At 36.7% G+C, this 71857-nt stretch overlaps 4 protein-coding genes and 1 non-coding gene across 6 annotated transcripts; 2 read left to right on the top strand and 3 right to left on the bottom strand.

The window, feature by feature from the left end:
* Positions 1-14108: 14108 nt before the first annotated feature.
* LOC147549364 (Pyridoxal-5'-phosphate-dependent enzyme family protein) lies at positions 14109-19022 on the bottom strand. Its single transcript, XM_086669887.1, has 7 exons — positions 18988-19022; positions 16991-17276; positions 16743-16817; positions 16365-16508; positions 15092-15481; positions 14771-15006; positions 14109-14661 (listed from the first exon to the last, which is right to left on the bottom strand). Exons 2-7 carry the CDS (start codon positions 17186-17188, stop codon positions 14439-14441), a joined length of 1266 nt encoding a protein of 421 aa, XP_086526013.1. The 5' UTR covers positions 17189-17276; positions 18988-19022; the 3' UTR covers positions 14109-14438.
* A 23071-nt stretch (positions 19023-42093) lies between these two features.
* On the top strand, positions 42094-49216 carry ATSPO11-1 (Spo11/DNA topoisomerase VI, subunit A protein). Of its 2 annotated transcripts, none has more exons than XM_086671594.1 (15): positions 42094-42237; positions 42347-42446; positions 43201-43274; positions 43390-43491; positions 43666-43739; positions 44100-44116; positions 44482-44551; positions 44634-44670; positions 45167-45214; positions 45306-45364; positions 45440-45471; positions 45597-45702; positions 46281-46401; positions 46493-46556; positions 48848-49216. In XM_086671594.1, exons 1-15 carry the CDS (start codon positions 42183-42185, stop codon positions 48972-48974), a joined length of 1086 nt encoding a protein of 361 aa, XP_086527720.1. In that variant the 5' UTR covers positions 42094-42182; the 3' UTR covers positions 48975-49216. The 2 variants fall into 2 exon arrangements, with proteins under 2 accessions (XP_086527720.1, XP_086527721.1); XM_086671595.1 differs by lacking the exon at positions 48848-49216 and adding an exon at positions 46645-46980.
* TRNAY-GUA (transfer RNA tyrosine (anticodon GUA)) lies at positions 42750-42841 on the bottom strand. Its single transcript is given in 2 exon segments — positions 42750-42785; positions 42805-42841. It is a non-coding gene; the product is annotated as a tRNA-Tyr (tRNA).
* Positions 49217-57787: 8571 nt separating the features above from the next.
* On the top strand, positions 57788-61986 carry LOC147549361 (isopentenyl-diphosphate delta-isomerase). Its single transcript, XM_086667269.1, has 6 exons — positions 57788-58310; positions 58858-59200; positions 60078-60162; positions 60321-60407; positions 60762-61004; positions 61553-61986. The coding sequence occupies exons 1-6, from the start codon at positions 58144-58146 to the stop codon at positions 61627-61629; spliced, it is 1002 nt and encodes a 333-aa protein (XP_086523395.1). The 5' UTR covers positions 57788-58143; the 3' UTR covers positions 61630-61986.
* A 360-nt stretch (positions 61987-62346) lies between these two features.
* Positions 62347-66701, bottom strand: LOC147549360 (phosphatidylinositol/phosphatidylcholine transfer protein SFH3-like). The gene is made up of 11 exons (XM_086667268.1): positions 66403-66701; positions 66279-66307; positions 65066-65149; positions 64909-64962; positions 64755-64832; positions 64443-64496; positions 64291-64350; positions 64122-64217; positions 63426-63527; positions 63241-63321; positions 62347-62926 (listed from the first exon to the last, which is right to left on the bottom strand). The coding sequence occupies exons 1-11, from the start codon at positions 66455-66457 to the stop codon at positions 62609-62611; spliced, it is 1011 nt and encodes a 336-aa protein (XP_086523394.1). The 5' UTR covers positions 66458-66701; the 3' UTR covers positions 62347-62608.
* Positions 66702-71857: the final 5156 nt, after the last annotated feature.

The raw sequence follows: 71857 nt of genomic DNA, 5'->3' as shown, positions 1-71857 counted from the left end.
GTCAATTAATCGGTATCCTTATAAGGATTCTCAAATTTCTATTTTATGTAACTTTTAACACTATTTTCATAAGGTTAATTTTTTTCTTTGAGTAAAACAGAAATTTTCATTCATACAAAGGAATTCAATCCGATACATTTCATGGTTTGACACTTTTGGTTCCTTTAAGTACAACATGGATTTACTAAAGTAAATTAAAACATGAAATTTACAAAAGTAAAGACAACATGAAGGGAAAGGAATACAACATTGCAAAAATAAAAGACCCTAAAGGTCACAAATAAAAAGATCTTAATGATCACAAATGAGAAGAGCCTAAAGATCGTGAACGTTATTATACTAAACTAAGAAGGATGAACCAAGTAGAGATGAATAACGGTTGCATCAAGAACATCTCTATCTCTCTCTCTCTCTCTTTGACCGAACATCAACTTTATCTCTCACTTTGATCGAACAACACCTATATCCCTCTTTAATCGAACAACGTCTTTATCTCTCTCTTTGATCGAACATAGGTTTAGGGGGTTATCTCTCTTCGATTCAATAGAGTTTTAGGGAAGGGACCAACATTTAATTTTGGAATATTTTAGAAATACAGTTTATCTTCTCTCTATCCTAAAAGGAATGCTCTTCCTGTACGAAAGACCTTTGGAAATTACAAATCAGGGTTTACTTTCTATGATATTACAAATATGTCATTACTAAAAGTCGAGTTGCGACAGAAAGAGTTCGGAAATTACAAATCTCGATTTACTTTCTAGGATCTTTCAGAAATATCATTATTGAAAGTTCCGCGTCCCGCCCAAATTACGATCACTTATTTATATCCTCCCCCATCAATGACAAACCCACTTCAAAGTCTCAACAAAATACGCAAAGTACACCTAGATCTAGGTTTTTTTAGGAGAGAGACTGTCTGGTATGACGTCAGCACAAAGACGTTTTTCCTCTTCTTTCTCTCGAAACCCTAGCCGCAGCAAGAACTCCAGCCGCAAACCTTGATTTCATACAGCAATTTCTATCTCAACTTTCTTGATTTTTGTTTCTGAAACCAAGATACTCAACTCAAATTATCAAAACCTAGATTTTGAAAAGAAATTTAGAAATGTGTCATAAAAACCTAGATCTAGGTTTTCTTTGACTAGAGAGAAGTCTACATATGAGGGATTGCGAATCTCATGCTTCACCACTCTCAGAATATTGCGGAGATACTTTAATGGGTGACAAAGAGTTAAAAAGCATGAGCGTTTCTTAGTAGTGGATAGACCTAGAGGAAGATCAGACTTCAGGGCTTATTATTATTATTATTATTATTATTATTATTATTATTATTATTATTATTATTATTACTATTATTATTATTACTCCCTCCGTCCCAAATTAAGAGTCCACTATTCCTTTTTTGGATGTCCCAAATTAAGAGTCTCATTCCTTATTTATCATATAAAGTCCCTTACTTTTCCATGAATACCCTTTTTTGATATTTTCAATATATGGTTCATTAGTTAAGCTAATTAAGATATTTGACATTTTCCAATACAAAAGTTGGATTTTCTTTGTAATCTTTCAATTACTTCAAGAAAAGTTAATTACTTCAAGAAAAGTTACATGTATTTCTAGAATATAAATTATAATCCTTGAATTACTTCAAGAAAACTTGTCAAATAAATAAGGGTAAATCTGGAAGAAGGAAAAATATGAAAATAAGTTGGATTACCAATATGGGACTCTTAATTTGGGACGGAGGGAGTATTATTATTATTGTTATTATTGTTATATCTTATCTTTAGTTAACCAAGTATTACTCTATTTGCTTTCTTGATAGGTGTAGTTCATCTACTTTGGTAGTTTGCTTATAGTATTCTGGTATCATTTAATTTCATGTTTGTTTTGGATTTGCTATCTTGGTTCTGTTATTCCTCATTGCTTCTAGTACCATATTTTTGCTTGTGTTCCATTGTATCCATCTTTTGTTTTAGTTCTTGGATGGAATTCATAATTGGGTTTAGTCTTGTCGGGTTTTAGTAGTAATCTTTTATTTTTGTTTCTCTTTCGTAGTTATCTGACCTAGTATTAACTTAGGGTTTGTTAGTATTATATTTTTAGTTGTTAACTGTTATTCTCTGTGTTTGTAGTAGCCTAAGTTGGGAGTTGAGGCTAGTATTAACTGGGTTTTTTCTTGTTCTTGCTGGTGGTTTTTGTTTGTTGCTCTTGATGTCTTTGATGAACCCCACACCTAACGACATCTCCATCCTTGCATGGAATGCCAGAGGGTGTGGCAATTTTATAAATCGTAAGCACTTGTGGACCCTAATTAAAGAGCATAAACTAGACATTATCTTCCTTTCAAAGACCAAATGTATGAACACCAACTTAAGAAAATTGCTAAAACTTCACTACAACTATGATCACTTTACAGTTGAGCCCAACAGTAAGGATGGTGGGTTGCCCCTTTTCTGGACCCAGGCATGTTCCCTAGACGTACTATATGCGGATCATAACATTATCCGTGCTGAAGGCACCCAGCCTCGAAACCAACACCAATTCATAATCACTGGCTTCTACGGCTGCCCATATAAAACTAACAAGATGAGACCTTGGGAAGAACTCAAAAACCATACCCCTGACCATAATAGCCCGTGGGTGGTTATAGGAGAATTAAACAGTATCCTATTGAAGGATATTCCTTTATAAAGGAGATGTCCTTGAAAGTGATGTCCTTCGACCAAGAATGCACTGCGAGCAATTTGTCGGATAAGACAATTGATGAAGAAGATCATCAAGTCTGGTTGATTTAGGGGTCATAATGTTTAGATAGAAACCAACTACGACGTCAAGTTACGAAGTAATTCGCGGCTAACTTCGACCGGATCCTACATCAGGATACACATAAGAATGGCTATTTAATCGGATGATATGACTAGTGGGAATGAGACATATAATCATGGGAGAGTCCCATAAATATGTCTCATAGGTCAAAAAGAAGTTTAGGCAACAATAGCACAAAAGGCCCGAAAAACGGGATTTTGGGTCGGGCCACCGGAAGGGTGTTTTGGGAATAAGAGGGTGGCCGACCATGATCATTGGGATGCCCTAAAGGGTCCGGCCAGATCTGGAAAACTTTCTCTATAGGGGATGACCGCAATATTAAGGAAAGGAAAAGTAGAAACTAGTTTCTATTTTTGACTATTTCCTTAATCTTATTCAAAAGGGATTGTTTTAGGAATCTAATTAGGGTTGGATTCTAACTTAGATCTCTACATAAGGTATCTTAGGGACTTGAATAAGGTGTGGAATTTCTCTAAGAGCTTTCTTACTCTACCACATCAAGTGGAGAAGAGAAAGTGAGCTAATTCCCAAAAGCTATCAACTAGTCAAACAAAGAAGAAGGAGTTCTTCTTCTTATCAAACCACAATTGTTGTTCTAGCTAATAAACAAGGTGGGAGATTAAGTAGACCATTCGGTGTCCAAAGTAGAGGAGCTACAATTGAAGCTCTTGGTCTTCTTCAAAGCGATTGAAAATGTTCGAGGGAAAACTAAAGATTAAGGTAAATCTTTAACTCTTAGTTGATTATTAGCTTATGCATGATGATCTTGGGAATACTGTGTTTGACATTGGATGTCAAAGTAATCGGCATACAACACTAGTAAGTGACTCCATAACCCTACAGTGGCGTCAGGCCTCTTGCAAATAGCTAATTTTCGCTAAATTTCGGACTAATCCATGATTGATTAGCTTGATAGTTTTGTGTAAAAGGGTTTTAGACATTCAATTTGATTATTTTGAATGGGATTCAAAAGTTTTGAAGTTAATTATTCAAGATTGATGATTGAAAAGAGTTTCAAAAGATCCAATTTTGATTGTTTTGGTATTGAAAAGTGTTCTCAAAAGAGTTGTTCTTCATGGATTTTGAAAATCTCTCAAGAACAAAGAATTGAAATTCAGAAGTTTCAAAAGTTGTGATTTTCAAAATTTTAGAAGTTGTTGAAAATCAAAATTGGGTTTTTAGAAGTTACTATAAAGTTGGGATTAGTTGCTTGAGAAGCAAAAAGAAAAAAAAAATAAAAATTTTGGAAGTTTCCAAAAAAAAGTGGAGGCGCATGGCTGTTGCCCGGACGCGTCCTGGGGACGCGTCTCGGTTTGGTGACCGAGGCCGACTCAGATTGCACATCCGAGTCGGTTGCGTCCTCAGATGCTAAGGGCGCGTTTGGGACGCGCCCCAGGGCGTCTGAGATGCGTCTCGGTCTAGGACCGAGACGTATGCAACTCCACCAGACGCATCTGAGACACATCTGGTTGCTCGGGTTGCCCAAACACGTCTTTGATGGGATCCGAGTCGTATGGAGCTTCCACCGAACGTGATAGGACGCGTCTGGTGCGTCCTAGGCATCTCGGTCTAGGACCGAGATCGCCCAGGAGTTGCGTGCAAGGGGCCAGATGCATCTGGGATGCATTTGGGACGGCCTAGGGGTCTCGGGCGCAACTCGAGACGCCCATATGGCTCGTCCTAAGGGCCTGGACGCATCCTTAGCCTCGGCCGAGATGCGTGTGGACGCATCTGGCTCGGCCAGACAGAGCATGGACCAGTCCAATGCACTTGGTCTTGTGTCGGACAGTGCATGGGTCGGACCTATGCTAGACCCGAGTCTCTATAGGCCGGGCCATCCTATTGAACCTTGACGTCCGGGTCTTGGGCATTGACTTATGGGTGTTCTGGGCTATTTCGAATTTTACTATGGTCCATGGGCCGAAGTTTTATGGGTCTTGACCCAAGTGAGAGTTTTTCGACGAAAGTCTAAACTCCCACCCAAATATTACCAGAATTTGTTTTGGGCCACCCGAAGGCCCGAAATGGCTTTTTCTTCAAATTGATTTGGGAAATCATTGAGAGTCAAATCAAGTTTTTCCGAAATTGACCCGGGCTCTTCAAAAGCCTAAATAATGTTTTTCTTGATTTTGATTTTGGAAATCATAAAAGATAAAACTGGAACGCGCCATTAGTCGAATTCTTCGAATTAACACTTAAGGTCTGTAATGTGACATAGAGATGTCGACAAAAGTATCTCCCGGATCATCATGCATATACAATAGTTAGCCTTTAATATTATATGAATGCGGAAACTAGTATGACCATAGAAAGTTCTTCTTTCATTCTTGTTTTAAGCACGAATGGGTGCAAGTTTGTAATAATTTTAATTTCAAGTTTATACGATATGCGAATCGATTGAGTTTTGTAATTAGAGTTTAGGGTCTACAAGTCCATTGAAGAAACTCAAGGATGGAGATCTTAATTCGAGTGGGAGAAATTAATGGAGGTTCAAAGATGGCGATCTTGGCGAACCAAAAGGCGAAACAAGAAGAAATCCTAAGAAGATTAGATCTTTTAGGACTAGGGGCCATACTAGGATCCATATGTGCTTGATTTACTTTTTCGCGTGCATTTACTGATTTATTTACGCTTTATATCGTGGATCTTAGTTAGGCTAAATAGTTCACTATAACACATACCAGACTTAGCATAAAAGTCCCTAAAAGTAATTTTGAGAAATATGCCTCCCCAAACTAAGACACTCTTTGCGTCCTTGATCGTGAATGGTGGGTCGACCATAGAAGAGTGCCTTTTCCATCTTGGGACAATGCGGGTAGACTCATGGCAGGAGTCTACAAGTCTAAATGGTTTTTCTCAACGAGATCAGTAAAAGAGTTTTGGATTCTCGAGGCAAAAGGATAAATTGGGCATTTATCAATGCAATCTATCAACCAAGAGTCATAAGGGTATGATCAGTGAATGAATTCACTCACCTGGAACAAAGAGTTGAGGGCAGGGCCATAGCCCGCTTAACTCCGGAGAAATAGGATCTTGGAATCACCTTATCCAATTAGGAACAATTTTATTGAATAATGTGGGAAAACTGAATTTTAAGAAAACGATAACGAGTTTTAAAACTTTTCAATTCTTTCATGTAGTTTTAAGATGGCAAAAGATAACTTCAACTTTCGCTCACTCCTCGACAAGGAGAAATTGAATGAGCACAACTTCCTCGAATGGGAGAGGAACCTGGGAATAGTTCCTCAGGATGGAAGGCAAGCAAAGTGTGCTAGACACTCCAATTCCAAAATTAGATGCCCATTCGACCGATGAAGAAAAGGAACATGAAAAGAAAGTTGGGGAAAAAGGTGAAACCATTAACGTGTCAGATATTGGCAACCTGGAACCCGTTCTCCAAGAACAGTTCTTAGACATGGATGCCTACACCATGATTCGACAGCTTAAGGGAAATATTTCTAAAGCAACTGAAATTTGAAAGGTATGAAACCTTCAGGACGTTGTTAGACATGCGCCTTGAGAAAGGAAACCAGTTGGGCATCATGTTCGTTAGATGATCAGGCTTTGAGGTAAGCTGGCCAAACTGGGTTTTCCTTATAGCCAAGAAGCGGCTACCAATACTATCCTTCACTCCCTCCATAGTGGTTTTAATCTGTTCAAGATGAACTACCACATTAATGGATGGGACAAGACATTAGAGGAACTTCATAGGATGCTTCAGAAGACCGAACAAGATGTGGCAATAGTAGATCATAATAAAGATGTTCTCATGATCCAAAAGGACAAAGGGTTCGAGAAGAGTGGAAAACAGAAGAAGAAAACTGTGTCCAGAGGAAAAGGAAAACGAGCTGCTAAATCCAAGGGACAAAGTTCCACCTCCTTATACAAAATGTTTCTACCGTGACGGAAAGGGTAACTGGAAGAGAAAATGCCCTAAGTTCTTGGGGACAAGAAGAATGGAACAGTAGCTTCTACTTCAGGTATTGACAATTAATTTATCAAATACTGAAATTTCCCAACTTGGTATGAGATACCTAATGCGGTATCATTGTGAATGTAGAGGAGCAAACGGGAACTAAGTATTTGACTAAAGGAGAAGAGATCCAAGAGGGAGCAGACGCCAAGGCTGCTAAGGATGCTGAAAGGGATCAGAATCTTCATTAGGCACTAAGTCTAGATTAATTTGTTTTTCTAGTTAGACATCATCTCTATACTAAGTATTACGGAGAATCAATAAGAGAGTTTTAATCCTTGATTGAGATGTCTTAAAGTGTTAAATTAACTAACATATACCAAAAGATTTTATACTTCATTATACCTATAAAATAGACACATAAGGATGTGACTCTTGCAACGGGTTCATCCCAATGACAAAGGGATGGGAAAAGTGTTTCCAAACATAACCAAGAAAGCATGAGATGCAAAGAATCGAATTCACAAGATAGAAGGTCTTGAGTCAATAACAAAAGTTGATCATCACTTCTAACCTATCCCAATTGGAGCGTCCAAAAGGATAAAAATGAAGCGATTGGATCAAGCTCTGTCTTCCAATAAACACTATGTCTAGACACAGCTACCAACACATAACCGAAATCCGTTTAAAGCTAAAAGTGCATGGAATGGGATTACGAGGCACAAAATTAGTAAGTCTGACGCAATTTCTTGAGAAGAAATTTGGGGTTCACACAACCAATCAAGAGAACAAAGTGTTTGTCTCATGATGGTACCCTCCTAATAAATAGCTCCGAGAGGATTATTAATAGGATACTTACGCAGAGACGGAAACCAACTCGACAATTTGCTAGGAGTCAATACATTGTGGAATCCTTTCTCGTCAAGATCGGATACTTGACAATTAGTCAATGGAGCGAAACCATTAAATGGAAATTAGTTTTCAAAGGAAGAAAACTAAGAAGGATGGAAACTCTGGAGTTTCCCAAAACTAGACGAAAAGATTAATATCATGGATTCATACCAAGAGACTATGAACGAGATCCTATGTAAGTCTGTTTAAAGTCCATAAACTAAACACAAGAAAGTCAAGAACGGTAATGATCATTGACTTTAGTGATTAGTAAACAAGCATAATTTGGAAGATCCATCAAGGGATGAAGCAAGCTAGAGTTGGAATCTTCGATTCAAAAGAGGAAATCAAAGGCGTTTGATTCCTAGAAATCTAAGAATATCTTGAATCTAAGGATCTCAAGAAGGTTAGTGGGAGAAATGCTTTTCAGGTTGGTGTGCAGTGTACACACAGAATTGAGAACAATATGGAGATGTTAGAATCAATTAAGGATGGACCACAATGGATGAAAATGCTATGGGCATCAATGCTCTATAAGTATAGATCAAACACGAAAGAGTCTAAAGGAGATGTTCCTTAGTAGTCCAAACACGAAAGAGTCTAAAGGAGATGTTCGACCCAAACTCATGGCGGACAGGTCGGCAAGAATCAAAGCCATGAAACTTCGATGAGCAATCACGCATGAGAAAGATAATTATGCCATAGGCATAAGATTTGTCATGTGAGACATGATTTAGCATCTACCCAAGACATCGTAAATACTTAGAGTATTAAGAGATGTTAACATCCAAACTCATATAAGACAATCTGAAACCATAACTAATATCCTAAAAGGCTAGGACGAGTTAGAATGGAGAAAGTTGAACATGTCAATGCAAACTTTCAGACATGGAAGGAAAGTAGGCAGAAGGTGTTTCTATCCGGGAACTGTTGCAAACTCTACAAAGAAAGAATAGGAAGCCTTAACTCTATTAAAGGGTTACTAGAAACTATCAATGGAAATTCAAAGGTATCGACCTTTGATTAGTTGATAAGCAAAGTTTAAAATGGGACTACATCCATAGTCAACTAAACTGTCACCTAAGATAAAAGTATGAGAGTCATACTAAATGTCCAAGGCATAATGTATATCCGGAGAATAACCTTGACTAGTAAATTGAGTATGTAAAAGGTGTTTTATGGAAGAGGCTCGAAATGACAAACTCTCTTTATCTGAAATAATTATTTATTTCACCGTCGTCTAAATTTGGTTTAGTATTTAAACTACAGTCCACGGAGAATAAAAGCATTCCGAATAGGTTTATCAGATACCTGATCTAATAAATGAAACCCTATTGAGTGAACTTAGAATATTTAACTATCATCTCCCTAGTCCAGGTCGTTGCATGGACACAATGACTCAGGAAGACTAGCGTGTGAGTCGATAAAATAACGTTGTTTCATGGGCTATAGGAATAAGGTATTTGAATCGACTACGTGGGTGTACTATTAGGAGTATACACTGGATAACCCTCAAAATGAGAAGCACATCAATCGTGATGAACTTCGAAATGCTTCTCATTGACAAGATTGGAGAGATTCCTCAAAACATGAGTGTTTCACTCATCTTGTGTAAGGAATGCCCGACTTTGGTTCCCCCAAACGTTGTGTCATCAAAGGAGGTTATAAAAGCACGGATACTGGGAAAGACAGAATAGATGTGAAGTTGAGTGGGAGCACAAGAATGGATTGTGTCATTCTAATTACATTAGGAAAAAGTGTCTCAAGGCCGCTTGATGAGTAACAACTGAAAATGCATGGTCGCGCTCAAATGGATTAAAAGTTAATCATTTATCTTTGACAGTTGTACTCGAGATCAAGAAAGTCTGAAAGACGTGACGTTTCAGATGAGGTACAAATTGACACAGGAATCGATCATTGCACTTATTCTAAATACAAGTGGGAGTCTGAAGGATATTCCTTTATAAAGGAGATGTCCTTCGACCAATAATGTAATGCGAGCAATTTTTCGGATAGGACAATTAATGAAGAAGATCATCAAGTCCGGTTTATTTAAGGGTGGTAATGTTTAGCTAGAAACCAAGTACAATCGTCGAATGACAAAGTAATTCGCGACTAACTTCGATCGGATCCTACATCGGGTTACACATAAGAATGGCTCTTTAATCGGATGATATGACTAGTGGGAATGAGATATATAATCATGGCAGAGTCCCATAAATTTGTCTCATAGGCCTAAAAGAAGTTTAGACAACGATAGCACAAAAGGCCCGAAAAGCGAGATTTTGGGTCGGGGCACCGGAAGGGTGTTTTGGGAATAAAAGGGTGGCCGACCATGATCATTGGGATGCCCTAAAGGGGCCGGACAGATCTGGACAATTTCCCCTATAGGGGACGGCCACAACTATTAAGGAAAGGAAAAATAGAAACTAGTTTCTATTTTTGACTTTTTCCTTAATCTTATTCAAAATGGACTTTTTTAGGAATTTAATTAGGGTTGGACTCTAACTTAGAACTTTACATAAGGTCTCTTAGGGACTTGAATAAGGTGTGGAATTTCTCTAAGAGCTTTCTTACTCTACCACATCAAGTAGAGAAGAGAAAGTGAGTTAATTCCAAAAAGCTATCAACTAGTCAAATAAAGAAGAAGGAGTTCTTCTTATTATCAAACCACCATTGTTGTTCTAGATAATAAACAATTTGGGAGATTACGTAGACCATTCGGTTTCCCAAGTAGAGGAGCTATAATTGAAGCTCTTGGTCTTCTTCAAAGCGATTCGAAAGGTTCGAGGAAAAACTAGCGATTAAGGTAAATTTCTAACTCTTAGTTGATTATTAGCTTATGCATGATAATCTTGGGAATACTAGTGTTTGACATTGGATGTCAAAGTAATCCGCATACAACACTAGTAAGTGACTCCATAACCCTACACCTACCGCATACAACACTAGTAAGTGACTCCATAACCCTACACCTACACCCTTCGGAAAAGGTTGGAGGTAAGGAGGCCCACCCGGACCACTCGGTGAAAATTAAATATGCTATTAATGAGTTGGGCCTTCGTGATATCGGTTATACTGGTCCCCCTTTCACCTGGTCTAACAAGCAGTTTACTGGCACCTTAATCCAAGAGAGACTTGACCGAGCCTTGACTAACCATCAATGGCTCTTAGACTTTCCTGCTTCTCTTCTTACTCATCTACCTGGCATTGGATCCGACCACTATCCCATTTTCCTCACCACCTAAACCTACTCTACCCTTGGTCACAAACCATTCAAATTTATCCGCACTTGGATGTCCCACCCAGAGTGCGCTCGATTTATCAACAACAACTTGATCAACACCCAGACCCAAATACAATCCAAACTCAACTCGTTAGGCATTCAACTTTCCAAATGGAAAAATTATGTTTTCGGACACCTCAATACTAAAATCAAGCAGCTTACCAAAACTATTCAAAGTGTGAATGATCATAATACCTACCAGGGGCTCTACTCCTAACTGGGGGAACTCTTCCATCAGCAAGAGAGCCTGTGGAAAGAGAAATCTCGTAATGCTACCATCGACTTGGGTGATCGCAATAGCAAATAATTTCACTCCAAAGCGATCAATAGAAGCAGGAAAACCAAATCAGCTCCATAACCAGATCAACAGTTCTCAAAAACTTATCCCTCATTGTGAACCCTTCCGAGGAGGAAATCAAAAATGCAATCTTTTCCCTGAAACTGGAGGCGGCCCCGGGTCCAGATGGATACTCCCCCTTCTTCTAGCAATCCAACTGGGATACGGTTCAGAAAGATATTTTCACCATGGTTACCAATTTCTTCCAGACTGCTCATCTCCCTTCCCTCTCTAACCATACTCACATCTGTCTTATCCCCAAATCCAAATCTACTCAACCCCCGACTGACTTCAGACCCATCAGTCTTCTCAATACTACTTACAAGATTATCATCAAAATTCTGGCGGATCGTCTGAAAAAGCATCTGCCTGACCTTATCTCTCCTTTTCAAGCCGCTTATGTTTCGGGAAGGCAGATTAGGGATAATATCATTATTAGTCAGGAACTGGTCCATTCCTTCAAAAAGCTTCGGGGATCTAAAAGCTATTTCGGTCTTAAACTCGACATGTCCAAAGCCTTTGATCGCATCGAGTAGGATTTACTATAGAACATTATGGCTAAGATAGGTTTCTCTAGTCACTGGATTCAACTCATTCACTCTTGTCTGACTTCCTCTTCGATGGTTGTTCTTATCAATGGTCGTCTGGGTCTGACTTTTGAGGTTAGCAGAGGTATTAGACAAGGAGATCCCCTATCACCTTTTTTGTTCGCTCTTGCTATGGAAGGTCTCAATCAACTTTTAGAAAAAAATGCAGACCCTAACCATTTCGTTGGTTTCCCTATCCCCAATTCCAACTTAATCATCAAGCACCTTCTTTTTGCAGATGACTGCATCATTTTCGACCAGAATACGCTAAAGAATATTTATAACCTTAAACAGATCCTCAAGAACTTTAGTGTTGCTTCTGGCCAAATGATCAATTATGCGATATCCACCATCTTTTTTTCTAAACTTAAATTCAAAAGAATGATCATTCGCAATCTCAAAGTTCGTCAATCCTCAACTCTTGACATATATCTTGGCACAAATCTCTTCATCAGTGCTAACAAGAAGCAAGTTTTCTCTTCTCATCCAAATCCAAAATAAATTGTCCCAAGTAGCAAACCAACCTTCTACCCCAAGCTGGTCGCTATGTTGTTATCTCCACAATAGCAGCGGTCGTTCCCCGATACCAAATGCAATGCTTTTCCCTTCCTAAAGGTATAAATAACAGCATTGAGATCCTTCAAAGGTCCTTCTGGTGGGCAAAAATCCAAAACCATCCACACCATCAACTGGTCCTCTATTTGCCTTCCTCGCAAACTAGAAGGGCTTGGATTCCGCCTTCCTCATCCTGACAATCAAGCATTCCTCAGCAAACTGGCTTGGCACATGCTAAAAAATTCTTAAGCTCACAGGGCGAAATTGCTCAAAGCAAATACTTTTCGAACGCCTTCAAACCTACTTCGTCTAAACCTAATCATTCCTGGTTTTAGAAATCCATCTTTAACCACTTTGACCAGGTTACAGGCTTAATCTTGTGAGATATTAATAAGGGCACTCATATTGACATCTGGCATGATTACTGGATCCCAGACCATCCCCCACCAATCCCTAACCCTAAGAACATCAACCTGACTTGGGTGACCCAACTCATAAATTACAACGAGCAGAATATGAATTTAATTAACAATTATTTTACTAGCGATGTCAGAAATGCTATTCTAAGTATTCATCTGCAGGAAAACAAAGAAGATACCTTGACAAAATCAGGTAACTATACGTTCAGTCCTATTTATTATAACCTGAGGACTACTAGGTATTCAAATGAAAATGATATGATACAATGGTGTTTTATCTGGAACATAAATGCTACACCTAAAATCAAACTTTTATATGTAAATGTTGTACGACTAGTCTACCAGTTAGAGACAAAATCGGTAAATTTATTGGAAACTCTTACATTTGTCCCAACTGCAACAAAAACGAAACTATTGATCATGCCCTACTTCATTGTTATTATGCTAGATCTATATGATTTTATTTTCAGGTTCTGACAGACAAAATTATCTCTATTAAAGATTGGATTCTTCAATGGAAGGATCTAGATGATGATTTGCCTAATTTATATGCAAAAATTATGTGGTTTATATGGAAGGCGATGGTGTGAGAAATGCTTTACTATGCAGATACAGACCCCTATACAGGTTATAAAAAAAAATCCCTTATACGGGTTATAAACAGAATCAAAGCAATGTCAACCAAGCAGTTGAAAACTAGCTTCAGAGTAGATAATAAAAATCAGCTTCAATGGAGCCCCCCAACAACACCGTATCTCAAAATCAACGTAGACGCCTCTTTTAAAAGTCTGACATAATTAGACAGAACCTGAGGACAGAATCCGAAGAATGTGAATGTTTAGCGATTCGATGTGCAATCCTTCGGGCAATCGAATTACAAATCCAACGTCTGCATATTTAAAGTGATTATCTCAACGTGATCAAGCATCTTCACGATTCTAGCAAATCCATACAATGGCAATCATGCAAACATACTGAAGCAATCTTTAATCTCAAAGAGCAGTTTCTCAGCATCATTTTCTCCTACACTTCTAGACAAAATAACAAGCAGGCGGTCTCTCTTGCAAAGTGGGAAAGGAAACACCATCAAAAGCGCAGATGGCACTCCCTCCCGGACTTTCTTTCTAGTTCCAGCTTGTAATGATTTGTTGCAACTCTTATTCTCTCAAAAAAAACAAAACAAAAAGTGCCATTTCTTCAATTTCCCTCACACTATTTCTTCTTAGGAGATAATTCAAATCTCTTTATCAACAAACTCGGCATACTTCATAAAAAAAAAACAAACTCGGCATCCAAAAACACTTAGCATCCTTTTTACTAAATATTGCAAAAATACTAGAAAATCTCACTTGAAAAGGTCTATTGAGATGCCAAACTATTATTTTTAAACAAGGGCTCTAACTTAAATGCCTAAATCTGATCAATAAACTACTGTTTGCCCCCAAGTTATATGGGCACAATAAAAATTACAAACTCTTCGAGGACGCTCTGAACTTTCTTCTGTTTTTGTAATTTGTAGTTTACACCTGAGATAAGCACGTAACGAAATACCCTTAATAAGGGTTTTAATTTGAAGGAACCAACAGTTTCCAACGGGTAATCTCATGCATACGAAAGGAACTCAAGAAAACCCAAGAAACTCCAAACCAGTTGCCAAAGGTGTCAACCCGTGCTGAGAAAGATACTCAGTATTATGGAACTTGCTCAAATGTCTCATCCCACTATCACATAAAATCGTCACGATTGTATGACCAGGACCCATTTTTTGTGCAACTCGAATGGCTCCAACACAGTTCAAAGCTGAAGAACTTCCAACAAATAGGCCATCTTTCCTCAAAAGAAACCTGAAATAGTTGAAATCAAAATAGTAAAAAGGAGAATCCACTATCGAAGGTGTTTATTGTATATGGTAATAAGTATATAACCTGAGAGAAGTTTGGATAAGACTCTTACCTAGACATTTCAACAGCTTCCATATCTGTACATCGAAAAGCTCCATCAAGATTTGCCATCTCAAAATTCTTCGTTAGTCTGTTGATACCGACTCCTTCTGTTATGGTGTCAAATGGGTTCTTCAATCTTCGACCTTCGGCTTCTTCGCGGGTGTACATCACTCCTCTTGTTACTTTATTGAATAGACCAGAACCAGGAGGATCAACTAGAAAGCACTTCACTTTTGGGTTCCTTTCCTGTAAAAAGTTCGAGTTCAAATTCATATTACATTTCAATTGGAATTCATATTCATAATAAGCATAGTTTGAGAGATAAACGGACCTGAAGAAAACGTGAAACACCAGCAACTGTGCCACCGGTACCTGCAGCTGCTACAAAAGCATCCAAACTGCCGCTAGTTTGTTCCCAAATCTCGGGCCCAGTTCCTTCGTAGTGGGCTCGAAAGTTTGCAAGGTTCTCAAATTGATCTGCAAAGAACCCCCCTTGACAATCATTGGAGAAAATAGAGATAAATTTCTCTTCTTCAACTTCATGACCATTTATTTCATCTGAGTCCTTAAGATTCACTTGATTAAACTTTCTTTGCTTTGACGCCAATTCTTTAGCTTCTTCTGCTCTTCTCCTCGCAATATTGACGTAGTGGTCTTTATGTGTAATTGATACCGGTCTTACCCTTTCAACAGTAGCCCCAAGAGCTTCTATTATTTGAGCCTGGAATTAGTGTAACAGGTAGAAAATGAGCATGAAGTAGTAGGAAGAGATCTGAAAATAAGAAATAGACAACAAAGTCTGTCATTGATTCATGAAGTAGATAAGCGGCAACTAATTGAGATTATTTACTTGGAGATTTTAAGTTTTAGCGTGAATCGTCATTTGAATCTATTTAGGGCTCACTGAGTTTGAAGGAAAACACTATATCTAACGGAGGAGGTGTCTATGACAACAAATTTTAGATGTTCGAGTGAAGTTTATTTGTGTTGCTTCCGATACAGGATCACATTACCAGTCATAAATAGATTGCTGTAAGAAGAACTGTCCTTAATTGTAACTCTAGAGTGTGAACCTATACGAAGTCTCAAAAACAACAAATCTACCAAACTAAGAAAATAATCAACAACAAACATCTAGTTCAGTAAAAAGTCCAGGAACAAGGTCACTGTCTTGGAAAGCAAACTTAACGGGCCCAACACTTTCATTACTTGAACAGTTTTACCATTGCAATATTGATCCATAAGTCAGTTACATGAGTGGGAGTTTAACATCTTAGGATTCTCGAACAAACTACAACACACAACTCAAGTCAGGGCCCATATTCATTTAAGCAACTTAAAAACGTTTAAATCTCTTTTTTCTTTCTTTGTGACCTTATCGTTCACAAAGTCTAAAATGTGGAATAACATTAAATAAAAGGCCGATCAAGAAACAACAACAATCCCATAGCACATTTTTGGTTACTTCTTTAGTATATTTTTGTGCCAATTATAGCACTATAAACTAGGGCGGAAAATCTGCTCAAGGAAATTAGATAAATGAGTGATGGAGCAATATACTTGCTGACAGACCGATGAAAATTATGTAAATGAGTAATGTGTACCTTCTCAATAGCAGCATCATCTGGGATAACTACATGACATTTGCACCCATAAGCAGGAGCTACCGTAGCAAGACTTATAGCAGTACTCCCAGCAGACCCTTCGGTAACAACCCCTCCTCGAACAAGCTCACCAGAATCCAAAGCCTGTGTTAAGATTAAAAGTCAAGAGGCAGAGAAAACTTTCTACAAATTTTGGTTTCGGTGGAAATTTCGGTCATTTCGACCTAAATATTTCGAAATTTATTTTCTTAACAAGGCATTGTTAAGAGAAACTTAGTTAAATTTCGGTTTCGATGGAAACTTTAATAGGCATGAAATTGGAAATATTTAGGTCATTTCAACCGGATACTCCCAAATTCAGGAAAAAAAATGATGAACCTCTTCAATGATTTTCACTGCTACTCTATCTTTCACGCTTCCCCCGGGATTCAAGAACTCAGCTTTTGCTAGAATCTGCAAATCAAATGAAAAACAAAATGTTCATAAACCCACCAAAATCCCCGTTTCCTTCTTTTTGAATTAATTAACAATCAGACCAAAATATCAATAAGAACACCCACAACAGAAGATACGAAACAAACCCTAGTTTGTATAATGATCAAACGATGGCATAGTAAAGAGCTTACTTCACAACCAGTTGCATCAGAAAGGCTGTTGATTCTAATTAAAGGAGTGTTCCCAATGGCATCAATAAGCCCATTTCTTGATTTCTTCTTTGAGATTTTTCGTAATGAGAGTTTAGAACGAGGGTTTCGAAGGAAGTAAGCGAGTAAGGCCATTGAGACAGCTGCAACAATAGCGCCTGTGGTTTTCACAGGCGCCATTGTTGTGTGTTTTTCTCGTCTTGGTACGAGACGAGGACCAAATTTAGGCCGACCTCTTCTACTAGAGGATGCTACTACTTAGAGGATGCTACTACTTAGAGGGGGCTGGGGCTCCCAATTTGAATTTGGGAGCCCCAGCCCCCAACCCGGGAGCCCCGGGGCTGGGAGCCCCATGCTCCCGGGCTCCCAAATGGGAGCCCGGACTGGGGGCTCCCAGCCCCCAAAATATGGCCGTTGGGAGCTCCACCCCACCTTATTTTATTTTTTTAATTTTTTTAATTTTTTTTTTAAACTAATTTTTTTTTTAATATTCTTATTATTTTAAATACTACTTTTTTAAGTATTTTTCTCTAATTTTTATTTTTGTGTTTATCTTTTTGAAATTATCTCTCTCGAATAATATCACATTTTAATTCATAGTCGAAATCTAATAATTTATAGTCAAAATTTAAAATCAAAATTTCGCACACATACTTCGCACACGTATAATATATTGATTTGGGAGCCCCGGTTGGGAGCCCGACGTTGGAATTGAGGAAAGCCCCGGGGCTCCCAAAATTCAGGGGCTCCCAAAATTGGGAGCCCGAGCCCCACATTGGACTTGCCCTAACGAGACCCTAATGCCTTCCAACAAAAAAAAAAAGTTGGGCAATACGTGAACAACTGTTTTTTTTATATGGACAACTATTTTCGGGCTCGGTGCGAGTCAATTATGTTTGTCATAGTTGACTTTGATTTAATAAGGGGACAACTCCATAAAGTCTTAAATACTAACAGTTACTAACTTGTGGACTATTAACAAAATAATAGTTCAAAATTGAAAACCTAAGTTGTCTTCTTCTTCATCATCTTCTTATTCTTCCTTCTTCTTAGTCTTATTCTTATTCTTGTACTGCTACTAAAAGTAAACTATAGTTCTACCACTTCCTTTTGTTTTTTATCATACCCTAGATGAATGAAGAAGATAAAACTCATCAATCTCCACTTCCCTTATTTTTTAGTAAACTTTAGTGTCTACCACTTCTCTTTGTTTTTTAGTGAACTATAGTTTCTACTACTTCCCTTTGTTTTTTATTCAACTCTAGATGTGTTTTAATCAAATCCTACATTGATGAGGTAAAACTCTAACTTTTTTAATTTTATTTCGTATTTTCGTTTTGGTAGTTTGAAAGAATACAAAACGATTTCAAGACAAAAAATCGAAGTGAATAAGAAATTCCCAGAATTTCGTGGGAAATCTACGAAAATATGCTAGATTTTCGTGGCAAGTTTCCTTCTGTCTTGCCAAATTTTCGCAGGAAATTTACGAAATTGACAAGTCAGATTTTTTTTTACAAAAACTCAGAAATTAAGATCTCTCGTGTTTTGTCGATTTTTCATGAAGCACGAGCAACTCTACTTGTTTGTAAAAAATCTAGGGTTTTGAAATTTTTGATTTCTAGGTTTTAAAAGTTTAACGGGTTTTAGGGTTTTTAGATCTGATCTTTCTAGTTAGGAATATCCTTCAATAACTCCCTTCCTTTTGTTTGATGTCATAATCTTTTCCAAAAAAATTCTCTCTCTAGAATTTTGGGTTGATGATGAAGATCGAGTAGTAGAAGAAGACCAAACTTACTTATGGTTTATGAAAAAAGAGGGAGGTGTTAAAATAATACATCTAATTCTAAGAGGACTTGAGTGAAAATAATAGAGAGTTGTCCCCTTAGAAATTGGTGTCCATATAAAAAAATTAATTGTTTTGGTTGTCCACATAAGATAGTTGTCCATATAAGCAAAACGGTTGTCCACGTATTGGCCACCAAAAAAAAGTGAGACCCGAATGACGGTCAATTGGCCAGAAACATACCAGTGAAGTTCCACTTCATTTTTTAGGCCACTCACTTTTTTGGAACATCCAGAAGGTCTCCCCAGCATAATGACTTAGGTCAACTAGATTTGACGTGCATGATGAGACATGAAAATGTCCCATCTGAATCTCTTAACTCGGGTTAGTTAGCCCAGTTCGAGCGGTTACTCTGATGATTGGTTTGATTTTCTTTCTCAGGTCTCATTTACGGAGTTTGATGCGAAAACGTCGTGATAAAGACATACTTGAGGGGCATTTTGGTCATTTTAATGAAAAGGGTATTCTGGTCAATATTAGTGCTCATGTGAAAGTAGAACCCAAGACGAGTCTATCGGCGAAAGAGGGAGTCCAATCGGAGTTCAGATGAGAGACTTATAGCTAGTCAAAGTTTCAGTCAAAGGCAATTGACCAAAAGATAGATGAAGGACACATGGCGCAAATCTGACGGCATGGGAATAAATATTCGGTACACAGGTGGGACGTGTGGTTAAACTCGGGATTCCTATGGGTTTTAGATTCCATGCAACGTGGTACAGGTTAATAAAGTAGCTTCCGAGATCTAGCGGCTTTTATCCTTTCACGGACTCATGTACTGATCTGAGGATGCGCTGTTCCACCTTTCACTCGCCCGCAAAGCACAGAAGTTTCCGCTCCCTCCAACTAACAGCTGGGAATGACGCCGGTTGTCATAAGCGTCTCTTTCCATCTTTCTCTCTTAATCTTCAAACTGGTTTGGAAACAAACCCTTAAAAAGAGAAAGAGATTTGGAGCGGATTGAAGAGATTTAGGGAAAGAGATGGAATGAGATATTTTTGGTGAGAGAAGAAATCACGGGCTGAGAAGGAAGGAGTCAACTGCTAGCTACTGAATATTTTCTTCTCTTTATAAAAGATTAACAGTGAAGAAGAAGAGGACATCTTCCCACGGCTGAGTATAAGAAAAACCATTGTTATCATCTTCATCATCTGGGGGGACGGCTAAAACAACAACAGTGAAAAACATCTCTCGGCCATTAAAGTAAAACCGAGTTAGAGAGAGAGAGGAATTTTAAAAGTTTCTTTCCTGTTTCTTTTTCTTTCAGTTCTTCTCTTTGTGAGAGAGAGAAGGAGAGATTGAAAGAGTTTGTGAGAGAGAAGCTGCTGTTTGTAGAGAGAGAGAGAGATTGAATAAATTATAAAACTCCATTAAAATTATCTTCTTCTTCTCCTTTCTTTACTGTTCGGTTAGAGAGAGAAAGAGAGAGTATATCTCTGGTTTATAGAGAGAGAAAGAGAAAGTTTAGAGGAAGAAAGAAGGAGAAAACAGGAGAGAGAGAGAAAAAGCAGAGAAGGAAAATAATTTTCTCACCAGGAAATCGTTTCCGGGAAGACGAGAAAATTATTTTCCCTAAGGGTCTGTTTGGCTGCACAGAGGGAAATTTGCGAGAAAAAAGGTGTTTTCTTCTCCGAATCTTTTTCTTTCTTTAATGTTATTAATTTTTATCTCTCCCACCATGAATATGATCTCTTTAGTTATGAGTAACTAATTTATCTAATCTAGGGTTTCGATGAAATTATGATTTTGTGTAAATTTTCACTTAATATCTTAGTACTTTGATAAGCAACTCATGCATTGATTTTCCATAAATTCTCATGATTTCTTCTTCATTTATGTTTCCGAGTTGATTAGTCATATTTAGGTAATCTCTTTAATGGCCAATACTCCTTAGTTAATAGGTGAATGTTGAAAACGTGTGTAAGTCTTTCATTGTCTATGCTTCATAAGTCTTGATTCGTCATATTTAGGTTAAGTCCTTTAATGACAAATACTTGATAGTTGATAGGCAATAGTTAGAGTCGTAGAAAATCAATCATAGTGAGCCATACACGATATAAGATTTAGGTCGATATTTATGCCTAGTTATAATGGATTCAAACCCTAGACTTCCATCTCACTGATTTACTCTCATCATTATTAATTGCCCTCGGTATTTTAGTATTTTAAGTATTCTATCACAAAGAAAAAAAACCAATTTCAAGGAAAACCTTATTAGTCATAGGATTTAGAATAGATTAACTTAGTCTCTGAGGAACGAACCGGACTTACCGGAATTATTACTTGACGCCCGTGCACTTGCGGGTGTAGACCTATTTAGGAAACTTTTTAGGCCCACCAAGTTTTTGGCGCCGCTGCCGGGGACTAAGTTTTAAATTTTTTCTAATCTTGGAAAGTTCTATTTTTGGTAAGTTTTAAATTTTGGATACTTTGACTTGCTTCTCTGTTTTTGATGTGCAGAACACTAAGGAGCTAAAGAGGAGGCGCAACAAGGAGGAGGACCTCAAAAGGAGAAATTTACAGTTTTTATTTTTTTTGTATTTATTTTGGTGAGAAAGAGAGACTTTAGACTTTCTAGTTTTTATTTTTGGATTAAAGTTTTGACCCTAAATTAGAGGGCTTGTAAATTGTAACCGAAAATCAAACAAAGCCTCGGGTTCGGACACTTTGGGGAAGAGTGGCCCGGGTCGTCTACAAAGGTCGTCGCCCGTCTTGAACGGGAGGTAATTTTTCTAACCACCCACGAATCCCCTGTTAGTGGGTACTTTTTAGAAGATCTTCGTAGTGCTTCCTCGGTTTTCGTGTTAACAAAAAAAAAAAAAAAAAAAAAAGAAATTGACAGAGAGATGGATAGATCGTGGTCCCAACATGGAGAGATTGTTGATTTGAAGTCGTCTGACTCGCTTAAGGACGATGAATCATGGTTGATAAATGTGTTAAATGAGACCATTGTCTCGCTTGACTTTGGTGAGGATATAGAATTCTTTAAGGACCCTGAGTACATCGCGATCAAAGAGAGTATAGAAGGTTTATCTAAACCGACTTCTAGGGAGTGTGAGTCTGATATTAGGGTTTCTCCATTGAAGGAACCCGAAGTACTTGTTTTAGAGACCTCCAATTTAAGTCCTGGTGTCGTTGATAGTCCTCTAGACTACTTTGCATTTTGTCCCTCAAAACCATGTGTAGATTTTGAAACACTCTCTCCCTATGTCTATCATCAATATAATGACCCCTTCTATCCGTTATATACTCTCTCTAGTGCGATGCCAAACTTAACGACCTTATTGTCGTCTAAGTTTGGGGATTGCCCTTCTTACTTGATAGTCTCACTTACACTATCACCAATTCACAAAAATGTGAGACTATCGTTCACTGAAAACTTTGTGTTTTGGGTGGACCCACAGATGTATCGAATATTGGTTTACAGTTAGTTACACTTCTGTAATCCAGTAGGTATAATTTTTTCCATTTTTCGAATCATCTGTTTCGTCTGGCTGAAGACGTTAAACTTAGCGCTTTCTGGGAGGCAACCCATGCAGAGGACGCTGAACCGGGTAATATCTCTCCCTTCACCCTGTTATTTTTGCATAGTCTTCAGAACATTGAGGACAATGTTCGGTTTAAGTTTGGGGATAGGGGAATGAATTTTTTGCTAAGTCCTTATTTCAAAAATTCAAAAGGGTTCAAAATTTTTCAAAATTTTAAAATTTTTGGATAAAAAATGTGAGTTTAGTTGTTTTTGCTTGTTAATAGTTATAGAGTCTAGTTTGTCAGACTATTCGTTTGCTAAAGGTTTTTCCACGAATTTCGAGTCTTGAAGTTGTTTGTGCACTAGCCATGTGAGTGTTAGATAGGTGAATAGTTGACTTTTCTGAGAGAACTTAATTGATCATTAGTGGAGACTCTACCTATGTGAGATTCTGAGCCTTTCTTGTTGTTTTGAGTGATCTCTTCTGAGCTAATTCTGAGTAGATAGAAGAGCTACTCAACCTCGCAATATTGAAAGAAGAACTCATTTGATCTTTTGAGTTCAAATTTTACAACCACTAGGGATGTCATCAGGAAGCGAACCTTTCTCTTGTAGTCCGAGAAACTTGAGAGCAATGTCAACTAGAGGAAAATAGATCTCATCCATCATTTAGAACCCTGAGAATAAGGCATGAAGCAAAATGGAGAGAATTATACCCAAGGAAAGTGTGAAGAAAGCATTATTTGTATTATGATTGTTATTACCAGAGTCTGTGAAAAAAAAAAAAAAAAAAAAAAAAAAAAAAAAGAAAAAAAGAAAAAAAAGAAATAGAAAAATCAAAAGAAAAAAATGTTTGTGTAGTTTTGTTGTTTATCCTTTGAAGTAGTTCTTGAAGATTTGAAGACGTCGAGTTCTCAGGGGTTCTAGTCGTATCATCACTAGTGTCTATCGACCTCTAGGAAGCATTGTTAAAAAGTATATCAGGTGAGAAGAGTTGGTAAGCTTCCCCATTCCATATTAGTGGTTGTTTCCTTTCTATGAGATCAGTCGTTCACCAAACTTTTAGTCCATCTTTTGTAATGTGTTGAGTTTCCGTCACACTCATACTCGCACATTGAGTGAACCATTTCTGAGTGACTTTAATTTTTGAGTGTATGACCGTGAGGCAATAGTCGAGGCGAAATGTATCGAGACGGTAATCGAGGTCTTGTCTTTTCAGAACCGAAATGATACTCATATTGGCTTGTCACGTGCACTTTAGGTCTTGATTACTAGTGAAGGGATTTTTAGCATTTGTATGGTTTGAGTGACTTGGATTTAATTTCTATTAACTTTCGAAAATCTACCGGATGAACATTTTTGGTCCACATCATATTTAAACCCTTTTGGATTTTGAAATGTCGAATTTTGTGGGTATATTCACTGCAAACCCTCACGAGACAAAACTCGTCCTCTTGGGTAACCTAGAGGTTTAACGGCTTGTTGCACAGGCTAAGTGCAATCGTGTTTCCCTACGAAAATGGTGAATTGGTTTAGTTTTATTTTTCTGTTTTGCTCGAGGACTAGCAAAATCTAAGTTTGGGGATGTTTGATGAGACATGAAAATGTCCCATTTGAATCTCTTAACTAAGGCTAGTTAGTCTAATTCGAGCAGTTACTCTGATGATTTGTTTGTTTCTCATGTCTAGGTGTCTTCTATGGAATTAAGCGCGAAAAATAGCTAAAATCGGGAGAAAGAATAGGGACATTTTGGTCATTTATAGAGTTTGGTGATTTGTCCACGTCTATATCGGATGATAAGTGGAGCCCAAGATGAACCCAATGGCGAAAGCGGAAGTCGAATTGGAGTCCGGATGAACAAACTAGAACTGGTCAAAATTTGAGTCAAAATCACTTGACCAAGGTCAGGACAGAGCTACTAGAGACAAGTGGCGCAAGAGATAGCCCGATCTGACGACTGAAATTGATCACGGGATAGATTCGGGTACCCATGGTTGTACTACGGGGTCTTCTGGAGTGCATAATCTGGTGTAACACTGTACAAGATACCACTAAGCTTCTCGCGTATCACGTCACATCTTACGGCTGAAACACTCCAAGCACACATGGCGTCGTATTATAAGTTCGTTGTAGCATCTCATTGTGCTCCGCAAGTTACCAAATAATTTCGTATGGACAACTCCAGCAAATCACTCGGTTGGTTCCCTTCTTTTCTCATTTGGAAATAACTAACCCACGTGAACAGTAGCTAGCATGTAGGGGATTAATACCCATATATCCCCATTATTTCCTTCTTCAAGATTATCTTATCTCTCTAAATAGAGAAAAGATTAATGACTAAAGCTAGAACAGGGAAGGAATCGCCAAGAAGAAAGAAAATATTCTAGAGAGAGAGGAGGGATGGAAAGTGTTGTGAATTTGCTGGAAAGTTTAGAAAGATGGAGAGAGAGCAAAGAAAGAAAGATTTCAGATGAGAGATTTATTTCTCTTTTCACACAGAGACAACCGAGATGGAGATTGAAGTTGCATAAAGAAATAGTTGGGATTTGGCTGCGTCTGTACCAAGAGAGCTGGAAGAAATTATTAGAAAGAGAGATGGAGCTTGATTAAGAAACTAGCAGAGATTAAGGGAGATTCGGCTGAAGTTAGAAAGAGTATTTGAAGGAATAATTTTCTAGAGGGAGAGTACATAAAATAACAGAGAAGAAGGAAAGAATTGAGAGAAGTGAGCTGTAACAGGGGATTCTACTGGTTTTGATTTTTCTTCTCCTCTTATAAATTCAGTGAAGGAAAGAAGGGAAGGACATCTCATCTTTGGGGAGAACAAAAACAAGGGGGTCGGAATAATCTTTAAGGCTCTGTCTTCTTCATCTTCTCTAGAGCTTCAAGGACATAATTTTTAGAGAGAGATAGATAGAATTCATAGATTTATTTTCTTCTTCTTTTACTGTTTTATTAGAGTTGAGAGATTACATGACAGAGAGCTTTATAGAGAAAGCAGAGCACTCATCACCACTTTTCTTCATCATTTTCTTTTCTTTGTGAGAGAGAAGAGAGAGTGTTAGTAGAAATAAAGTGAGAGAAAGAGCTTAAACAGAGAGAGAGTGTTGTAGTTGCTATCAACATAAACATATATTCATCTTCAACATCTTGGAGCATCTTCTAAAGGCATTACTACTCCTTTGTGATCTTCTTTTGCTTGTCTTGATTCATATTCTTTTCTGAAATTTGTGACAAGATAATAATGAAGATCATGTTTGTATTTATGGCCATGTGCAGCTAGAATTCCTATCTAGGGTTAGATGAAACCTTGATCAAGTTTAACATATTTAGCCTTTTCATCAAAATATTGTTGTTTAGACTCGTATCATAATTTTAGTGATTTTCTTTCATTGTTTATGCTTCTAGACTTGATCTATCATTATTAGGTTAAGTTCTTTTATGATTGATACTTGTTAGTTGATAAGCAATAGTTAGTATCCGTAATATGGTGAATGAGTTCGATGTTGATAATATAGTTTTCATGGTTATTCCTCCGATTTGATCCACCATCATTAGATTAAATTCTTTTATGGTCGATGCTTATTAGTTGTATTTCATTAGTTGACTTATTATCATTCGAGAAATCAAGCTTTGTAATGTCATTGATGATTAGGTTATGAACGTATCATGACAAGGCGGATTCGAAACCCTAGCTTTCTCCCCCATTTGAGTTCATCTCTTTTATTTTCGTTAATCATTTTAATATTTTATTATCACCAAAACAATTCTCAAAAACAAAAACCGTCTTACTTCCAAGTCTTAGAATAGGTTTCACTTAGTCTCTGAGGAACGAACCGGTCTTACCGGAATTTATTACAACTTGACGCCCGTGCACTTGCGGGTGGTGACCTATTTAGGAAACTTTCTAGGCCCACCAGTGCACATATTCATTTTAAGTCTAGAAATTGAACTTTTGAATTTGCTAAGTCATTTTTAGTTCTTTCTCTCTTCCTGAGTTTCCTGCCCATCCTCTTTCTCCCTATCTTTCTCTCTCATGTTGATTCGTCATCTCTCATTGTTTCTTTCTCTCGGTCTCTCTATCTTATTCTTTGTTGTTCGACTTCTTTCTCCCTCTCTCTCTCTCTCTCACACACTGTGAAGGAGGAGAAGTGTTCGTTTGCGCAAGGACACATTGCTTTTCTGGGCCATATTGTAGGCGATGGGCATATCCGAATGGAGATGGAGAAGGTGAGAGCCATCCAAGAGTGGAAGGTGTCGTCTAAGGAGTGGCAACGAACAGCAGAAATAGCCAAAGCTCACTTGGAGAAAGCTGCTGAACGCATGAAGAAGTTCGCGGATGACAAGCGAAGACCACACAACTTCAAAGTAGGTGACTTGGTGCTTGTCAAGATCAACAGGGATACATCCATATGGAGCTCTAGCAGGTGGCTTAGCTCCTGGAACCATCTGCCCTATAATCCACACATAGCCTCAAACTACCATCGTGCTTCTTCTGGAATAGCACAGGAGCACCATAAGGAGCTTTCGAACTCACACACACACATAGTCTTCGCGGGAAAGTGTTCCCTCCGTCGGAACCCTCTTTGTCTGAGATGATGGGGAACTCGAGGAGGAAGAACTTTCCTCGAGAGTTTTGTGGTCGGTCGGCCACGAAATGTTTCGTGCTTGGTCGACTACGAAAAGTTTTGTGGCTGGTCGACCACTAAACCCTCGAGGAGGTTTCTCCTCCTTAAGGGTTCCCCGCGAAGGGAACGCTTCCCTTTTGAGAAATAGAAAGAGAAACAAAGCAGCAAATAGTGAGATAACATGAGTGACCGAGAGAAAGAGAGACTGAGCAACAAAAATTGAGATAAAGAAAGACATAAATAGTGAGAGAAAGACATATAAAGAGATAGATAAAGAGAGTGAAGAGCTGGCAGTGGTGGTTGTTGGTCAAAATTGTGTTGGTCAGTGGTTAGAAGTTGTGGTGGTGAAGGTAATGAGAAGATGAAGATTATGAGGTGGAATTCAATCAAATGAATTTTTGGCCTAAAAAATGAATATGCTTCTTAAGTCAATCTTGATTGACTAAGTCTTTATGCCCAGAGACCTATTGGGATGCCCAAACAATTCACCTTTTTTTCACTTTTATTTACATGGTAGTAACACATGTTCTTGCTCTCCTTCATTAATTACATCCGAGAAAAAAAATCCCAGAACCCGAAAACTGTCAAAGACACCTGAGTTTGTTAGAGACTATAAGTACCTGAAATTTGAAGGGATGCCTAACTCGATCGACCTACTGAATAAACAGGTCGGCCGTGGGCTTTGAAGTACTACACAATATCCCACCTAAGCCCAACTTAACATCTAGTTGGAAATTTCTACTTCTTTTATATCTTCTGCCAGTGTAGCTAAGAGAGATAGATCGGAAACTTTTCTACACTATTTTAGAACTCAATCGAGTCCTTTTATAAGGAATTCTAAAGTTAGAATCAGTTCTGACTATTCAAATTATAAGATTCTGAAATAAATACGAGCAGAAATCATATAAAATTTATAGAATTCCTTCCAAAAAGGGATTTTTGGAATTTATCATGGTCGGTCAAGAGAGTCCCGACGGACGAGACTCGCGGTTGGGCATCCCTTTGCTCGGATTGATCATGGTTTAAACAAACCAATGGCGACAAAGCGTATAAGCTCGAGAATCGTTATAAAATTTTGAAAGACCACCATAAGTTGATGTCAGACTTAGCACAATCTTCATCAAACAAAAGCAAGTCTTATGTTGATCCAAACGAAGAACTGTCCTCTGTAAGTACCCGACAAAGACAACTTGGAAAAAAACACAAGTAAGGAATTAGAGAATAAAAGAAAAACTAGAAAAACATAAGTAAGGAATTAGAGAATAAAAGAAAAACTAGAAAAACATCTTCGCTTTTATTATGGCAGAGGAGTACTGGGAGAACAGAGTAGATGCCGACGCAAGAGAAATAAACTAATTCAAGAAATGGTAGTGATTACAACGAGAAAATCTATAACTCTGACGCAGATCATACAGGCTAGACTGAAGAGCAAAAACATTAAGAAAATGAAAATTCTTTGAAAAGTTGATGGATGATTATTATGAGTGCGAACTCAGCCAAATGAGCATTAATTGTACTATATGTTTTTTGTAAGTAGTATAGGTATTTGATTTTAAGCTTTTTTTATAAGTTTTATTTGTTTTTATGTCTTACTAGTAGTTCTAATTATCTTTCCATTTTATCGAATTGAAATTGCAACTTTAAAGGTCCGTTTGTTACGTGAGAATGTCTGAGTAAGAAAATCGAACTTTTTCTAATGGGAAAGAAAACCAAATTCTTACTTAGGAAATGAAGCTTTTAACTGTTTGATTGGGTTGTTGGAAAGTTGGGAGTGCCTTTAGAAAATAGTTTAAGTTGGGCTTTTTAATGGTGTAGCCTTGGGGTTTTTGGTCATCCAACCATCTTCTAGTCCTAAGGACCATCCAACCCAAGAATCAAAATCATGAGGATTCACATAACCAAAATTTGATATCATCACCTCTGTTTCTGTAACACCCCTATTTTTTAATATATCAAATTGGGTGGAAACAACAAAAATCTAGGTCAGTTTGGTTTAGATAAAATACTAGTGGTTTTACAAAAAACCCTAATCGTCTTCACTTTTAAAAAAAAAAATTATATGGAAAAGAGATATGGTGCAGCCACTCCTTAGTGAAGGAAGGAGGAATAAAGAAGAAAAGAGATAGAGATAGAGTTCTCTAGAGAGACACAAGATATGGTTGTAGTCTTGAAGTCATCTAAGGCGAAAAGAGGTAGATTTCTTATCTCCTAATTTTCTTGTAGGCTCTTTCAATTTATTCCACGATAGGTTTAGAATTGTTAATCACACTAAAGAAGTAAAGAACGATTAAAGGGTTTAGACATTAGTTTTATCTAGAATTCCATAAAACATCTATAGAGGGCAGTATTTCAGTCTAGATTAAACTTAAATACGGTATTGATACATGATGAATCTCGTCGTGATTCTTATATGGTAGGAAAGGTTTGTTCGTCTACGTTCTAGTAGTTCAAACGGTTTATTAATCCGAGATTCGAGTGAGGAGTTATGACTGTTTTCGTACAAGGTGTCAGAACAGTCTTTACTGTATGTAGGTCTATATTAAAATTGAATCTCGTATTGATATATGATGAATCTCGTTGTGATTCTTATATGGCTGGAAAGGTGTCTTTGTCTACTTTATATTAGTTCAAAAGGTTTACTAATCCGAGTTTCGAGTGAGGAGTTATGACTGTTTTCGTACAAGGTGTCAGAACAGTCTCTACTGTACGTAGGTCTATGTTAAAATTGAATATGGTATTGATATATGATGAATCTTGTCATGATTCTTATATTGTTCACAAGGTATATTTGTCTACTTTCTATTAGTTCAAACGGTTTACTAATCCGAGTTTCGAGTGAGGAGTTATGACTGTTTTCGTACAAGGTGTCAGAACAGTCTCTACTTACGTAGGTCTATATTAAAATTGAATATGGTATTGATATATGATGAATCTCGTCATGATTCTTATATGGTTGGAAAGATAAATTTGTCTACTTTCTAGTAGTTCAAATGGTGCATTAATCAGAGTTTGGAATGGAGAGTTATGATAGTTTCTGTGTAAGGTATCAAGACAGTCTCCAATGGACGAATTTATTGAGATAATTCACATGGTTTCTGTTCTTTAGGCAATGTATCTTCTAGGTAGATAACTTTTAGTGGTGAGTCTATGATTGTTAACTATTATTGTTATTTGCTTGTTTGAGGTTGCGATCCACGTGAGGATCTACTGTGTGCATCATCCCTTCTAACTTGTCATGTGTTGTTGACTTGAATTGTTTGTTGAACTTGTTTGTCATTCATGATAAGGGTTAATGTTTGTTGTGTATTGGTCTGAGATACCCGAACAAGGGTTTGATGATTATGTCTTTTGACATAATATGTTTGTCGACGTATATGTCAAGTTTGGTGCTATAAAGGTTTACCTTAGTTAAAGGCATGATATTTTATATCTGCTGGAAAAAGGACGAAAGATTGTTGCATTATCAAGGTTAGTATTAGATTAAAATACGAGAACCTGAAAACCTAATAATTAATCAAAGGACATAAATTATTAGTTTCGAGAGGGATTGGATAAATCAGATATATTATGTTAGTATTCACCGTTAAATTTCAGATAATGCCAATAATGAATATGAATGCAATGCTTCCTTGATTGGGGATTGAGCTTGCCTACCCGAGACTTAGGTTTGAAGAAATCTACTGCGGTTGGGTTTTAACCCAGCTATTTAGTTTTTCAGGTATTGATTGTGCAGTTGATGAGGCGTTAAAATGCCACATTTAGATCACTTAACTTCAGGTGGCTTATATGAAGATTGACGTTTGATTCGGAATAAAACGAAGTATTTATCACATTTTCGTTTCATGTGGAAGAGACCGGAAGGAAAGAGCACCAGAGGTATTTTGGTAATTTTGTGAAACTCAGAGGTTAAATGGCAAATGGAATCAATGACGAGTCCGACGGCGAAGACGGAAGTCAAATTGGAGTTCGGATGGAGAAGTTGTGAAGGAACGAAGTCGTGGGACATTTTAGTCTTTTCTGGAGATTAGATGTGTACATAGACATGGTGAAGGCACCCCCTTGTCAAAGCCCAAAACCCAAAGCCCAAGAGTCTAAGGAAGGACCAAGTAGAAATTCTGTGAGCACCTCCTCAGGGTCAAAGTCAAAGTCTATGGAGGTGTTCAAGTCAAGGGTTTTAATTTTAGTAAAGGAAGGATAAAAAGAAAAAAAAGGCTGAGAGAAGATCATCTTCTACATTAGGTTTTCTAGGGTTCTAAGGACTTCGAGAGAGAGAAAGGAGGGAGGAGGTGTTACCGGCCAAAGCTTGGCCGGCAAACACCTTCTCGGGAAGAAGGTGAGTGAACACGGGACAGATCTTCAACAACTCAGGATGGTCATAGCACTTCGAGTTCCAGATCGGCACCATTAGAGTTGCTCGCACAGCAGCATCTCAAGCAAACGAACAGATTCGGACAGTAGCTCAAGGCGCCGGCACACAGAACTCGGGACGGGAATAGCAGGGGAAGGAGCAGCTCGGGTTTTGCTCCAAGCCACCATTAAAGCTGCTCGGAGCTGCAGCTCGCGGGAAGCATAGAGGCAGCTCGGGATTTCATCGGAGGAAGCTGCTCGGGTTGTCAACAACAAAAAAATCTTGCATGCGACAGTGGATTGAAAGCTCGGTTGAGATCAAGAACAGCAGGGGATGCGTCTCAGCACCTCAGCTCGGGACTGTTGGACAGCAAACCCTAGGCCGATTTCCTTCACTGGCCGGATTTGTTTGATGTATTCCGGCCATTATTTTGGCCTGAAAGTTTAGGGTTTTTACTGTCCATACCATTGCTTTGATGCTCCTTGTGTTTGATTGAAGTTTTGGCTAAGAAATCTTAGAGAGAGAAAGCTTGCTTTGAGCTTTCATGGTGATTTAGGGTTAAGAGGAAGAAAGACAACTATGTTGTTAAGGGGAGGTCAAGTTCGGCTGAGAGGACACCTATTGTATTCTGTTAAAGGGACTCCTGCATTCTTTTACAGGGAGATCGACAGCACTTCAAGATATATATTTCCCGTCGATCTTAGTCTCGCGCCTCATCGGAATAGGGAGATTCTCATCTTAACTCGTGTCTTTCTTTATTTTCTTCTCGTTTATTATTTGTATCGCCATGTCTAGCTAGCTTTTGTAGTCGGATACTCGTGAAACATGTTTTGATGTGACAAAAGAGTTTTATTGCTTTTAATGATAAAATCTTCCGGGTTTTTAGACCGTTCATGGACTGGAATCTGAGTTAAACCACGAGTTCGTTGACCAATCCAAGTAAATGGGTGAAGTTAACTAACTTTTCATGCTGATAGATCATTAGTACTAGTCACTATCGATTTTGTGGATCGAAATATCCCTCTCATTCGATTCTTGCTCGACTCTTCCCGAATCTCTCACCTTTAGTTTAGTTAACCTTATTTGTTTATTTATTTGAAATCAATCCAAAAACCCAACTTATTATCTTTTCGTTTTTAGTCTGAGTTAGTGACTGACACTTAAACCGGTGGGTTAGACTCTTTCGATATTCGTATTACCTTCCTATCTTCGTGGATCGATCCCGGTCTTACCGGGTTATTACTTGACGCCCGTATACTTACGGGTGGAGACCTTTTAGGGTAACCTTTTAGGCCCATCACATGGTAGGTGTTGCTCGTGGATCCAGTTTGAAGGTCTCAAATCTTTAATTTTGAAGGCGGTTAGCTTAAGATTTGGGATTTGGGGCGCTACAAGGTGGTATCAGAGCCCTAGGTTTTGTGGTCCTAGGGTTGTATTGTGGGTTTGATTGTCGACGTTAGACACATCATTGTTAGGAACACTTTGATTAGTGTATTGTACAACTTGTTGAATCTAGAATGTGTCTTAGAATTATTTTCTTGTGAAAACTTCGAAGAAATTTGTCTTTGTATTTTCTGAATCTAAACGGGGAATGCAAATTTTCCCTATGAAGGTTAACGTCTTGAGATGTACTTTTGTTTATGATGGGGGTGAGCAAATGTCTTGTTTGACCATGATGTCAAACCTAAGGTATGTGCTTGTGAATATAGCAATCCATATATGTATGATGTCCATGAGGTTTATTGAAGCTCCCTACTTTTGTAGGACTTTGAGTTGTTTGAACGTATGTTTTGTGTTAGTGTATCAGTTGGTTATGAATCAACTTAAAAATTTGAATGCGTGAGAAAATGTTAACCCAAATAGAGGTGGACTCGAGGTAAGGGTCGATACAAACACAGGTTTGCCTATAAAGTGGGTTGCCTAGTGGACCATAGACTTAAGTTCTAACGAGTTATCTGATTGACTAATCATCAACTATTAGTGGTTGGCTCGATGTGAAAGTCGATGCAAACACAGGTCTGTCAACATGAAATTAGACTACCTAGTGGACCACAATGATTAACAACTAGTGGTTGGCTCGATGAAAAATTTGATGCAAACACGAGTTAACTAATACACAGTTAGGCAACCCAGTGGACTACAAAATTGGTTGTTATGAAATCATGATAAATCAGAAGTTAGAATGGTTGGCTCGACATGTGGATCGATGCAAACACAGGTTTGTTGATGCAATATCAGACAACCTAGTGGACCGTGATTCTGAGTTCTGACAATGGGTTGAACTGAGGATGGTTGGCTCGACATGTGGGTCGATGCAAACACGAGTTTGTTGTCGTGATAGTGGACAACCTCGTGGACCATGATCTCTAGTTCTACTAATGGATTGAACCAAGACTGGTTGGCTCGACACGTGGATCGATGCAAACACAGGTATGTTGATGTGATATTAGACAACCTAGTGGACCATGATCTTGAGTTCTACTAATGGATTGAACTAAGACAGGTTGGCTCGACACGTGGATCGATGCAAACACGAGTTTGTTGTCGTGATAGTGGACAACCTCGTGGACCATGATCTCTAGTTCTACTAATGGATTGAACCAAGACTGGTTGGCTCGACACGTGGATCGATGCAAACACAGGTATGTTGATGTGATATTAGACAACCTAGTGGACCATGATCTTGAGTTCTACTAATGGATTGAACTAAGACAGGTTGGCTCGACACGTGGATCGATGCAAACACGAGTTTGTTGTCGTGATAGTGCACAACCTCGTGCACCATGATCTCTAGTTCTACTAATGGATTGAACCAAGACTGGTTGGCTCGACACGTGGATCGATGCAAACACAGGTATGTTGATGTGATATTAGGCAACCTAGTGGACCATGATCTTGAGTTCTACTAATGGATTGAACTAAGACAGGTTGGCTCGACACGTGGATCGATGCAAACACAGGTGTGTCGATGTGATACTAGACAACCTAGTGGACCATGATCTTGAGTTCTAGTATGGATGAGGATATTCCAGTGCGATTTTGTGGTTGGCTCGACATGGTGATCGATGCAAACACAAGTTCTTTCTTGTGGACCACATACTTCTATTTTGAGAAGTAATTTACCAATCAGAAGTTGGCGCGCCTCCTGCTCATATGTGAAGTGCTCGTGTTGCACTGTGCTCGTGTTGCACGGATTCCCTTTTTGGGAGGTCCCTTGTCTATTGAGAGGTTTAAGTCGATGCAAACACGAGGGCCAAATCAAGCCGACTAGTGGACTTCGGAAATTGGTTGTGACAAGGATATTCTATTGCGATTTGGTGGTTGGCTCGACTATGGTGATCGATGCAAACACAAGTTCATTCTTGTAGACCACACACTTCTAGTTTGAGAAGTTATTTACCAACAAGAGGTTGGCTCGCCTCCTGCTCATATTGAAGTGCTCGTGTTGCACCGTGCTCGTGTTGCACGGATTTCTCTTTTGGGAGGTATCCTTAGTCTATTGAGAGGTTTAAGTCGATGCAAACACGAGGGTCAAATCAAACCGACTAGTGAACTTCGAAATTGGTTATAACTCATCGAAAGGGAACTCGAAATGTATGGATCTCTAGAATACCATAATAGATATGTTTAGGAGACGTTGTTTTGGAAGTTTTGATGTCATATGAGTTTGTTATTGTGTGAAGATATTGTACATCTCTTGTGACTCGCTTGTATTGAGTCTGATCGTGTCTGACTTATGATTTTTTTAGTGAGTTTGTGAACATTGTTGGCTTAAAACTCCGAAGAGTACCTTATGTTGTGTTTTGTTTCTTGTGCTTGTAACATTTGCAAGTTGATTGCATATTGTTTGGAATTGTGGTACGTTTGATTTCGAGGACGAAATCCTCTTTTAGGGTAGAAGATTGTAACACCCCTATTTTTTAGTATATCAAATTGGGTGGAAACAACAAAAGTCTAGGTCAGTTTTGTTTAGATAAAATACTAGTGGTTTTACAAAAAACCTTAATCCTATTCACTTTAAAAAAAAAAACTATATGGAAAAGAGAGATGGTGCATCCACTCCTTAGTGAAGGAAGGAGGAATAAAGAAGAAAAGATATAGAGATAGAGTTCTCTAGAGAGAGACAAGACATGGTTGTGGTTTTGAAGTCATCTAAGGCGAAAAGAGGTAGATTTCCTATCTCCTAATTTTTTTGTAGGCTCTTTCAATTTATTCCACGATAGGTTTAGAATTGTTAATCACACTAAAGAACGATTAAATGGTTTAGACATTAGTTTTATCTAGAATCCCATAAAACATCTATAGAGGACAGTATTTCGGTCTAGATTAAACTTAAATACGGCATTGATACATGATGAATCTCTTAGTGATGCTTATATGGTTGGAAAGTTTTGTTTGTCTACGTTCTAGAAGTTCAAACGGTTTATTAATCCGAGTTTCGAGTGAGGAGTTATGACTGTTTTCGTACAAGGTGTCAGAACAGTCTCTACTGTACGTAGGTCTATATTAAAATTGAATTTCGTATTGATATATGATGAATCTCGTTGTGATTCTTATATGACTGGAAAGATGTCTTTGTCTACTTTCTATTAGTTCAAACGGTTTACTAATCCGAGTTTCGAGTGAGGAGTTATGACTGTTTTCGTACAAGGTGTCAGAACAGTCTCTACTGTATGTAGGTCTGTATTAAAATTGAATCTGGTATTTATATATGATGAATCTCGTAATTATTCTTATATTTTTAGAAAGGTATATTTGTCTACTTTCTATTAGTTCAAACGGTTTACTAATCCGATTTTTGAGTGAGGAGTTATGATTGTTTTCGTACAAGGTGTCAGAACAGTCTCTACTGTATGTAGGTCTATATTAAAATTGAATCTGGTATTTATATATGGTGAATCTTGTAATGATTCTTATATTGTTAGAAAGTTATATTTGTCTACTTTCTATTAGTTCAAACGGTTTACTAATCCGAGTTTCGAGTGAGGAGTTATGATTGTTTTCGTACAAGGTGTCAAAACAGTCTCTACTGTACGTAGGTCTATATTAAAATTGAATCTGGTATTGATATATGATGAATCTCGTCATGATTCTTATATGGTTGGAAAGGTATATTTGTCTACTTTCTAGTAGTTCAATCGGTGCATTAATCAAAGTTCGGAATGGAGAGTTATGATAGTTTCTGTGTAAGGTGTCAAAACAGTCTCCAATGAACGAATTTATTGCGATCCACGTGAGGATCTACTGTGTGCATCATCCCTTCTAACTTGTCATGTGTTTTTGACTTGAATTGTTTGTTGAACTTGTTTGTCACTCTATATAAGGGTTAATGTTTGTTGTGTATTGGTCTGAGACAGGGCCGTGTTTGGGCCTACTTTAGATGATGTCTACTTTAGATGATGTCTTAACAGTTAATGTGTATAAATAGAAAGATGCAAACCTAATCGTAAGAAGTCTCTTGACCGAGATGGACAGGCAGCTACTATTCCGTGTGTGTGGCTCAGGTTCGAAACTCCCAGACAGCATATTAATTTTGTTCCTGTTGTGATGTTCATGATACCATTACTACTTGAACCTTTATTTCTACTCTGTTACACTTCTTTTTAAAATTTTGTTATTTGGGTGCATCTCTTCCATTTTTTTGAAGTGTGTTTCAAAAATATAAATTTAATAATTGTAAAAGTTTCTAAAGTATGTATGTGAAAGTCATGATAAAAAAATTTTATATTCAGATACTCGCTTAAAGATTCTAAACTATATCTTGTACATAGAATGAATGCCTTTAACAAAGAAACTATACCTTGTTCAAATTTTAGTTGCAAATTTTTTCGTTTTTCAAAAGACCCACACTCAAATTTTGCACGGGGCCCCTAAAATCTCAGCCACGGCCCTGGTCTGAGATACCTGAACAAGGGCTTGATGATTATGTCTTTTGACATAATATGTTTGTCGACGTAGATATCAAGTTTGGTGCTATAAAGGTTTACCTTAGTTAAAGGCATGATATTTTATATCTGCTGGAAAAAGGAGGAAAGATTGTTGCATTATGAAGGTTAGTATTAGATTAAAATACGAGAACCTGAAAACCTAATAATTAATCAAAGGACATAAATTATTAGTTTCGAGAGGGATTGGATAAATCAGATATATTATGTTAGTATTCTAAATTTCAGATAATGCCAATAATGAATATGAATGCAATGCTTCTTTGATTGGGGATTGAGCTTGCCTACCCGAGACTTAGGTTTGAGGAAATCTACTGCAGTTGGGTTTTAACCCAACTATTTTGTTTTTCAGGTATTGATTGTGGACTCATGGTAGGTGTTGCTCGTGGATCCAGTTTGAAGGTCTCAAATCTTCGATTTCAAGGCGGTTAGCTTGAGATTTGAGATTTCGGACGCTACAGTTTCTTCGTTTGAAGTTAGCACAGATATCACTAATTTTGGAACAGTAATGGTTTTATCATGAATTCCTACAACTATGAAGATAGAAACAAATGTGATAGAGTTTGCAGGATACCAACAACAACAAGAAAATATGATAAGGTAAGGTTACTCCACGTGAAAAATATGAACAAGTGGATATATAAGTAAAGAGATAATATGGAAGTGTTGTAACATGTAACATCAACGAGTCTAAGTGTAGTTCTTTCACACGTAATGTATCATCATATAATATAACAAAAAATATACATTTAGATCAAATACTTATATTCATGTTCAAAGTAGTTTTTCAGGTTAATGCTATAAAAAATAGCACACCTATCACATGACATTGTCCTATGCACAAAATGCTACAGAAACGCCTAATACTTGATATCTTAACAACACGTATTCGATCATATGATATGATCCTATGCACAAAAAGCTACAAAAAATATCTTGTATTTCCACCACAATCTGACACAAAAAGTATCTCATACCTGCCCATTCTTAAATATTCAGAAAGTATTACGACCCAAATCGTATCTTGCACCGTTCAAGTTGTTCTACCTCGTCTATCATGAAAAATATTTTTGCCATTGTATCATTTTGTCCAAGAACTTCGACTAGTTTCACACGTAAAGTAGCATCGATATGTGAAAGTTTGCGTAGAGATGTCAATAATTCCTGAGGGTCAGGCTTCTTATACCTTTCAACTATATGGTTAGCAATGGTCTTGAAAGAAGTTGTCAATTCTATCATCGATGATTCTTTCTCAACATTGTCTCTTTTGTTTCTTTTTCTTTTTTCCCCGACTTGAACTTGGGAAGTAGGAGAATCTGAGTGAAGAGTTGGTGTAGGTGAGTCATTTGTAACATCATCAATGCCCACTTCTTCAATACTTGGACCAGCGATAGGCGTATTAGGCACATCTGATATATCAACTTCAGCTTGTCGAGGTGTCATTGAAAATGTCCCTGTTGCTTGTTCTGTGCCAACTAGTAAAGCAATCTCATCCCAGTTTGTTCATGTTTCGGTATTTTAGAGCTTGAGGATGAAGTTGTGATACAAAAAAACAACAGACTTGAGTTATTATTTAGTTTTCTTCATGCAAATATTGATATTTTCTTCATTCAAATCACATGAAAGTCTAAAGAAAATAGCAGATCTGATTTTGCACACAAATGCTTTTCCTTTCTTGCTTCTCACGTAGCTTATATCAACTAAACAAGATCTCCACAACTAGTTTTTAGTTGCAGCCCTGATAAACTGATCAGCCTTACTGCACACTTAGAAGATGTCTTACTAGGTATTCTTTATCTTGACTATGTTCGCATGATTTCCCACGTTAATGGCATTTGAATCCAACATCAAACTAGTCTTAATATATGTAAACAAATAACTATCTTAGTTTAAGATTCTGCTACATGGTTTTAGTGATTGGGAAACTAATCTCATAAGATCAGATTATTCCTTCCCTTTCTAGTCTCAATGATCTAAATACCACAAGTCTTTCAAAATCTGAAATTGAAGGCATCTACTAAGTTATTCGATTTAGATTGTATATCAAACATACATTGAGATAGTCAGACCATACGGAATCGTCGGCTTTTAGTGTATGAGTTAGTGGGCAAATTCCAAATCCGCTAAGATTGATCAGTTCTTTTAGTGTATGTGCTCGCCATGTCTTAAGTCGGCTTAGTATATTAGCTACTGTAATGTTCATGTCGATTGCCTCTTTTATCTTAACACGCACTGCTTGATATGCAACTGCTTTCCATCCATTGTCTCCTTTGTTCCCATGGGCAAGTTGCTCCGATAGAACATCAATCATGAGTCGATCCATTTCATTAGTGCACCGCACATGTAGCGCCCCTTTTTCGTTGTCCACCAACGGTGTTTGGTCCATATTCGTCGATCACAACTACCATACATGGAGAAAAAAAGTTATAATGTAGGCTACATGAGATCAAGCAGACACAAATTTATAATTATTATGCAAATTCGGCTCATAGATCAAAAATACCTACAACAACTCTTTAATGTAAAAATTTGGTATAAAGCTTCATTGAGTAAATTTAACAAGCATCTCATAAGCACCATAAGGACACATTATTTTGCAAATTTTGGTCTACGCATTCATTTAAATTCAAATCTAACAAGCATCTCATAAGCACCATAAGGATACATTATTTTGCAAATTTTGGTCTACGCATTCATTTAAATTCAAAACTCTTACAAATCTAACAAGCATCAAAGCATTTAATAATCGGGTCATTCCAGCAAACACCTAATAAGCAACCTAATAAGCACCCAAAACCACAAATTTCTTATATATTCATGAAGTAAATAAATCTGACATAAAACTAGCATAAGTGATCACAAATTAGCTTAAATAACTACTTACTTCATGAGTTTATATGATCATGACAAATTAAAATCTCAGAAAAGTACCCAAGTAACCCAACAAACTGATCAAAATAGGTACTGCTTACCCAATTTTGATCATTTAACACAAAAAAACCTAGAAAAATAGAGGGTTAGAGATAGAAAGATGGGTATTGCTTACTTGATTTTGTCTTCGTTCTCTTGAATCGTTCATTTATAGATGGAGGGAGAGAAAGCCTTTTGAATCCCTCGTTTATGGATTGAGAGAGAGAGAAAGTGATAAGGGAGATATGGACATAACTTCTCTTGAATCCTTAGTAGTCTGAAGATTTAGAGAAGAAACGAGTGAATTTGGCGGGAGTAAAAGAAATATAGGCGGGAGAGAGATGAAGCTGCTTTTTTACGGGAGGAGAGAGTAGTGGTGGCCAACGGGTCGTGCCGACACGGAAACGGACCGGCACGGCCCGTTTATTTGAGGACACGGAACGGTCCGTTCCGTGCCGTGCCGACCCGTCACGGGTCTGGCGTGCCGTGTCGGGGCTGGGATTTTAGAGCCCCAGACCCGTTAAACACGGCCCATTAGACACGCAGGAACGACACGGAACGGATCATACACGGCACGACCCATGGGCACGGGACGACACGGAACGGAAACGACAACAACGACACGCTAGCAACGGCCCAATTTAGTTATTTGAATTTAACAAAAGAGGTTTTACTTTTTTTTTTTACTTAGATTTTTTTTTTGTTGAAACAAACTAAAACTTTTTTTCAAAAAAATAAACAAATAAAGTGGTAAAGATAGTCCCACACCTAAACCACAAAATATAAAGTAAATGTGGAGAGTCTTTATACAACTCTTCTCCAATAAAATAAGCAAAGATATGACATAGACTATAAAGTTTTTGTACATCACAATTTTTTACTTGAAAAAAAATGTATATTTCTTTTATTACTTTTTTTTGACAAGTAAAAAAATATTTATGAATGGGTCGGAGCCACGGAAGCGACTACGGGAACGCCACGGAACGGCCACGGGAACGACTACGAAAACGCCACGGAAACGGCCAGAAACGCAACGGAAACGCCACGGGAACGGGTGGGCCGTTCCCATGGGCCGTTTTTGTGCCCAGACCTTTGTGGTCTGGGCACGGCACGGAACGGCACGGCTCAAGCCGTGCCTGGCGTGGCCGTGGCGTGTCTGACACGCCACGGCTGCCAAACGGGCCGTGCCGGCACGACACGGCCCGTTGGCCACCACTAGGAGAGAGAGCCTGAAATGGATTGAGTAAGTAAAGGCTTTTCTCACCTTATTTATGGGAAAAAAATTCAGCCTTTTTTCCAACTTATTTTGCCCATAAGAAATCCATTTGCCCACTATTTAGGTCCCACTATTTAGGGCCCACTATTTAGGCTCTACCAAACGGCAGAAATCGATTTTCTTAAGAAAATCGATTTTCTTGGCCCACTTTTCAGGCTTATCAAACAAACCCTAAATCTTCCGTTTGTTAAGAAAATCGAATTTCTTGGCCCACTTTTCAGGCTTATCAAACAAACCCTAAATCTTCCGTTTGGAATCAAAATTCCACACATGCCTATCTTTTCTTCCCTAGTTAGCCTCGACAACTATTGAAGCGGGATATGCCGACAACTCAATCAATAATTTATGTCTGTATAGTGATAGTAAGAAGCCAAAAATTCGTAGCATGAGGTGATTTGCAAAGATAGAAGCATCGAATCCTATGAAAGTCTACAGTAGGCATAGACAGAGGGGATGTAGGTGGATAGAGAGGCTGAAGTGAACCAAGGTAAATTGGGGTTTCCTTGATCGTACAAAATGAATTAAATTTGGGTAAAACCCCTCATTTTAGGGTCTCTTTCCAAATTGAAAATCCTAAAAGATTTTAAAACCTTTGAGGCTCCTAAAATGAGATGGAAGCCCATGATTCGACCCACTTGAAACCAGGCCTACAGAGGGCCTGCACCGATTTAAGATTTCAAATTTTATAACTTGCTTTTTAGAAATAAAAGGCGCGTAATTCGAATAGTTTCTCTTCTATTTTCAAACGCGAAGGAGAAATGGAGGAAAGAGGTTCAAACACAAAACCCTACGATTTGCTCAAAAAAATCAGAGGTGAAATTCCTAAAAATCACACAAACTCTCTTGGTTTTAACTTCAAATTATCACTTTTCCTGACTGGAGATTCAAATGCTTCATTAACTTAGTTTTAGAAATCTGGCAGATTTAACTCGATCGTTTCTTGAAGATCTCTGTAATGGACGATCTCCAAAAGTTCCTTTAGATCGATACAGGAATTACTGCACAGATCCTACAGGAAATTGGTACGTTTCATTTCAATTACTTGGATCTTAATTTTTTTTTTTATCGTTCTTCAAGATTAGTTCTCTAAATGTTGTTTTGTATTTGAGCAATTCTAGGGTTTTTCATTTTGAAAAAAAAATAAATACTAAGGTTGAATCGGTGAAAGTGGGAAATAGTGTTTTATTGTCGAGTGTTTGATAAAAAAATCCGATCTGCACTGTGACCAACTACAGTCCTCCGCTCTACAAACTGAGCTAAGGTGGTTGTTGTGGAAAACGTAAGGAACCCTAATTTCAACCTCTGGTGGTTTGCCACAAAAAAAATCCGACCTGCCGGATTCGAACCAGCGACCTAAGGATAATCTGCACTGTGAACCAACTACAGTCCTCCGCTCTACCAACTGAGCTAAGGTCGGTTTTTGTGAATAATGCAAGGCAATGTGGTGTCTATATGAAATTTAATTTGGATGTTTAGAATTTATGAACTTAAATCTGTTCTGTTTGGTGTGTCTTAGTTACACACAATCTGCCTTGTGTTACACACATATGAACAAATAACTGTGAATATATTCTATTATTTATGACTTCGTAAAATGTCTGCGACAGATTCTCATAACATATTCAAATGGAACTTTAACGTGTTAATGCAAATATACAAGGCATACTAAGAAGGGCCAAAATGTCAGCGAAATCATACTCATTATACGATTTTTTGGATGGTTTTGTTTAATCTGTGACTACTGACTAGGCCTAAATGTCCGGATGTGTAATTCAGCAGCTGCAGCTCCGGTTTACACAAAGGGAAAGAAATACTTTCAATTCAAAGAGAAAGCTATGCGCACCGACTGAGTGAGTTCCCTTGATATTTATTTTGGAATCTCCAAAGAAATATAACATGGCATACTAATCAGTAATCTTGTACAGTCTATTAGAATTCTTACATGTTTTCGGTGTTCTATGTCAGATGTATTGCTAAGAGTGCTACTAATAGTTCAGCACCTACTTCAAGAAAATAAACATGGATCAAAGAGAGATATATACTACATGCATCCATCACTGTTTTCAGGTATTCCCCAGACTTATTATGTGAATGTCTGCAATTTTTTCTCTTCAGATATTAGGCAACAAGTTATTATATGGATACAATCTAGTGATCAGAAACATAATATATGTTGGAGTTGTTTTTTGACTAAGTGTGGCATTTTCTCTTTATGAGTTTGTTTTTGTCCTTTTATTGTAGAGCAAGCAGTTGTAGATCGGGCCATCAATGACATATGCATTCTCTTCAGATGTAGCCGCCATAATCTAAACGTGGTATGTATTATATCATGATGCTTCAAGCCTTTGATTATGACCGAAATATGTAGTTGTATTTCGCTTTCCTCACTAGTTTCTGTGTTCATGGCATGGACATCAAAAGTAAAACCATTAGTTTTCTTCATAAAATGTGGGCACATGATATTGTTTGAGATGAAGTTACTAGTTCCAAAGAGGCAAAGACTTTGAACCTGTGAATTCTGTTGTAATTTGAATGACCAGAATTTCAACTAAATGTATATAGAGCAAGTATCCATGAGTGCACTTCCCAAAATTTCACACATTAGTGAACTCTTTACGATTATTGATTTATGAACTTATCAGGATATTTATCTCTGTTTTAATCCTCTTTTGCAGGTCTCTGTTGGAAAAGGGTATGGTCCAATTTATAAAGGAGCATCTTGGATATGCTCCTACTTCCAGTGTGAAACATGAAATATCTGTACCATATAGCTTCTCGTAGTCTTTTATCTTCTTTACTTGTTCTGGTTATAGTGATATAGTCATCTTCTAGCACTTGGATATCAATTTTTTTACTTTTCTATGTCTCTATTAGTAAATTACATCCCTTTTGGAGTGCTGCTGAAAGATATAGAGTAAAAATGCGTTTGCGTTTATTTATATTTCCTAGTATCATTCCTCCAGTTCCAAGTGCTAGAAGATGATCCCTTTTTTGCGTCGTCTCTTTCTTAGTTCTTCTTAGCTGCTAGATTTCAATTCATCTATGTACTTTGACTAGATTGGTGATGGGCTGGTTAAGATTCTCAGAAGGTGGAAGGAAATTCGACTGCATGAACAGCCCTAACACTGTAAGAAAGCACACTGATGACTTAAATGCGAAGGGTTCTTTCAATATATTATTCAGATTTATTTTAACTGATTCACTTGCAGGCCCACCCCATTCCTGTCCATGTTGAAGAGGTTAGAGGTATCCTTATATATATATGTGAGACCGTTGCTGGATTTTTGGCAGATATTGACATCCCATTTATGTGTAGGTGGTTTGTATTTGCGTGATATGATACGGATAATTTCTAATTTGATTACATGAATATGGTAAAGTATTGTAGCTATATCTAAAATTACAAATGCCCTATTAAGTATTTTGACAAATCAATACGGGCTAACTATGAATTGGCTCATATGATACCACTTAAGTAAATGTCACCAAGACATAAAAGAAGGGTGTGAATAATAGCATGATTTGCCTGGATGCCAAGCGGGATCTACTGACCTAGCTCCTGTCTCACTCGCAGCACTTGGTTCTAGTGTACTAAAATATTGGAGGCACTACCATAGATGACATATTCTTCACTTCAACCCTATTACTTACATGATTCTTTTTGAATCTTTATGGTTTAATTAGAATTACATAAAGATTCTCACTTATGATTCTTAATGTTTCACTTAAGTGGAGCACTTAGATATCGTTGGTGTGGCTAAGTATATACTAATTGTGGAGAAGGAAACAGGTAATTTTCTCCCACAGAAAGTCCGGTTTGTGTTTTGCACCTTTGTTGGTGTGTAAGAGTTAATTCATGAATGGTGGGTTTCTTAATGCAGTGTTCCAGCGGTTAGCAAATGATCATTTTTGCAACACAAACCATTGTATCATCATCACGGTAATATCAATTCTTCAACTCATCTTGGACTGCTTACAAGAATCAGCAAGGATAACATAGATTCAATCATTTCAGGGAAGAGGTTATCCAGATGTTCCTACAAGAAGGTAACTTGAATTTTGGTATTTTAACTTCATTAGTTTTAATGATTGAATTGTTTTTCGGTAATTGGAACATCTGCATGTATTACAGATTCTGAAATTTTATCACGGCAATCATTTCTTTTTGTCAGGTTTTTGCGGCTTCTTGTGGAAACATTGCATCTGCCTGCCTATTGCTTAGTTGATTGTGATCCTTACGGTTTTGACATCCTGACAACTTACAGATTTGGCTCTATGGTATTAATTCTTCTTCAATCTCTGATCTAATCTTGAAGCCAATAGCAATGTTTAAAAATGACATTTATAACTGAAAAACTGCCTTTTCTCGACGGCGGTCATTTACCGCTACCCAAACTCTGCTACTGTAGAGAGCCCATGATTCGATACTGTTTTCTATTATTAGGACATTGTGCTGCAGTTCGCTTAAATGCATCATAGACGAAAAGTAGTTGAGGGAATTCTTTTTACATGAGATGCATGTAACATGGACACCAGTATAAATGTCGGTGTTCTACACCCGTACGAGGTGTTGGATATGGTGAGTGGAGAAAGTTCAAAACGAGAATACGGCTGCAGACATGTATCTCAAATCTTTGTTATCAGGTCCTTCGCATTATATCTATTGAAGTGACTGAGTATCTGTCAACAGTTTTCGAGTGTCTGACACGACCATCAAATCAAAGTATCCAGGCATCTGAGAAAGCAAAAAAGATACTAAAAAGGAGTATCGAAGTTACACAACCTTATTATGTATTCCCTCCATTCACAATATTTGATGTTATTTACACCTTACTCTACCACTTTTTCTCTTTCAGCAAATGGCGTACGACGCAAAATTTCTGCGATTGCCTGAGATTCGTTGGCTTGGGGCTTTTCCCTCAGATTCTGAAAACTACCAATTACCAAAACGATGTCTTCTTCCTTTAACAGACGAAGGTAAACTTTTCGTCCTTTCTTTTCTCTGCAATGCTTGATGAGTGTTCTCTTTTTCTCTGAATCCTGTAATTGATTCTTCTTTCATTATCAGATAGGACGAGAGCTGAAGCAATGTTACTGAGATGCTATCTGCATCAAGAAGCACCACAATGGAGGTTGAGTTCTCCAACTTTTGTAACTCTTGGTACTATTTGTCTTCACTTGGATCAACACAATTTGACAGATAGCATTTTTCAAAAGCAGGTCGGAATTAAAGATAATGCTCAAAACAGGAGTGAAATTTGAGATCGAAGCATTATCTGTATCATCATTTTCCTTCTTATCAGATACGTATATTCCTAGTAAAATTCAACTTGGATTACACATTTAATAGTGTTACATTAGTAACTGTTTTTTTCGGGTTATGGGGGTTCGGTAGTTCAACTAAATGTGTTGCATAAATGTCGGAAATATATGCATATATTCTTGCATTTAGAGGCATCATGTTTGATGTGTGTTCAAGAAATCTTTATCTGCAAATGATTAGTTTCTAGTTGTATCTTGTCCATATTATAAATTGTAAATCGACATATTTTAGACGAGATAGGTGAAATATTTTGGTTTTGATGGCAATTTGACAGGAAACTCAACATCCAATGTCATGTTGTGCTTAGTTATGTGGAACATCAGTCTTTATTTGGATGAATCGATTTCAATTGAAGAGAAACATCAAAGATCCTATAAAAGACATTTCGGTCTCACGAAATAGAATAAGTCACTTTACCTTATTAATACTAAATCAATACAAATACGTAGGCTCATCCTACACAAAAGTTTTAAATCGACTTGCCTCTCCAAGCATGATATATGTAGAGATGCATGCACAAAATAGTCCCACGTTAACTATGTCAAACCCCCTAACTTCCCTCCTCTCCCCTGTGCTCAAAACCGTTATCGTTTAGGTGTGAACCCTCGCTGGATCTGGCGAGGGTTCTTCTATCCCTCTTTATATGTATCACGCTCCCCTTCTACCCTTCTCTCTCTTCAACTGTGGATTAGTATGTGGTGGTGTGATTTGAAGATGGTGGTGAACAATCTAGTAGTGGTGGTGGATTTTGTGGTGGTGTTAATGTACGGATCTGGTGGAGTTACAAGAGTGTTTAGTGATAGTGATGTCGGGGTTTGATTTGGTGGTGGATAGATTCGATTTTAATGGTTAATCTGGTGGTGATGGTGCGGATAGTGGTGGTGTTTGGTTTCAATTTGGTGGTGTGATTAGGGGTGGCGTTGGAGATATCTAGTGGTGTGTTAAGTGGTGGTGGTGGTGGCGGTGGTGTGAAGTAATGAAGAAGATGGATGCGTTTAATGGTGATGGTGGTAGATCTGCGATTCATCGGTGGTGGTGTATTTTGTGGTGTGGTGTTTTCGTGGCGGTGGTGGTGGTGCGAATAGAGGCATAAGAAGGATGTATCTCTATATAATCTCCATATAATTGGACGACGACGGTTTTTCCGGTGACGGCGGTGGTTTTCCAGTGACGAAGGCGGTTCTCCGATGACGGAGACGGTTTTCCGGTGACGACAACGATTTTCCGGTGATAGCGGCGACGGTTCTTTTATTATTATTATAGTATTTGTCAGACCTTTAGGGTCTCTTTTCACGATCTTTAGGATCTTTTTGTCGACCTTTAGGGTCTTTTTTCTCGATCTTTAGGATCAATGTGTCTATGTCTAGTCCAATTTCTTTCCCTTTATGAGGCACTTTGCATTTAAAGGTATGTAATTCTCATGAAGTTTTCAGAGAAGAGAAATAAGAATTATCGTCCATGTAAAATCGTGATTTGATCACTTATCAATGGAAATGCTTCCCTTGGCTTAAAAAAAAAAAGACTATGTCAAACCCCCTAAGGTAATATAGTTAAGAGGCATAGTAGACTCATTACAAATTCATTCTAGGTTAAACTTGTCGAGTGAACGAGGTGAAGCAAAAGCCGTGTTATTCGGGGTGAAATGGGCAGCTGAGCACAATTCACACATCATAGAGTGACAATAACAGCTTGTCCAACACTTGCATAACCCTAAAAATTCCATACAATGGCAACCATCACCTCTCATAAAATCAAATAAGTAAAAGATTTCAGTCCTCATTTTACAAGCATCAAATTCTCATCCATCGGTAGAGCGCACAACAATCTAGCGGACAAGCTAGCAAAGTAGGTCAGGATTAAACATCACAACAGATTCTGGAAATACATTCCGACTTTTATTTCTCACATATACTGTAATATAATCGTACTCTTTAGTTTGAAATATATTATCTTCAACAGAAAAATAAAAAGTTGAAGATAACATCCAGTCATCTTATTAAGTGGTATTAGAGATAATTCTCAAAACAGGAGTGAAATTTGACAGATAGCATTTTTCAAGTGGATCAACACAATTTGACAGATAGCATTTTTCAAAAGCAGGTCGGAATTAGAGATAATGCTCAAAACAGGAGTGAAATTTGAGATCGAAGCATTATCTGTATCATCATTTTCCTTCTTATCAGATAAGTATATTCCTAGTAAAATTCAACTTGGATTACACATTTAATAGTGTTACATTAGTAACTGTTTTTTTCGGGTTATGGGGGTTCGGTAGTTCAACTAAATGTGTTGCATAAATGTCGGAAATATATGCATATATTCTTGCATTTAGAGGCATCATGTTTGATGTGTGTTCAAGAAATCTTTATCTGCAAATGATTAGTTTCTAGTTGTATCTTATCCATATTATACATTGTAAATCGACATATTTTAGACGAGATAGGTGAAATATTTTGGTTTTGATGGCAATTTGACAGGAAACTCAACATCCAATGTCATGTTGTGCTTAGTTATGTGGAACATCAGTCTTTATTTGGATGAATCGATTTCAATTGAAGAGAAACATCAAAGATCCTATAAAAGACATTTCGGTCTCACATAATAGAATAAGTCACTTTACCTTATTAATACTAAATCAATACAAATACGTAGGCTCATCCTACACAAAAGTTTTAAATTGACTTGCCTCTCCAAGCATGATATATGTAGTTAAGAGGCATAATAGACTCATTACAAATTCATTCTAGGTTAAACTTGTCGAGTGAACGAGGTGAAGCAAAAGCCGTGTTATTCGGGGTGAAATGGGCAGCTGAGCACAATTAACACATCATAGAGTGACAATAACAGCTTGTCCAACACTTGCATAACCCTAAAAATTCGATACAATGGCAACCATCACCTCTCATAAAATCAAACAAGTAAAAGATTTCATTCTTCATTTTACAAGCATTAAATTCTCATTCATCGGTAGAGCACACAACAATCCAGCAGACAAGCTAGCAAAGTAGGTCAGATTAAACAACACAAAAGATTATGGAAATACATTCGGACTTTTATTTCTCACATATATTATCTTCAACAAAAAAATTGAAAGTTGAAGATAAAATCCAGTCATCTTATTAAGTGGTATCACTTGATTTTCTTATCTTTGTCTGTCGGTTACCCCTTGACTTGCCTTGTGATGGAGTAAAGGTCAACAAAAGAGTTCCATTGATGAGCCAGTGGTTGGTGGAGTCAAGGAGTTGCCTCGAAGAGAAGTTGTTTAAAGTTGGTCTTGTGGTCAAGATTATGACTAGCAAAATTGTGAAAGCCACAACAACAATTGATGGATCTATTTCAGTTACTATTGTTTCTTGTCCTTCTACCAGAAGACCCAATAACTAGAGTCAATTGGGTTGACTGGTTCTTCTTAAAAGAAAATGCAAGAACCATAAGTGATTGAGAAGAGTCAACAGTTGGTAGCCAGCCCCCTTGGTTCCAAAGTGTTGACATAAATTCTAGAAGCCCCTGGAGGTCCCTATAATACCAAATAAATCATAATTTCTAATCTAACCTTCCTCATATATTATAACTGATTTATCTTCAAAATCCATAAAGATCTTCTTCCATTTTTATCTCCCACATTCTCTCTCCAATCACGTTTTTAAACAAAGAAATATATATTATAACTGATTTATCTTCAAAATCCATAAAGATCTTCTTCCATTTTTATCTCCCACATTCCCTCTCCAATCACGTTTCTAAACAAAGAAACGTGATTCATTATTTTCAGTAACCGAAACCTCTTTATTCTCTCTCTCTAAATTCGATTCACATAACAAAACCTCCATTAAACTCAGAAATCTTGTTTCATCTTCATTAGATTGTTTTTCAAACATTCGTCTTCTAATCCAATACACAAGCTCAGAACTCCATTTCCATTGATGTCTCTTCATATCAAGTTAATCAAGTAAAACATAAATCAATATAAGTTTTTGTGATTCCATTTCAGTTTATAGTAGTTGATTCTCTCTCTCTACATCTTAATCTACTGAAAATCTTCCATTAAAACAAAGAAATTGTTTCATATTCATTAGAGTTTTTCAAAATCAGTTTCTTAATTGTTTTTCAGGTAAACAAAATTCTTCTTTAATGATTCTGTTTCAAATCGAGTATGTTATTATTGTATTTCTCTATCTAAAAGTTTCTTTAACGATTTCGATATTGATGAGATAATCCTTCATTACTAATTCCTATAAATCGAGTATACTTATTGTTGCAATCAATCATCATATCAGATATCTTTAGATATGTAGTTTAAACCTAATGATATTCGTACTTTTTCTTCAGATCTGGTTTTCAATCCGTACGGATTTATGAAACGTGGTTTTTTTCGTACGGTTCCTCGTAACAGAATTAACAGTACATGTACTTTATCGTACATTACCATAATTTATAGTAAATTATGCAAACATCTCCCGTACAATGTTTTTCAAAATGAGAACATGATATATGTATTTTCTGACAAATTATATATACTTTATCACGAATATCATGAATATTATATGGAACATTAATTATGCTTTAATCTCAAAAACAGTACTCGTTTCATTGTTAGAACAACTTCGCTTATATATGTAAATCCCGTGTACTTTGAAATAAATTACATATAATTTACGTAAATGTTCATGTAATTTATTAATGTAAATAATATACTTTTTTATATAATTTATATGTATTAATCTCTCTCCATTTGTTATCACAGATGGAGTTCCAGGCAGAATCATCAAATCAAAATAAGCAAATCAATCTTGAAATACCCTTGTTCTTGTTACTTGACTTTTTGATTGGCTCCTCGAAATATTTCATAAGAAATGCACACTTGAATGGATCTTGATCATGATTCCTTGGAAAAGCCTCATATTCGGCCCCCTCCATTAGCATTCCAAGCAATAGGGCAACATGGATGGGCACCATTATTAAACAAGAGAAGATTTTGTACGTTTTTTTTGTAACGGAATGTAAACGATGTGTTATGTAAAAGAATTTATGTGTAATGTAAAAGAAATTGTGTGTAATTTACTGAACAAGACCCAAATACATTTGATAAATTACATTGTATACTTGACAAATGATGGTTTATTCGTCATAAATAATACATAATTTACGTATTTATTTCATAATTTGTATTCGATGAGTATTTATGTATGAGTAAAAACGAAAACAAATGCTGCTTTAATGTTCCCAGAAAAATATACTATATCCAAAACCAAAAGTTAAGTGAGAGAAAGTGACATATATGTTTTGTATATTATCCCCCAAATCACGCTAAATTGATCCTAGATTATATACTATTTCCAAATCTGAAAGTTAAGTGAGAGAAAATTGTTTTGAATCGAAAAAAATTTACATAATAAGATAGAGAAAATTGATTTGGTTTCCAAATCTGTAAAGAAGAGAGAGAAAATTGATTTGGAAATATCCGTGGTGATGACGTATTGGTTTTGGTTAGGATTTTGGTTTCTGTTTGATTCGGATAATAGGAAAGAGAAAATTTGATTTCCAAATCTGTTTAGAGGAGAGAGAAATTATGATTTGTTGCTAATAAATCTCAATATTTTTGGCTAATAAATCTCCATATTAAATTTGTAAGGAAGAGAGAGAAAATTGATTTGCAAAAGTTTGGATTTTGTTTCGAAACAGATTATAGAAGAGAGAGAAAATTTCGTGAGAATCTATGCATTTTTTCCTAAATTTATCCTAAAATCAAGGTACATTAAACCGTTTGAAAATTTTGCCCGGCCCCACATATTAAAATCTCGCGAAAAACGACTGGGACATGGAAGGAATTATGTAATATATATTAAGGGTTTTTAGTCCCAAGAGCAAAAGGACTAAAAATCCATTTTTTGGGAAGATTGGACCCTAAATCCTTTTTGAACATTATTTTGGGCTATATACAAGCACGGACCCTATTTGAATAGGGATTATTAGGGTATGAATAATGTAGTTTAGTTGGGCTTCAGGCCTTTATCTAGTTGGGCTAAGAGTTTGAGTGGGCTATAGACCAGGTCATGTTAGAGTTTGAGTGGGCGGGTAGCAAGCCTATCATATCTTTGAATAGGGATTATTAGGGTATGAATAATGTAGTGTAGTTGGGCTTTAGGCCTTTATCTAGTTGGGCTAAGAGTTTGAGTGGGCTATAAACCAGGTCATGTTAGAGTTTGAGTGGGCGGGTAGCAAGCTTATCATATCTTTGATGTATCGGTTTCCAAAAAAAAAAAGAATGATTGAGAAGAATACATCAAATTGTAAATTTTTTTTTGTTTGCCACTAAAATTTATAAATCAAATATAGCTATGGTTGTTGGGAAGGGTATATGTGCCATAAATACATCTACATTATCATCATGAGGAGAAAAAATTGTCAAGTACGGTTGAAATTCGGAAGTCGGAAGTCCTAAATTTTCTTTGGAATTTTGAAATTGTTCATTGGGATTAAATATGATTTTTTTATCATTTGGGATTAAATATGATTTTTTTATCATTTAGTATTTTCTTAATTTGTATTTTCAATTATTATTGTTGTAATATACTTTTAGTCAGACCTTTAGGGTCTCTTTTCACGGATCTTTAGGATCCTTTTGTCAGACCTTTATGGTCTTTTTTCTCGGATCTTTATGATCCCAATAGTGTCTGTGTCTAGTCCAATTTCTTTCTCTTCATGAGGCACTTTGCATTTAAAGGTATGTAACTCTCATGAAGTTTTCAGAGGAGAGAAATAAGAATTCATCCATGTAAACATTGTGATTCAATCACTTATTAATGGAATTTGTTCCCTTGGTTTAAAAAAAAAATAAAATAACGTAAAGACCATATAAAATTTTTAAATAAATAAAAATTTAAATAAAATTATAAAAAATTAAATTATAACATAGTAGGGCCCTCTTCAGGCCATGGCTCTCTTTAGAGATGAATATACTAGAAATACTAAAATCTACATAAAATGATGTAATGATTCTCGAGTCTGTGTCTCCAAAATAGCGTCTGAGGGGAGATGAATATACTAGAAATGCTAAAATCTAAAAATAATGTAATGACTCTTGAGTCCAGGTCTCTGAATTGGTGTAGGAGAGAACCAGCGGCCCTCTTCAAGCCATGGCCCCACAAGAGGACCCAAACTCCCAATGACGTAGTTGGACAAAAAGATTCTCCTAAAAAATCTATCAATAGTTTGATGTCAACATGGTACCATGTCTCTCAAATTCTTCCAAATTTAATACATATTTGAATATGAAGGGGCTATTCATAGGTAGGGCCCTGTAAAATCTAGAAGACGCGTTTTGAATAAAATCACATCAATACTTTTCAACATAGCTTTCTCTTGTCGAGTAGAATTTAGATTATTACAATGGTTTGAAAATAGATAAAATTTAATGATTTTATTATCTAATTGGGATGGTAGAGAATAGTAAAAACAAGAAATTTGGTAATTTGTCCCCAAAAATTACTTGTTAATTTGGATGTTTTATCAGTTTTTTAGAAGTTATCTATAACATGAACTATTTGATAGAGTAATATGTACATGGTTTGGATTTTAAATGATATAATCAAAATAAAGACTAAAGAACAATTTCTTTGTTATTTGTATGCTCCGAGTTCGATTCAAATATGTATCTTGATTGTTTTAAATTCCTAAGTTTTGAGATATTTAATTGGAGATCAACTATAATTGTTAGACAATTCTCAAATTAGGAAATAGATATCACCGAATCAATACGGATAATCTACCCTTCTTGAGTTCTTCAAATTAGATGGAAAATATAACAACTTTTACAAACAAAAAGAGTCATCATCTAAATAAAAACTAAGTTTCAACTTTGGAGGGAGGTTGTTCTAAAAAAGATACCCATTAAACCATAATAAGTTGTTAATATTCAACCATTATACCTTCCTTTGTTCTCTTTATAAAGTCATCGCACTTTCTCTTAAACTCTTCTTCTTCTTCTTCTTCTTCTTCTTCTTCTTCTTCTTTTTCGACTTCCTCTTCTTCTTCTTTTTCAACTTCCTCTTGTTCATATTCATGTTCTTCTTTTCTTTCATCACCTTGTGTGATGAAAAACACTCTTTCTAATTGTTCTTCCTTTTCTTCTTCATAACAACCCATGTTTGATAATTCAACCTTGATTGGGTAGGAGGAGAAATTGTTATCTATGTGATCAGCATCCAAAGTACCAACGAAACCCGAATTTCTAGCTACAAAAACAAGAATGGCAACACACATAAGGAACAAGTAATTCCTATCAATTAAGGGTTGTTCACGAGGAAAAGTTGGTGAGAAGAAGTTGAAGGAATGGAGAACAATAACAGGGCATGAAAAGTAGGAGGAAATGAATGCAAACATAGATAGTTTCAATAGGAATTTAGTCAAGTTATTTAGCAACGTAGATTTGCTAAGATTTTGATGCATTCTCTCTCTCTCTCTCTCTCTCTCTCTCTCTCTATCTCTCTTTCTAGAGTGAGAAAGTATGAAGAAGGTTCAAGGGAAATGGTGACAATAACTTCACTTGTTATCTTTATATAGAATTTTGAAGTTACTCATGGGTTGTGAAGGCTAGAAATATTTGCAAAACGAGCCCCAAGACATAATTCTTTGCATCTTTTGGCCTGACTTGGAACTTTCCTTCTTTTTTTCATATTTTAATTCAATAATTAAACTAAAAATATCTAATTGACTTGGAGTCAATCCATTTAACAATGTTTGGGTAACCTAGTCCACGGCTATGACCTATATACTCTATTGTAGGAGTTAAAACATAACCGGTGTTCTCCAGATAGAGTGAATAAGCTCCGAGGTGTTTCTCTCGTAGAATTTTTGAAGTTTGTATTAAGTTATTTTAGTTAATATCAAAACAAATACAAATAAAAGTAGCCAAAATGTGTTGAAATGTGTAGTGGACAACGGAGCTAAAAATTGATTGACGGACGGACGGACTGAAATCAAAAGTACATTATAATTACACAAATTTAAATTTTCAAGTTTATAATTAACTGAACCAGATTTCAATAGAAAATATGATCTACGTAATATTATAATCATTATATTGTATATATATGTCGATTGGCAAAATAACTTCACATATCTATCCACGTATAATAGTTATTTACAAGAAAAAAGAACAAAAAATATCCAAAATATTAGACGACACTACGATATCATAATATATGCCACAAAAATGGTATACAAAATTATTCAAGTTGTACCATTTGGTTCTTCAAGCGATTAAAATCGTCTATCAAAGGGTCTGCATCAATGATTTCACCAAGTTCTCTTCCAATGTGGACAATCGAGCATTCTCTGAGGAACTCATTTTCTATTTTATTGCGGAGTGATGTTTTTAATAATACTCAGCAGAAAAAGTCATTTCCGTTGTTGTCGTAGAAACAAGAATTTTCATTACAAGGTGTATCAATCTATCAATCAAGTACAAACTTCAGACTTTCTTGTTACTACCAATCGCCTACATAATTCAGATGGTTGATATACTCTGAAAATCTGCACGATTAGGAATATCAAGCTTATAATGTTGTAACTGACTTTTCAACATGTATGTAGTTCATGCTTGGTGAAACTCGGTGGGTAAAACTTTTCAGCAAGAGTATAAATATCATCAATATTTAATGATCTAAAACCAATACTAGGAACCAAAGCTAAACCAAGACAGAGGAACTCCATTGTTTGTTTAGGAAATTTGTTAGTTGATTCCATAAATTGTTTACCGATTGCATCATTGAATGTTAACACGTTAGTGGTGCTCTACTGTAGTATCACCATGTTGTTGACAAGATCAACTTGTACCCACCATATAATGAGCAGTAAAATCGATTATCTCGATGTTATGATCCTTGCAAAATAATTCTACTTTCTTCATAAAGGTATTCCAACCATCTTGTCTAAATTCTTGGAGAAGAGTATTTTGTAGGTCTTACATGATTCATAGCATTGATGATATCCTGAGATTTTTGTTGAAGGACCTGACGAAGTACTTCAGTGATTACTGATTGCCATAATGCTACTTTCTTTTTGATGAAATTACCATAATGCTACTTACCAAATGCAGAACAAAGACAAACTTAAACGATCTCATTTTACCATAAACACATTTAGCTTCTCCACACATACTACCGCTTCCATTAGTCTTATGTTTTCCATGACTATACAAGTTGCATCAAACATATCAAACTAGATGTACCTGATGACTTCAACCGGTCCTAAAGTCGGTGGCAAACCCATAAATTTTATGTTGTGGGGGCACTTTTAATTATAAAAAGAAAATTTAAATTGTGCGAAAATTTCGATATGGCGTTCAAGCGATTGATTTCTGTCTCTTATACCTACACTCTCAACTCATTCAGCTTTTTCTAACATGCGAGTTGCATTGACTATTGTCTCAATAAAATAAATATTCTCATATACATTCGAATTATACTAAAAATAATGTGTAAATTTTATGTCAGAAGAATGAGAGTCCTTCATGTCTTGAATAATGATTACCACATTTTACGCTCTTAAAGAAATTAAGAAAAGAGAGAGAATTGACTAAGTTAAAAAAATACCCTGAAACGTGATATATATATATATATATATGTATATATGTAAGAAAAATGAAATAAACAAAGAAGACATAATAAATGTATGGAGAAAATAGGTCTGACAAAGATCACGAGAAACAAAAAAAAACCCAAACATAAACTTATTTGAAAGTGTGGAGTCATAAGGAGATATACAAGGACCAAGTGATAGTAAATTGAAAGCTAGGGGCCACAAAGAAATTTACCATAAAACCCCATAGGGGTGGTGGGAGTGAACCCCTGCCTTTTACGCGTTCCACACTCTCACCCCGCCAGGCTGAGGTCTAATCTTTGCATACAAGTCTAACTTTGATTTTTTTTTTTTTTTTTATAACGGGTTTAACCTCATTTAATTGAAAACTCGCCTTGGACCCTGGGGGCACGTGACCCCACGGACCCCTACAAGGGTCCGTCCTTGCCTACAGTTTGTGTGGCCGATCCAAAAATGATAGTGCCCAAGCTCAAAGCGGCGTTCCCGTTTCCCGGCCCTAAGTCCGTCTATCCATCAACATAAAAAGTGAAAGGAGCTACCTCTTGTCACGTGCCTAACGACGAATCCCATGACAAAGTAGTCAGTCTACCGTTAGCTCAATCTAGGTCCGATGGAATAAATTTAGACCGTCGATGTTTTTTTTGGCTGTCCGTACCTCAACCTTGCGCAGAAAGACTTCTTCTCTCAAATCTTCTGATGTTCTTTTTCGTCTTCCATCATCAAATACTATCTTCGTCTCCTTCAATTCAAACTTATATGAAATTTCGTGATTAGGGTTTTATTGTCTTGCTACAATGTCCGGAATAGCTCTGTTATTAGATCTATTAAGAAAAAACAATCCAACTTTCTCAACAACCAAATCTCTTCATTCCACTGGTTTATTCTCAGCTTCTATTGCTGCTTCAACTGCTGCTGCTTCTTTTGCCGCTTCTACACCTTTTGCTTCTAGGTTTCTTTTCAGGTACTCTCTCCTCCTCTCTTTCTCTCTTGTGTAATCGAAGCATGCATTATTTTTCTGGTAAGAGATTAAAATTAGGGCATTGGTTCTGATTTCCTTCTGTTGTTTGTTTAGACTCTCAGTGATCGTTAACTGATGTTGTTGTTCAATTTGTTTTGGTAATACAAAGAATATGTTAAGATCAGGATTTTTCAAACATTGAATGATCATAAAATCGCAATGAGTATCATTAGTAGATATGATGGAATTCGACACAATGTGTTGTTTAACCTAGAAATTAGAATGAATAAGGAGGGAGTAGCCTTTGTTAGTTGAATGCATCTTTGAATTTATAGTCAGATGCTTAAGAACATTAATGCTTTTGTTATTTATCAAAGTTGTTCTTAGAGTGCTTGATTAGATTTGAGTTTGTGCCTTCACCAATAAGAGTGTGATTCTTTTGAGTTTTGGTTCTGTTTTGTTGAGGAGAATTCATATTTTTCTCTTTAAGAATATATCTTCACTTCTGTGACGCTTTTGTCTTAGATTGACTTTATCCGTTACATTTCAGTGGTGGGGGGATACCCGTTGTTTATGCGGATGCTAGTGCTGTAGAATGGACTGAAGATTACATTTCTAGTTTACGAAGTGCTGCTGGAAAATTTAAGCGTGATTCTATCAAATACAGTACCAAAGAATACCCGTTAGAGCTAAAACCTCTTCTCTCAGCTTTTGGACTGAGGTCTTTTACTATCACGACCTTGAGATCGTTTTTGTTGAATTACTTGCCTCTTTTGGAACCTCGTGATGCTATAGAGGAGGATGATGAAGATTTCCTACAGGATACTCCTAATGAGGATCCAACTGATTTGGTTGTGCCCTTCAAACATTCCGTCAGGCAAATCGTTCGTGAGGTGATTATTGTACAACTCAGTTTTAGTAATTTAACGTGAAGATATCTTTTCAAGTTTTTGTTCTCTCTCATTTTAGTTATACTTTTGATGGGTATCAATATAAGCCTTCGTGCACCACATAAGTATCACCAAGTTGGTGCGCGCCCATTCATTTCTGTTTGGGCCCTTAAGAAATATATCTCCATAGTGGGCATATTGAAAATCTTGCCGAGTAGTTTTGGCTTCTAAGAAGCCAGAATTAACATCAATTGAAATTTGTCCCTGCTCTAACTGTTAATTACTTATCCGCAATCAGCGATGAGATATCAAGTTGTGGATCTACTAATTGTCTCTTCTCTTTCTATCGCCAGAGTAATGTAAAACCACGTGAAACTTCGAGTTGTGTATTAGCTTGAGTCCATCCTCCCTCTAGGTCTAGGTTAGCATATTATGGAATGGGAAATAATGCTTAGCCCTTCTCAAAAGGAGCATGTAGAGTAAGGCTTCAAATGTCGTTTTCAACCACTGACTCGCTTTGTACAATTTCGTTTACCATGTCCAGTGCTGGTAATATTCATCGCAGTGTCTATATCATTGTTTTTCACAATTTCGCCTCGAATCAAGTAACAAATTGGTTTTGATCTAAAGGTAGCTTATCAGCAGCCATACTGCCTTAAATGTCCTCCCAGATTCTTAAATATCTCGATCTCAGTCTCCTTATCTCCTTAATTGCTTCTACTGTCATATTTTATTGAATCATCAGAGGCATCTTGAGTGTGAACTTGATACTTCCTTCAGAAGTTGAATTTTGAGATTGTTAAATGTCACATTTTGCTGATTTGATTGCCATATGATCTTATTTTCTCTGTGTTTAAACTTTGTTTTGCTTGTCTCACAGGTCAGTGTTGTAACAACTAGACGAGTGATGGAAAGACTTGCTGTGCATTATGTTTCACAACGGATGGCATGGAAACTTCTTAAAGGTATACACCAGTGTCTTTGGACTATTACCTTAAAGTTGGTCTAGTTTAATATTTAGGCTAAAAAACAAATAAAAAAAAGTTAAAAAAGATCAATATTAATTGAAGAAGAAATTGTTTCCTTCGATACTGAGTCACTGACAGGCTTTTTCATGTGCCAGATGTTCCAAAATCAGCTAGGCGAAAGGCTGCTAGGGGGATGCCAAGTATCGTCTTCTGCTGCAGCGTCAGTAGAACGACTTTCAGAGGTTGAACTCTTCTCTATTTAGTGGTAGTATTTCTCGTTCACAGGTCAAGGACTATTCATAATGCATCACCCCAGCATAAAAGAAAGGGTGGTGTGAAGTGAAATCTGGTCCCAGATTTCCATCTCAAAACTCAAAACGCATGCCGAGATAAACTACAAGCTTTGAAACGCGAACTTCTACCAAAATTTACTTTCTTCTGTATTTAATAAACTGTACTCGTGTATTTCGTAAGGACCTCAAATTGAAGCCTCCAAATTCTTCGATGCTAAGCCGCTTAGTTGAGGCCTCTATTTTCCTGTACTTTGTACAAGACGTTTTCTAGTTTAACCTGAATGCCTTCTTTCCTTTTTATAGGACATTTGCTAGGAGTTGCAGCGACATGGTTCGTCCAAGTTGGAATTGACTTATATCGTGTCTTCTCATTTCTTACCAATAATAAAGAAGAGGCTGATAAGCTTGGTAGAGCTGGAAAAATCCGGCTTGTCGCAAAGAGGGTTTCTAATTCAACTGTCAAGTGTGGTGCCTCCCTAGTATTTGCTTCCATTGGTGCTGGAGTTTGTGCCACTCTTTTCCATCCGTCGACTGGGCAATGGATTGGTAAGTGCATTATTCTGCCCTTTTGTTTCTTATTTTTCAATTGACAGACGATGTTTTGCTTTAGGCTGAAAATTCTTCGCAATAAAAAATTGTCATTTAGATGTACGAAAGGGTAAAGTCATGTCGAGTTCCAGTGTTCTGTCTTCTGTAAATGCAACCCAAGTTGGTATCTAGTGCTTATTAAATCAGAAAACGATGTGGGTCCTCACTTCACAATGAAAAATTGTCCGTAAATGACCAGTTCTTGAAATTCCTTTCCAATCATACGTTTTGGTAACTATAAAATTGACAACGGTTTGAAAATTCTAAATATTCTGAAAAAGTTTATGATTGATACTGATTTGGGGATCTATACATATACCGAAACTGTCTCTTGGGCATTAAGATTCCAAAACATGGTAGTTCTCGGATGATGTCAAAGCTAATTGCGGACCATGCTTTCTTGATATAGTTTCTGTAGCACACTCAAGCAACCCATTTTATGCTATTCTTTTATTAAATGCCACATTTATTATAGTAACTGAATCAATAACATGCTTTCTTAACAGGCTGTGCTCTTGGAGACGTCGTAGGTCCCCTGATTATCACACTCATCTTTGACAGAGTTTTACACCTTGAAATATAAAAGCCCGCTCTCCAGATGGATTTTTGTCACTGGCTTCAATATCGGCCGGTCTCATGCATTATGCTGAGTCAGTATTACATATAAAATAAGGGTATCTCATATACAAACTTCATGCAAACAATCTAAGATGAAGATAGTTCACATGTCTACTCACTTTGGATATCTTCTCTTCGTTCTTGACGACTCGTTTCCTGATTTTCTTTTTTTTTTGCACAATTGAGGATCTTAAAATTTGCAGATGTTAGCAGTTTCTTGTTAGTTCACTTGCAGCCTGCACTAATTGTTCTGTTCATTTCAAGCAAGGCATGGGCAAATACTTTTCATCTTTTTCCTCTTTAGTTGAAAGCATCTTTTTTCTTTTCGCGTTTTCAATATTTTTTCTCTTTTCCAGAATTTCGTTCTCCCAGTTTCTTAGTTGAATTTTTTACCCCTATTTTTGAAAAGTTCATGACAAGGTTAAAAGTGCTTAGAGTGAGCTATTTTTTGATCTCTTGTTCTCAATCCCATCTCATTCATTGGATATATCTGAATCGTTTGACCTAAATAGTCTCAAAGTAAACTCAAAAGAAGTCATTCAGATGAGTCAGATAAAAACAAACCTCTTAAAAGTTGGCTTGAGTCAGATTTTAAGTAGTCTTGGGAAAAAAACAAGGGCATAGAAAAACTCATAACAGTTATTCCATTTCTAAAGTAAAATTCATGTCAACTGGAAAGTTAGCTGTATAATCGAGCTTCATTCATTAATGGTGATGTCATATACTCATATTACATAAAGGAAATTCAAATTTTCTCGGTAAACCCGCATTGAGCTCGTGCAAATAATAACAAACCACTACCTTTTGGCGCATTAATGAAGCAGAAGCAGCAAAAACCCGACTATATCAGATGGCGGACAAAAAGAGATCCGACATCGAGTATCAGGGTTTATTATGAGAAGTTACGAACATACAAGTTATTATATTTTTCATGGATCTTTTATTTACTCGACGTTGATTGTCAGACTTTCAAACGAGTGATTGAGGCCATTTCGTCTACCGTATTTGTGGAACTCCGTTTCTATGGTCTTAGCTATCTTGGTTTCTTCTACACCCGGGGCGGGAAGGTCGAGATGAAATGAGCCATGCTTGATTGGAGTGACTGGTAAAACCCTGAGTTGTTGCTGCTTAATGTAGTTGTAAAGCTGTTGATGAAAGGTATGATCTAATGAAAAGCAGTCGGTATTTCCCGTGTTTGAATGTCGAGATGAACCAGATGCTTCTTTTCTACAAAAATGAGGGAGTGATGCATAGTCCATCACCTACATGGGGCAAACTATAATAAGTGAGCTCTCTGCCTGTCTTGAAATGGATGGATAAGAGAAGCAAATTATAGACACTGGATTGAATTCTAAACTCAAGCGATATCATAAGGAGTATGAGAAAAAGAAAGAAAAATACGGAACAGTAAGTTAGTCTATTCACGCAATACAATCAAGATGTTTGTTTGTGTGTGTCCGTTCATTTACTTACGTTATTTCCTTTTATAGTTCATAGTTACTTCACATAAATGTCTTACTTGGAAGTTTAAAATGATAAATTTGTACTCGAAAAAGTTACGGGAATACTGATTTACCTTCAACAGCTCATCCTTCCCACAACCTTGCAGCACTTGGATTTTCCTTCTCGTTCTCTCGTGCAAAAGAGGTTTCACAATCTGCGAGATGTTGAAGTATGTTTTTACAAGTTAGAATATAGATAGATTTTCCTTTTTAATGCAAATTTTCAATGAGTAAAATTCAAATGGTACGAGAGACCAACCTTCCAACAAGAGGAAAATATGTATGGAGCATTTACGATGTAATATGTATCTGTTTTCTCCGGGTAGTTCAGGTCATCAATAGTAGCTATGACAGTCAATAACTGCAACAAGAGAGGAAATAAAGCACTTTCAGACGAGTTTCAAGAGATTGAGAAAATGGATCCGTTGAAATATATCTATATTAGTACAGTAGCTATTAAACCTAAGAGCATAAAAATTAAAGGATGAAGAAGGAAGCAACTTGAGTTCAAGAGTTACTTAAATTTCTACATATTCAGATATTAAGTCCAATAGATTATTCTGTTAATTACGTCAAGATTAAGACTACGATTATCGAACCACTGAAGAAAAGTAAAATACTTTCTTTGAAAGTGGATTTTGAGTTGGCTCCTGAGCTTCCAAAAGTTACCGAAGTCTCTTACCAAATTATATACATTTTCACTTTGTCAGTTTGTAGCTTTTTCAATCATCTATCTCTAAAACAACAAAAGATAAAGAGTTGTTTGTTTTCTCATGGAATCAAAAATTAAAAAAATCGACCTATGTTTGGCACAAAGTAGATGTTCACTTGCTTAAAGTAGCCCCATGAACAGAATCTCTAAAATAAAATAATGAAATACAAAAACGAAAGAGTGAGAATGTAAAAAGAATTATTCTCAGAGCATGGTAAACCGAAAGATGATAGTAACGTATACCTTTATTTGGCTGAGGGCGGAAAGCTTTAGACCAGTCATATCTAATACCTTTAAACAGGTTCCAATATGACGTCCATATTTCTTTGTTGCGTAAGGCTGCGAAAATGATAAGATTTAGAACTTGAGTCAATTAATTTTGAGGAGTTCTAGATATTTATTTTGTACTCACCAAGATGACACGGTCACGGTATTCATTGATTTGGATATGTGACTGGACATAATAGTGAACCTAATTCGAAAGAGAAACCGAGGTTAATATTGAAGATAGATACTAACTAGAATGATACACAGAGGAGAGCTTAGAGAGTATAGATATCTCACTGAAGCTTTGTCCAAGGAGCTTTGCCCAACACCAATAGCGAAGACAGGAAGTCCCTATAGTCAAGAATAAGAAATCATTCTCGAGTTATTTTGTCGACTTATTCAAACTGCAGTATATATTTCCGGATGGTCAAAAGATTAGATGATTTAGTTAGAGTGGAAGTGAAGTAGAAAGAAATTCAGATAAATAAGGATAACAAAAACATTTTCGTTAATTCATTTACTACCTGCCTCAAATACTACTAATACGAAACATATATATGACATTGCACCCTCTACGGAAATCACAAAGCAAAAGGGAAATGAACATACCGCTTTTGAGTAACCAGATAGTCCTATAAGCTGCGAGTTACGAATCATTCTGTACAAATCGGTTGGAACTATGGGTTTCTGCATAATAAAAATTAGTTAGTCAATAAAGAAATTATCGAGAAATAACTCAGAACCCAATTATATCAAAACTCACCGATAATATATTGTCAATATCATTTTCCACCCTCCAGTGTAAGCAATCCAACAACTGAAACAGCACGAAGATAACATAAATGCAAAGACAACTAAATTGTCCTGAGTCCACTAGGACAAACGAAACATTGAGAGAGTATATTAATAGCGGATCAAACCATTTTATGTGCTTTGGGGACGTTCCAATCTCTAGCTCTGAGAAACCGCACCAAACTTTCAGTTGGATATCCTTGATGCACATTCTGTACATGACGAAATAAGCGATGAGCAGAAATTCGATTTAGGCTCGCTTATCTAACTAAGAACAACGAAAAACTTATTTAAGTAAATATGCAATCCTACAACTCAGATACAACAATTGCTTTCTACTAAAAATACTACTTGGGAACTTATAGATAGACCATTTAGATTTGCCTTCTAAAAACAGTAACAAAAGTTCAGAGTTCTCCTTTTTTTCGCTTCGCTACGGATGGAAAGTAAACTGACACGGACGGTAAGATTCTACATCATTTTCATTGGACTCGTTACTCCACGCCAAAGATCAGTATCAGAAACTTTTAGAACATAAAAGGAGTGGTCTAGAAAATTAGACGTCTTTGAGGAGTCCAACTCCAAAACAATTGGCAATGAGTTGAAGAGACCATAAATCTTTTTTTACCAGGTTGCAAAAATATCCCTAGTTGATGTAGTGGGACTATTCTCAACTAAATTTGTGGTCATCAAACTAAACTAATTGGGGATGAGCGGAGAAGACCTAGATCAAGTTTCTTGGTTTTGGGTGTGCATTGTCTATGTCAAACTATTCTTACTTACACGCCCCTCACGTGTGTCTTTTTTTTAGCCTAATACGTTCCTTTTTTAGGTCACGTCGACCACTCCCACCGTTTTGCCTATCACTTGTAGGCCCAACTTTTATGCACATTGTGAGTAGCTGAAAAGAACAATTTAACTTGAACATAATGTTCTAGTTGAACCCTAGGGTTCTTTCTTCAGCAACTGAATAAAAATTGGGAAATGCTACAAGTACATAGAATTTTTTCTTAATCTTTAACATGCTGACTAACTCTCACTAAAAGATGATTTAAAAAAAAAAAATTGATTACGATCTGGACCGTTCTTTTAACCGGATAAGTCAGCATGTGAAATATTATGAAACAAACTCATTGCCAATTTACAGCAGCAGAAGCACATAGTACAAAGTACAAACAAACTTCATCAGAAAACATATCAACCACTCTAAAGTCAACATCAAATTTTCCTGATCAAAATTTTTCAAAATTTTTTCACTAAAATCCATAGAAATGGAACAAAAGACTGTAGATCCAAGAAAATGAAGTAACATTATAAAAATAAAATAAAATAAATTCTAACCTGGAAAGTTCTCTTCAAATGTTCATCAACTGCCCAAAAAAAAAAAATGAAGCAAAATCATGTCAAAAACTATAATTAAATTATTAAGTAAAATGAACCAAACTAGATCTAAAGGAAAGCAAACCTTCTTCCATCAAATTTTCAAACTGCTTCAAAGCTTCTTCAGGAACAATTGACATTTTCTCTTTCTAATTTTTACTAAAATCAAACTTTGAAAATCAAGAACAGAAACCCAGTATTAATTCTTTCTTTCAGTTGGTCTCTAAAATTTGAAAGAATTTCTAGAGAGAGAAAGTATGATGATGATTGTTGTTGGTTGAGCTTTCTTCCTCATGAATTGTACTTCTCCTCAGGTGCCCTTTTTATGAACAAAGAAGAAGCTTACACATGTTGCCACGTTGGATATTCGTTAAATACGTGATTATTTGGCCCACTGATTTTACGGATTAAGACATTTTTTAATCATTTCAAAGATTTAATCTTGACCGTTGAATTTTGTATGAATTAAATCGTCAACTTAGTGGGATTCACATTTGAAAACTTCTGGCGGACTTTCCTTTTTTAAACCGCGACTAACAAGAATAAATCCCGCCATACAACCTCCTCCATGTCAAGAACAAATATAAACCATTGAATTAAAAAGGCAGGACTGCAGTACTTAGGGGTGGGAACTGTGCCTGAACCCGAACATGTCCAGAGACCCGAACTCATAAGGGACTTTGGATGCTCGATGGCGTCTCAAGCTGAAACACCCAACCCGTCAAGTTTTAGTGGGCGGAGGGCAAACCAGCAAAGTTTCGCTTCGAGCCCCAAACTGAGGGAGTTACATTCAACATAAATTTACTTCTCTACAATTTACCAGCTTAGTGAAAATTTATCGAGACAAATAGTGAAAATATTTAGGTGTCGTTTGGCAACACTAGAATATGTAACTTTTTTGCTTATTTAAGTAGAAAGTAAAAAAGTTGGTTTGGTAATGTGAAAATTTATCGACTTCATTTAAGTTAAAATTTGACTTCTTTTTGAAGTTAAAATTTTTAGCTTTTGACTTTAAAGTAAAGTAACTTGTGTACAACAAATACATAAATTTTACTTGACGAAATTTTTTTTCTTCGTTTACCGCCGCTCCACCACCACAACTAAACTTCTATTATTCCATTGTACATCCACCACCACCTCAACAACAATTGCACCTCCCCCGCCACCATACCTCAACCACCACCACCACACCTTAACCACCATCTCCACCGCCACCACACCTCAACCACCACCACCACACCTTAACCACCATCTCCACCGCCATCATACCTCCATCACTAACACCACCACCAGACACCTCCACCACACCACACCTCAACTACAACCACCTTCGTACCTCCACCACCACCGTACCTTCACCACCACCACTCACATATTTATCCACCATCACCACCACTATACCACCACCACCACCACCACCACCACCACCAAATCTTCATCATTACCACCTACATATCTTATCCACCACCTTACCTCCGTCACTACCAATCACATATCTTATCCACCACCACCACCTTGCGTCCACCACCACCACCACCACCACCATTGTATCTCAACCACCACCATCATACTTCCACCACCACCATCATACTTCCACCACCACCGTACTTCCACCACCACCACCATACTTTCACCACCACCATCATCATCATACCTCCACCACTACCATCACCATTCCTCTACCACCACCACCACAACCACTGCCACCATCATCCATCTACGACCACTATCATACCTCAACCACCACCAAACCCCATAACCATACCTTCGAGGCACCACCACCACTGCTAATATCACCACCACATCGTATACAAGAGTAATTGTGAAAATCATATATAAATTCATTAAAATCAAGTATCTCTATGAGTAAAAGAAAAATAAAATTATCAAAAGTAAATTGGATTACCAAACTAACTTTTTGACTTTTTTTATTTATAAGTAACATTTTTGTCAAATATACTTTTGAAATTTTTTTACTTTTTTAAAGCAAAAGAAATTCTACTACAAGCAAAAGTACTTACACTTTTGGTTGCCAAACGACACCTAAATAAACTATTGTTGTAGCTTGCTGGTTAGTGGTCTATTTCATGATGCGAAGGTACTGGATTCAATTTCTGAAGACTTCTTATTTTTCCTTACTACAAACAATTTGCACTTAAAAATACACATTAATTTAAAACAACTCACACAACTCGAACACCCAATCTCATTCTAAGCTGCATAAATGTAGACTTAACCATGTAAGCAACAATTTATGTCATTAACAAAGACAACCGAAATGGTGAAATCCATATTTTAGTAGACACTCCTTACAAAAAAAAAAAAAACAGTACACACTACCTACAATTGAAATACAACAACTGAAAATTAAATTAAAAAGTATTCATCATCATACTTTGCGGTTTGGTGGTGTGATTTTCTCCTCAAACTACATAGTAAACAAATAGAATTTCAAATCTCTGGTTTTGTGTGTTTCCTTAACAAACACAACTTTTTTTTAATCTCTTTTTGTTTTGTTTTGATTTGTTCCTTTCGAAAAATAAATTTCAATGCTTCGTTTTATATACTTAGTGCGAAGTTATGAAAAAAAATATGTGTCATGAATTAATTCTTCAAAAACGGAGGAAGAGAAGCTGGAATTAATTATGTCGTATGACATAAAAATGGTGTGTTTTTTCATCCAGTTTGTGGAGACAACCTCAAAGCTTTGCTCCACCAAAAACTCAGGACCCGTGCTTAGCAGGTGGGCTCGAGTTAAATCATTTACTCGACTCCTGGCTCACGTTCGAGTCTGCTTGGTGTTGCCCGAGGGGTTAAGGAAGCCCAATAACGCCTTGTGAAAAAAAAACTAAATTTCCTATCACCGTTTGTTAGACGCTCAATACAATAATATAAGAACAAATAAACTCCAACCCCTCGGTTAAGATGGAGACAATGTAATCTATAGTATGTCAGGCTTTTTGATATTGATACGAACCCTTGGGTTAAGGCGGGAGGCAATGTAATATGTAGTACGTCAAGATTTTCGATACGTATGCTGTTTTAATTTATATTTCAGTAAAACTTTTACTAAATTCGTGTTAAAGACTTTCGAACGGATCTATGTATTTTCAATGAAGAAAGCGAATAACACTACACAAATATGGAGCCTAAAGTGTTTAAAAATTCTAAATTTACCATAAGCACATCAAGAAAACGGGACATATTATTATAGAGGGGTTGGGCAAAACGCCCAATCCCTGGGACAAAATAGGGACCCGCTCCACTGCAGAGAAGCAATAGGAAGCAGGTCCATCCTGTCAGGAGGGGGTCAGGAGTTTAGTTTAGGCCTCATTTTTCGCAAAATTACAATAAATGCCATTCAGGCAACCGTACTCACCCACACTCTTTTAACTCAAACGTGACATGTGTCCTTTCTTTCCTTTATCTCTTCTCAATTTTATTTCTCTCTCCTCCTTATTTCTCTCTCACAGATTCTCTTTCTAACTATTTTATTTCTCTCTCATAAATTATCTCTCTACTAAATTTTCTCTTTCTATAACTACTTTATCAATCCAGATTTTTCTCCTCATTAATCTCTCTCTCTAATTTATCTCTTTTACGGTAGTTTTTTTTTAAAAAAATCTTAAAGTTTGTTCTCGATAGATTTTATTTTCAAATTTTAGATTTATCTCGAGATTTTCCTTCCCTGTTTATCATTATTCTCTCTGGAGTTTTTACCTTTTGAATCAAATACTTTATTTTCCCAAATATTTTCATTTTATTTTACACTTTCTCTATCTAAAAATATTTTTTTTTTCTGTAACTATTTTTTTTCTCTATAACTCTATCTCCTTATATTTTGGGCATTTGTTTAGATTTTTTGTATTGTACATTTTTTTAAAACAAGAGGTTATGTACTGTACATTTTTTTGTGTACACGACACTTTTGTACTGAGAATTTTCTTGTGTACCGGGAATTTTCTTGTTTATCGGAAATTGTTTTATGTACTAGCCATTTGGTTATGTACGAGACAATTTTGTAATGAGAGTTTTCTTATGTACCGGGAATTGTTTTATGTACCAGCCCCATTTGGTTATGTGCTACACTTTTGTACTAAGAATTTTCTTGTGTACCGAGAATTATTTTATGTACTAGCCATTATACTAGACACTTTTGTACGGGGAATTTTCTTCTGTACTGGGAATTGTTCTATGTACTAGCCATTTGGTTATGTACTAGTTACTTTTGTACTGGGAATTTTCTTGTGTATAGAGAAAATTGTTTTATTTACCAGCATTTGGTTATGTACTAGACACTTTTTGTACTGGGAATTTTCTTGTGTACGGGAATTATTTTATGCACTAGCCATTTGGTTATGTCTAGACACTAGAAGAACATTCGAAGGAAACTTTAAGATGTTAGCTATTGGGAATTTACTTGTGTACCGGGAGTGTTTTTGTGCACCGGGAATTTTCCAGTGCCTCGGGAATATTATAGTAAAAAAATAAAATAGTCAAAGCAGATCAAGTTAAGGATAACTCCATATGTAGCGGGAACTGAGGAATGTACACTACATTTCAACACGTAAACGTATATCTCTGACGTTAAATATAACAAAAAATGGTACAATATCTAAGAGAACAGGGAGTTCTCGCCAAACCCGGATATAGTTGCTTTAGATCCAGATTTGTTGTTTTAGATCTCGTCAAATCCGTTTCCCATTTAGATTAAGATTATGTAAAGAGAAAGAGAGAGATAGACATACAAATCAAAATAACATATCTACAAACCTCTTACAAATAAACCCAAGTTTGATCATAAATAGTAGACCAAACTAACAGATCTTCGATCGGATTTAAAAATGCATGATTTTCTAAATCTAGGAAACTATAAAATGTACAATAAACTTCCACAAAACAAGGAACCATGGGAACTGAGTGAGAATGATAAAATGTAGCGGGAACTGAGGAATGTACATTACATTTCAACACGTAAACGTATATCGATGACGTTAAATATAAGAAAAAATGGTACAATATCTAAGAGAACTGGGAGATCTCGCCAAATCCGAATATAGTTGTTTTAGATCCAGATTTGTTGCTTTATATCTCGTCAAATCTGGAATAGTTTCTCTAAAACCCATCAATCTCTGTTCAAGAAAAAGAGCTCTTCTCCATTAAATTTGAAATCGACTCCAAAATGCTAAACCATTCCAAAATATATCCAGATCTGATTTTTCCAAAATATATCTTCACTATTAAACTTTCACCAAATTTGTTTAAGAAATCAAACCATTCCAATTTCACCATTAAACTTTCTTTACCAAATTTCTTCACCATTAAACTTTCACCAATATTTCTTCACCGAATTTGTCTTCTCCAAAATCCTAAACCATTCCAAAATATTTGCAGATCTGGTTTTTCCAAAATATTTCTTCACCATTAAACTTTCACCGAACTTTCACCAAATTTATTCAAGAAATCAAACCGAATCTGACTTCTCCAAAACACTAAACCATTCCAATAATTCTTCACTAAATTTGTTCAAGAAATTTCTT

This window comes from Eschscholzia californica, unplaced genomic scaffold (genome assembly GCF_041429995.1).
Source record: "Eschscholzia californica isolate CP2 unplaced genomic scaffold, dmEscCali1.0.p SCAF_3, whole genome shotgun sequence".
Lineage (NCBI taxonomy): Eukaryota > Viridiplantae > Streptophyta > Magnoliopsida > Ranunculales > Papaveraceae > Eschscholzia > Eschscholzia californica.
The sequence above is the reverse complement of the archived record's forward strand: the minus strand, read 5'-3'. Positions and strand labels throughout refer to the sequence as shown.

Coding starts and splice junctions, on each gene's coding strand:
- ATSPO11-1 (XM_086671594.1), top strand. CDS start 42,183: ATGGAGGAAAGAGGTTCAAACACAAAACCCTACGATTTGCTCAAAAAA. Junction 43,275..43,389: donor AAGCTATGCGCACCGACTGA/GTGAGTTCCCTT, acceptor GTTCTATGTCAG/ATGTATTGCTAAGAGTGCTA. Junction 45,365..45,439: donor ACCATTGTATCATCATCACG/GTAATATCAATT, acceptor CAATCATTTCAG/GGAAGAGGTTATCCAGATGT.
- LOC147549364 (XM_086669887.1), bottom strand. CDS start 17,188: ATGGCGCCTGTGAAAACCACAGGCGCTATTGTTGCAGCTGTCTCAATG. Junction 15,007..15,091: donor GTGTTTCACGTTTTCTTCAG/GTCCGTTTATCT, acceptor AACTTTTTACAG/GAAAGGAACCCAAAAGTGAA. Junction 14,662..14,770: donor GAAGCTGTTGAAATGTCTAG/GTAAGAGTCTTA, acceptor CAACTATTTCAG/GTTTCTTTTGAGGAAAGATG.
- LOC147549361 (XM_086667269.1), top strand. CDS start 58,144: ATGTCCGGAATAGCTCTGTTATTAGATCTATTAAGAAAAAACAATCCA. Junction 60,408..60,761: donor CAGTAGAACGACTTTCAGAG/GTTGAACTCTTC, acceptor TCCTTTTTATAG/GACATTTGCTAGGAGTTGCA. Junction 61,005..61,552: donor GTCGACTGGGCAATGGATTG/GTAAGTGCATTA, acceptor CTTTCTTAACAG/GCTGTGCTCTTGGAGACGTC.
- LOC147549360 (XM_086667268.1), bottom strand. CDS start 66,457: ATGTCAATTGTTCCTGAAGAAGCTTTGAAGCAGTTTGAAAATTTGATG. Junction 66,308..66,402: donor TGAAAATTTGATGGAAGAAG/GTTTGCTTTCCT, acceptor TTTTTTGGGCAG/TTGATGAACATTTGAAGAGA. Junction 65,150..66,278: donor ATTTGAAGAGAACTTTCCAG/GTTAGAATTTAT, acceptor CGTCATGTACAG/AATGTGCATCAAGGATATCC.